We start from the raw sequence: 72089 nt of genomic DNA, 5'->3' as shown, positions 1-72089 counted from the left end.
AACCTCAAGTTAAAAGGGATGAGACATCAAGTTCTTACAGTTTCGATATCTAGATGAAATTCCCTCAAAAGTTGTATAAACATCCACCGTGTTCTTTTAAAGATTGTTGAGAGTAATACAAAGAAAAGAATAAAATAACAAATTGCCTTTTCCCTTTGTAACTAAGAAGCAAAGCCATGTGGATGCCAAAAGTAATGCAACAATTTGAAAAGAGTAAACAGGGCGGTTGATTAGTTAACTTCCATAATTCCGCAACATTTGATTCAAAAGACTTTAGCTTTATCAATTACTTAACTACTACTCCGTATGTGGATAAATTCTTGTACCATCTGAAAAGGTATAGAAGATAGTTATCCTCATAAATAGGTTGCCTAATTAATTAGGTGATCTTCAATAATTCAACAAGATAGGGATTTTAAAATATTTTTACTTTATTAATTCCTTAACTACTCCTTAAACTTCCTTTTTTTCCCCTTTTTGTGAAAAGCTCTTTACCCTCAATACATATGATATATTCCGTTGCTAGGAACTTGGGTTTGAGTATGTATTAATTACTATTCTTAATCAAATTTATTATTGAAAAATTATTTTTAGTTGTGGTTTTTTTAATATACTTATTACACATTTATCATATGTACTTGTTTAATATACTTTAATTTTTTTATATGTACTTATTACACATTTACAAATTACAAACTAAATTGCCTTTAATTTTTTTATAGTTGAAGGCCTTCTTTTCCACCCCCAGTCTCCAATAAATTAGACTCTACAAAGCTTCTTCTATGCTACTCTCTGATTCTACTTCTAGTGCAAAGCCTTGGCACTCTACATTATCTTGCTATTGCTAAGAGACAATCCAAGAATATTGAAGATAATGAAGTTAGGTTGTTGTAGTATAATACCTGAGTGCTTCTCTACTTGCAACTATGGGACCGTACATGAAGAAGCATTTAATAAAGGGTTTTAAGAAGCATAACATATTTTTAAGGCCAAATTATTTACAAATAAAGTGCAACAACTACATAAAAAATGAATTTTGATGAATCATGATTGAGGGCGAATTTAATTTTCGTAAGGAATTATTATTATTATTTTTAAATCAATTTTATCACAATGAAAGGATCGATGCAAAAATTTAGTGCTTGTTTCTATATACTTAGTGTTAACTACTTTTAAAAATGGAAAATGATTATAACTTTTGTATGAAATGTAAATTTTTATTAGAAAAATATATACTTCTAAACAATTTTAAAAAACTATTATATTTTTATTGTAAGTAACAAAAAGCTCTTACATTTTATATAAGAGTTACTAGCTTTTTCCATTTTAAAAAAAGAAACACGAATTGTTCCAAACACTACATAGTTATTAAAAATATTTAATCTAAAAAAAAAATTATTTTTAGTATAAATTGATTCATTTAAAATTTTTACATCAATTGTTTTACGATAACAAAATAATTTAAGTATCACACACAAAGTTATGAAAAAAAATATGATAATTTTATTTTAAATGATTCAGAATATTTCAATGTTTTTTAAAATATATTAATTTTTTAAAATAAATTTATTTATAGAAAACGTGCAGTAAATATATAAAAGATGGATGTGATGAAACATTAATTAAAATGAACTTCTTTTTTCATAAAAGAAATTTTAAGAAAAATTAATTTCACCACAAAGAAATATTTTCAAAGATTTAGTAATCAAAACTATCATATTTAAACTCAATTATTTTTATAATTTATGTTTATCCCTACAACAATTTTTTTTTTATAAATATTTTACAATATAAGTGTACTAAGTATATTATTTACAAAAAAAAAATAAAAATTGACACATAGAATATCAATCTCTATTGCAATCTAAGAATGCTTAGGTTCCAAAACCTCAATTCATTCTTGTTAGCTTAAGGGTTCTCCTAATCAGGTTTTGATGATAACAAACCATGGTTAAGTTGCTAATTGGTTTGAATTATAAAGAATTTCATTTATTAATTCGAGAATTCATCAAAGGACCAAATGGATGCAAGATCAAGACCTTTGGAAGACCTTTAATCATAGGAAACATATATAAGATGAATGCATGGGTGCACTTAGGTTTTACATATCATTTCATGCATTTTTGAAAAACTCGGTTTATTCTTTAAAGTTATAGTTTCATCAAAATCCGAGTTTTATCAAATGAACCTTAGACAAATTACTTCAAAATTGGCATATTAATTTACCTAAAGACCTTGCCTAAGTGTTAGAAGAGAAAATAACATAAAAATATAGGTTTTCAGGCAAAAAATGGTGAACCGGTTGAGGCATTGGCCAATCGGCTAGGGGTACCAGTTGACCGATTCGCTCTTCGCGATTGACTGGTTCCCTCTTCCTGGTTGACTGGTTCTCTCTTCTCAATCGAGGTTTGGTCGAGGAGCGCAAAAAGTACTCTTTCTTCCAGTAGCCTTTCTTTCCCGATCGAGGTATTTGCCATCTTGGTCGACCTCTGGTCAAGGTCCGATCGAGGTCCGGTCAAGGGTAATGGTCACTTACCAAACATTAAATGCTCCAACGGCTAGTGAACCGGTCAACCCCAGCTCGACCGATTGAGGCTACTTTTTGGTTTTCTTGTCTCCCGAGCTTAGAAACCTATAAATAGAGAGTTTCACTTCATTTTTAAGCAAGAGAACACTTGCATTTATTTGTCTACCCACTTGTTCTTGCCTTAAAAGCTCTCATTCCTTTCTTGGCGCATTAAATTCCCATTTGCATATCCTTTAGTGCACTTTTGTGATTCATCCTACTCTTGAGTTGTATTTGAGCTATTGTTGAGTTAGGCTGAGAGATTCATTCTTGTTAATTGAGTGTTAAAGCCTTCAAGTGAGTTGAAACTTGAAGAGATTGTGTAAGAGCCCATTAGAGTCGAAATCCAAGTGTAAAGGTGATTAGAAGCTTGGTTGAAGCTTCAAGTTAGTGGAATCCTCACTCGATTAGGAGTTTGAGGAGAGTGGACGTAGGCAAGAAAGTGTCGAACCACTATAAAATTTGAGTTTGCTTTCTCTAACTCTATCTCTTTATATTTGCTTCTCTTGTGCTTAAATTTGTTTGTTTAAAAAGAATTTTTTAAAAACCCAATTCATCCCCCTCTTGGGTGTTTTTTCTCATTTAAGATTAACCTTTATTTTCTCAATTCTTTTCTACCAGCCATACCTACATTCATGAATTAGAAAGAATTATTTTACTATACCATAGGAATTATTATAGTAAATGGAAAAAATACCACTATTGAACCCCAAAGTATCTCATAATTTCTTGTTTGTTATATCTACACCTTAAACTTGTAGCTTTGGCTCCCTATGGTGTCACATATTCTTCCTTACTATTAGGATATAGCCCTTAAAAAATTTAGGGTTTATTATTCATTCAATAAAGTTCCAATTGCACTTTAATTAATCAATAGTCCATGCATTATACCTTATGAGCATTTAGACCTACATCTTTGCATTGTGAGTTGTATGGAAGATCCAAGTCATGGATTCCTTACAAGTAGATGGGTTGTTCACAACTAGTTCATGAACTTAGACAATATATTAGACTTCTTAATTGGAGGGATGGTTAGTCTTGGCCATTGGGACGGGTTTCCCATGATGAGTGCACTAAAGTGTATGGTTACATATTGGACAGGACCTATAGTGAACCGTACTGTAAGTTTATCAAGTTGCCATGACTTCACTAAGCTACTTTATTGTATTGTCTTTCAACCTTGAAAGAATATTGAACTTGAGCAAAAGTTAGTAGTGACTTTAACTTACGGGTAAGATCTTAAAGTGATCATATATTCCTTATGGATTGGATCATTGTTGATGAAAACTACTAACAACAGGTATTCTCAATATAAGCACCATGATATTTAATGGGATTGAGACAATGTGTTCCCTTGGGTGATCTTAAAGATGTGTGTTTAGGTCAACCATGGTCATCATAATTCCTTAAGTGGAACTTGACATTAGCTCTTGGTGAGCTTAGATAATATGTCAATTGATCACACTCTAAGAGGATTTGGAACTCAAAGATGGTAAAGGTAATCTTCAAAATTTGATAACTTTTACCTTGTTAGATTATGGACACCGGTTCATGGGGAGACGTAGTGCTTAGGTCATAGACCGACCCAAGTACTAAGCATCTCGTTATATTTACGTAGTGTATTGGAGTGTAGTAGTTGACTCTCTACTGTCAAATGTAAAGTAAATTTCAGAATTGGATTTTGAGGGAGTCAATACTATCATAGGAGTCCCAATTATCCTCACTTGAGCTCATATACCTTGACGACACAGTTTATGAAGGTTAGATTGACTCTTAGTTCACTTATGTGCATAAGGCATGTTGATAATTACATAAGGTTAAATAGGGGTTAGTGAACAGTATCTCTAGATTTGGCTAATTGATTCATTATTTAGTCCTATTGGGTTAATTAATCAATTATAACCTTTTTTAGGCTAGATTAAGTGACCTAAGCCCATGGTGAACTCAAGTTACTTAAGCTTAGTAGGAATCACTATAAATACCCATTTAGGGGTTAAGGTTTCAAGCTTCTTCCATTCATACCCTACATTTTAAAGAGAGATCTCAAGCCTCCACCCTCAAAACTTCCATTATTTAAGTGCCAAGCTTCAAGGTTGAGTCATGGGACGGAAGATCATGGGTTTATGAGATCTCTTGCAACTTTGAATTTGTTATTCATAGCAAGGAAATGATTTGGGAATTCTAAATCAATAGTAAGCACTCTAATCTCATTATCTAGATCCTAAAATTGATTTTAAATGCATATTTTCCACTATGCATAGTAATTAGATAAGCATAGGGAGGATTGCATGTATCTAACCTGATTTTAGGATAGAGAATGGATTAATCAAACATTGCCTACAACTGGTATCAAAAGCTTAGGTTAGGGAAACATATGATCCCTTTTAGGGTGTGCTAATCCTTGTGTTATAGGATTTGTTATTCATTTGATGGTCCTAGGGATGAAGGTATATGCATGAGATTTTTTGAACTTTTATTATGATAAATATATATAGTGATTGATTGTTAGATTGGTTTTTATTAATCTCTAGATGAGTTGTAAACCCCATAATAAGTCTTAAGATTTTTTTATTTGCTATAAAAATCTTTTTTTTTGTTTTATAGATTGGTTTGTGAAGTTCAAATGATTGGAGTATAGGGGTTTGATGTGAAAATCCAGTTTACATCTATCTATGTAACCCATAATGAGTATGGAAGCATTCAAATTCTTGTACATTCCCTTATTGGAAAAAAAAAAGTCCTTTTAAGGAAAATAGTTACTAGAGGTACAAAAATTCATTCTCAGATTTGGTTTCATCAAGTGCTTAAGCACTCCTTCTAACACTCAAAAGCAACATTTAATGCTTGAAGCATTTCAAGCTCTCTAAAGTTCCTTCAAGTGCTCCTAAATGTTCTAGTATCTGTTTTAGGGTTTTTAGGGGTAATTTTGGTCTGTTGTAAAACCACTAACGTTATTTTTGTTATAGGATTTTTTGGTATGTTTGGATAATGAAAATTTAATATTTAGGCTACCAAATAAGCAACAGAACCCCTAAGTCCATGAGATTCCCTATTTATTTTATTTTATTTTCTTTTATGTTTCTATTCTATATTACATATGATAAGAAGTTGAATAAAAATTTTTTCAAAAATGGTAATTTTGGATTTTCTTATAGAAAATAAATTTTCATGAGGATTGTCACCAAGTATTATTTATTTTAGAATTGGATGTTTCTATTATTGGATTGGCATCCCTTTTGGAACTTTCCTATTGTTTCTGGTTAGGTGGTTCTCTAGGCTCTCCCCTCGTGAGAAAGATAACAACACCAAAGATAGTCCTCTAGGTCCTCATGAGAAAGAGAACAACAAAAACAGGATGTGATTTGTCCATATAAAATTGTTTTAACAATTTTTCTATATATGTTGACTGATGGACTAATGTGTCATTTGATCAATGCTTGATCTACAAGCCGAGACAATATCTTGTTTTCCCTAAATCTTTCATTTTAAATTCCTTCTTTAAATAATTGGTTATTTTTGTGAGCTCTTTAAGAGTCCCTGTAAGGTTCAAATCATCCACTTATACTGTAATTATTGTGAGCTTGGATTATGATTTCTTAATAAAAACACATGGGTAAAATGGCTTATTCACATATTACTCTTTTAATAAATACTCACTCAAACGATTATACTACATGTGTTCAAATTGATTTAATTTATAGAGATCTTTGTAGTTTGATTGAGTACATATTTCAAGGTTTTGAATTAGTCGTTTTCAAGTAATTTGAATCCTTCAAGGATTTTCATATATATGTCAGTATCTATAGACCCATATAAATAAGTTGTAATAACATCCATGAGACGCATATCTAGTCCTTTAGAAACTATTAAACTTATCAAGTATCGAAATTTGATTGTGTCCATTGCAGGAGAATAATTTTCCTCATAGTTTATAACAGGTCTTTGCAAAAAACCTTGAACAAGTCATGCTTTATATCTTGTGATGTCATTATTCTCATTTCGCTTTCTCATAAAGGCCCATTTATATCCAACATGCTTTATGTTTTCAAGTGTTTGAAATACAGGTCCAAAACCTCTCATTTTGCTAACTAGTTTAGCTCTATATGGATTACTTCTTTCCATCTTGGTTAATCATTCCTTTTTCGATGTTCATCCACAGTTTTTTGTTCTTGATCTTCATTATTTATCATGATGTCCATAATTAATTGGAACACAAATATGTTGTCTATGATAATGTCATTACGGTTCCTTGTTTGTCCTATGTGACTCATTGAGATCTCTTTAGTTCTAAATACCAGTATTTAATCAATTAGTGCCTCTTTAGGAGCTAACTATTTATCAAGTTGGGTTTTAGCATTTGATCCTTTCCTATTTGTAAGCTCTTCAAGAGTACCAAGTTTTTCATATGTCATTCTTTTTCTTTTTTAGAAATTGAATCCTTTGAGCCAATTGGTCTACCATGCTTTAGGCGTGTCTTACATTCACTTGCGATGGCATTCTCCTATTATCCTTTAGGGACATCAATATGTGTAAGGTATTCACAACTTGTACGTGTGACTTTGTTACTTTCATTATATTTGTCAAAGCATCAAGTAACTAATTTGCAAGTCCTTATAAATGAATAATGATTACTACTCAAAAAGTGCTATTTGATAGCCTATAATTAATCCTTTTAAACACTTTTGAGTAGTAGTTTAGGTCTTTTAACTCAATTGGCATGTTAAGGATCCTTTAAAGCAATTTTAATCACTTTGTGCAAGTTTTGGTGTTTTTGTTAGTATTTTGATCACCAAAGCAAGTCAAGACTGAGGAGAGCTATGAGGAATCTTGGGCAAAGCTTAGAAGTCATTTGCCAAGAGTGAATCCGGATTGCAAGGAGAAAAAGCAAAGAGAATCTGCCATAAAGCATATTCTTGATGACAGCAGTAGCAGCCACTTTTGGAGCACTTTCTGAAGTCCAAATGATGCATGCTATATACCATTTCAAAGCTCAGGAAGTCAACAATCCAATGCTTCAAACGGTGTGCAATTCATAGTTGAAACGAAGAAGTTGCAGCCGTTACAAGACAATCACTCCGAGCTGAAGGAAGCATTTTGCAAAGTGCTGCGAAATCACCCTTTTGTTGCGAAGTGATTTCGCAGCATTTTTGTACAGTAAGGTGTTTCTCCTTCTGACGATGCACGATTTATGCCGCGAGAAGGAAGCTAGGAACCTCAAGGTAGAAGCCAACTTCGCAGCCTTGTGAAGATAGCTTGGTGTTGCAAAAATATTTCGCAGCCCTCTTGAGTGTCTGCGAAATCTCGCAGACACCATTTTTCTCCTGCGAAATGGTTCCTGAAGCCTCCCGATATTTGCTACCGACATTGGGAGATATTTTCCATTAGATTTTTGTTGTCTAAATCCCAAAATACTCCTTGTAAACCACCAATTACATGATTCCTTAGTTTTAAGTTAGTAAAAAGACTAAATATCTATGTAATAATTAGTTTTATATTATGTTCATATATATACCTCTCGGGAGCCTGTTCTCGGGGAGGAGTTCCTTCTGTAAAAGTTTGGGTAAGCAAGTAAAGTCTCTTTTCTTTCTACTGCCTTACCTTCTCACTTTGTATTTTTTACTTATTACTAAGTTATGAACTCTCTGAGGAGTTTTCCCCAGAGAATGAGTAACTAAACCTCTAATTCCTTGGAGCTAAGGTTGCCGGGGGAGGTTCCAAGTGCAAGAATGCAAAGCTTTGTGGTTTTAGCTAGTAATGAAGAGGAAGTGAAATCCTTCAATGATTTCTATGTTTTTAGTTAACTTAAAACACCTTGGAGTCACCTAGGCCAACACTTGGTAAGGCAAGTGATTTCCAACCATGGAAATGCACTAGTTTACCCCTTGCGAGCCTCTGGGAGGTGACTTGAAGGTAGGATTTTCTAGAATTGCCAACACTTGGTAAGCTTTTGGACTCCTAGGAGACATCCATTAGTTATCTCTTGCGAGCTTTTGACGGGTAATCCAAGGTTAAAGATCACCTTGAATGGTTAAGGCTTAGTGAGAGGCTTAAACCATTGCAAGTTGCATCAGTGAGAGAATTAAAGTGAAATCTAATTGAAGGAGTCTCTGTACATCACCGGTTAGAGAATTGACTATATGTTGAATCTCTAATGCGAGGAAATGAACCATCTGACCAAAGCCGTGTCTTTTGCATGAGGAACCACCCCAGTGAACCTAAATCTCCAAGGAATGCTTTTCTTCCTAAATTATTCCAAACTTCTGTTATGTTAGTTAGTTTAAGTCTAAACCTTTACCAATCAAAGTTTGTGTTTTACTTCTTAAGCTAACCTTGAAATGAAACAAGGCCAATTCACTTGGAATTGGTATCATTGATTGCTTGTTAATCATTCCCAGTGAACGATCCTAGAGCCACTATACTATAGTAGCTTTGTCTTTGCTACCCTAGTATATGGTGTTATAGGTTATAAATTTTGTTGATTACTCCCTCAATCAAGGAGCACCAGCTGGACACAAATCAGCTGAGACACCAATTGGGCACGAATCAAATAATCCTATGAAATTCTAATTAACACTGCCTTGCACGAGGATCAAGATGAGACAAAGAGGATACATAACATGTAATGTCTCGCCATTGTTCTGGATTTGATTTGTCACCCGTAATGGTGGGAAAACATTTTCATCAAAATGAAAATCTACAAAGTGGGCAATAAAAACATCGCTTATTAAATGTTCAAGATAGCTAATAATGGAGGGAGAATTAAAACCAACATATATACCAAGTAGATGTCGAGGACATAACTTAAAACATTGAGGTAGAGCTATGGGAACATAGACAATACAACCAAAAATAAGTAAATATGAAACATTTAGTTGGGAGCCTAAAATAAGTTGTAAATGTGAGAATTCATGAAGTTGTAGAACAAAATGTGAATTAAAGTAACTACATGGAGAATAGCATGTCCCCAAGTAGATAAAGGCAATTTTGTTCTCAGGAATAACGGTTTTGCAATCAATTGCAAATGCTTAATAAGAGATTTAGCTAATCCATTTTGAGTGTTAGTATGAGCAATAGGATGTTCAACATCAATACTAACCGACATACAATAATCAAGAAATATTTGGGAAGAGAATTCACTAGAATTATCAAGACAAATTGTCTTAACAGGGTTGTGAAACCAAGGTTTGGTCAATCTTAGTTTTGATGATAACAAAATAAGGTTTGGAATTAATGATTATATTTCAATTGTGATTAGTCGAGATGACTTTCAAAGTGGCAATCATAAAGACAAAATCAAGCCAAAGGGAAATCAATAAGGTGAAGAAGACCTCAAAGAGAAATGTCTTTCAAGACCTAAGTTTCATAGGATCTCTTTGTAAGGTTGTTAGTGCATTTGTTTTTTTTTATGCATTACATTATTTACTTATGCACCAAAACCATCCAAGAGTTATTTTGTTTCAAATATTTTAAAATCGGATGATTTCATGTTTTCTAAACTTTTTAAAAAGGTTTTAAGTTAAAAAAAAATGGTTGTTAAGCCAAAAATGGCTCAACCGGCTAAACTGGCTAAAGAACTGATTGACCTATTTAGTTCAACCGATCGAATTATGCAAAAACCTTCTCTATATTCTAGAATGCTTTTTCGACCGGTCGAGGCTAAACCTCATCTAGTTGAGTACGAATCGAGGGGTGGTCAAGAGACGATTGAGGTCCATTGGTCACCTGCCATGCATTAAACGTCAACGGTTAATGAACTCATCGAATTAGAGCTCAACTGGACGAACCCCTAACAGCTAGTTTAACATTTTTCTTCTATAACTAGTCTTCATTGTTTTAAGAGCTTAACCTTCCAAAACCTTTCTTGAATATACTTAAGCCTTGGGAGAGTGTTTTTGAGTGCATCATTATTATGAAACTTGCATATCATTAACGCACTTTTCAATCCTAGTTTATCTCTTATCATTTGAGCCTAAAGTTTTGTACTAGGGTTTTGTGAGATTATTTTTCATCCTTATTTGTAAATCTTTGAGAAGAAAAGGCTAAGTGTGAGGTATCACTTAAGGATTCTCAAGTGTGAGGTATCACTTTAGGGGTTGTTCAAGAGTGAGGTATCTCTTGAGGATTGTAAAGGGTGCTTGGAGCCAAAAGTCCAAGAGGATTGATTGGAACCATAATCCAATTGGATTGCTTGAAGGCTTGGATTGGAAGCCTTGAATTAGTGAAACCTCAAGCTTGGGATTGAAGCTAGAGAAGAGTGAACGTAGGCCAAGTTCCGCCAAACCATTATAAAAATCTTATGTTTGCATTCGGGATCCCAAGTCATTCATATCATCCATAACCCTGAGTTGTTCATATGATCCAGAGCCCTGAGCTCACGACTTAGAGTAGCACATGTCATCCATAATCCTAATCTTTTTATAGAATCTAGAGCCATGGGTTCACAACCAAAATCATTCACATCAATCATAACCTTTTATCTCATGACCCAAAGACATTTATATCATACATGACATTGAGCCGTTCATAACATCAAGAGCCCTAAACTCCTGGCTCGGATTAGTTATTGTCATCCATAGCCCTGAGTTTTTCATAGCATCTAGAGCCTGGAGCTCACGACCTGGAGTAGTTCATGTCTTCCACAGCCCTGAGTTATTCATAACATCTAGAGCCCTAAGCTCATGACCTGTAGTTGTTCATGTTAACCACAACCCTAAGTTATTCATTGCATCTAGAGTCTTAAGCTCATAACCCCAAGTCGTTTATATCATCCACGAACTTGAGTTGTTCATAGAATTTAGAGACCTAAGCTCACGAGGTGAAGTGGTTCATATCCTACACTTCCTTATGTTTTTTGTAGCATTTAGAGACCTAAGCTCATAACATGCAGACATTCATGTCCTCCACCGCCCTAAGTTGTTCATAGCATTTAGAGCCTTGAGCTCATGACTCAGAGTCGTAGATGTCAACCAAAGTCCTGAGCTGTTCATTTCATTTAGAGCCCTAAGCTAATGACCTCAAGTCATTTATGTCATTCACAATCCTAAGCTATTCATGAAATTCAGAGACCTGAGCTCATGACATGGAATCATTCATGTGCTCTACCACTCAAATCTTTTCATAGATCTAGACCTATAAGATCACAACCAAAATCGTTCATGTCATCCAAAATCCCGAGTTGTTCATTTTAATAGCCTTGAGCTCACGACCTAAAGTCATTGATGTCAACCACAACCCTAAGTTGTTCATAAAATCTAGAGCCTTAAGGTCACGACCCAGAGTCGTTCATGTCATCCACAACCCTGAGCTATTCATAGTAACTAGAGCCTTTGGCTTACAACGAAGAAATGTTCATATCATCCACAACTTTGAGCTATTCATAGCTTCTAAAGCCCCAAGCTCATAGTACCCTGAGTTGTTCATGTCTTCCATAACCCTCTACTCTTCATACCCGTGATTTTCTACCAAAAATTGCCATGAAAAAGTCTTCACATGCATCTCATGCATCCTCTTGCAGTCGTCTGAAGACAAGTCAGTGTGCTTTGCTTCACTAAAATTCAACGTGCACCAAGTCTCTATGTAAAGATGAGTCGGTTGCAACCCTCCTAAAATTTCTCCATTAACGGATCCCAAGTATCTCCACCAAAATCATACAAAGATAAATACAAAAAATAAAAATTAGAAATTAGATAATATTTTAAAATAAATAAATAAATAAATAAAATCTCAAATGATGCAATGAGGGCAAAAAAAAAAAAAAAAGAATATCAATCACATACGTAGTTAAGTAGAAAAAAGAATATTATTCCATGTAACTTAAAAGATTAGATTCAAAATCTCAAGCAATTTCCTAAAAAATAAATAAATGAATGAATGAATAACCTAACAAAAGAATAAGTAAATAAATGAACAAATAAATATCACATGGGCAATTAGAATTTGAAAATAAAAATAAAGCAATAGAAAACAATGAAAAACGGATGCAATCAAGAATCAAAATCAAGTCCAAACAAATGTCCAAAATGACCTATTATGAAAAAAGTGCCTAAGTGACCTAGGGTGAATGTGTGCAAGCTGGAAGGTGCCTAGGTCAATCTAAGTGGGCCTAGGTGAACCTAGATGAGTCTAACCTAAAGTGCAAATTAAGGTTGCCGAGGGTCACAATGGGGTTAGATAAATCTCTCGATCAGAGTCTTCGAGGTGGCTCAAAAAAGGTAAGTATAGTATGAGTAACAATGGACCACCAAGGAACTACTATGGAGCACTAGAAGTGAACTTAAAGACATGTGCTAAAGGGACAAAATCAAGGGTCTACATATATGTTTAATTTACTTTAAACATTTGAATAACATTGTTTTTATTTATAAAAATAAAATAAATTTTAAAAATCAAATTTCATTTCTTTTACAACATACATTTATATTAAATTATTTATAATTATTAATTAATTTGCTATTAAAAATATAATAATAATATATCTTAACAAGGAAATTTTGAATTCTTGAAAAAATGTTTAAAATAATTGTTATAAATGAAGTGGTGAATGCCACCACATCGTTATAATAAATGTTAATTAAACATTATTTATGACTTCTATTAATTCAATATTAATGGAAGCCATTTAGAAAGTCTATAGAAAGGTTTCCCATCCCCTATGCAAGGAGCATCCTGAGAAAAGAAGCAGTCTCTCATTCTCTCTGTTTTTCATTCTCTCATCTCTCCTAATTTTCTTCTCTAATTTCTTTCTCCCCATTATATATTGTTAAAGTAATATATATTTGTCTCTACTTTTATTTGCATTTATTATGGTTTTGCAACAATAATTTTTATTTTTATTTTTCTATTTTAAATACACAAAACTTGGGTTCACATTTTGGTTGTTAAGTGGTCTTAACATTTCTATGTGTTTTAAATATGGTTCCTGCTTTTTATTTTTAAAATAGTAATAACAGTAATCATTAGTATAATGTACATAAAAATAATACTTGTAAAGAAAGAAAAAAGAAGAAGTAGTTTTTAAGATAATAGAATGGTATAATGTATGACTATTGAAATGTTAATCAAGCTAAATATTAACAAAGTTTTATTTTACCATTGCATATATTTTTAAATGATACATTTATATTATGTAATAGAATTAGAAACATGAATATTTTTACATTTCATTGTTTATCCTAATTATGATATAATATGCTAAATTTTAACTATAAAAAGATGAAATAATTTTAATTATTTGTATATTTTTAATTTTCATTATATGTAAATTACATATTTATCATGTATGTTCACATCATTATTCTACGTAATTCAATCATTGATCTAACCAGTGAACTATTGATCGATTTTTATTTAATAACTGGTTCGACTTTGAAAATATTGTGAGATACATCAAGATGCTTTTTTTAAATAAAAAAAATTATTTATTAGTTTTAAGAGAATATCTATTAATGTTTTCATTTATGAACATGAAATAATTTTTTTAAAATCAAATTTCCTTTGTTTTATAATATGTATTTTATTTTAAAATATTATTAATAATTATTGAGTAATCTGCTATTAAAAATATCACAATAATACCTTTATATCTTCATAAGGAAATGTTGGATTCAAAAAATGTTTTAAAACAATTATGATTGGACTTCTTGGTTTCGGTTAATATTCCATGCCTTAATTACAGTCTTAATTTGGGATTGAATTAGGGTTGTAACTAGATTGGAATGCTAACTTTGGCTATGCCTTTCTAGCTTCATCAACTGATCCTGAAGCCTCTGTTATATTGGCTTCAGTGGCATCCACTGCCTTTATTCTATAAATAAAATAAAATAAATTACAACCGGAAAGTTTAATTTGTAATGTGATTTTTAAAAATTTAAGTCCAATATATATTATTTACTCATAATAATAATAGTTTTATATCTTTAGAATAAATTATTAATTCCTGAAAAGTGTTTTAAAATATTTAATTTTTTTTAATAAACAAAATTCACAATTTTGGTTGTTGAGTGGTCCTAACATATTTCTTTTATTTTTCTTTTATTGTTTATAGTAAGTCTCCAAGACCTTCCTTGGTAACACGAACTCTTCACCAACCAACCTCACAGGCTCCGCTCCATAGAGGCAACTTCACATCTATGTGGGAACCAACCAAAATTGAAAAGAAAAAAAATCTACGAATTATTTAATTTAGGAAACTTCCACCAACCGACACTCGTTGAACTTGGACACCGTATGTCATTTGGATGAAATTTTATTTTATTTTATTTTTCTTTCTATTTAAAAAATAAATATTTTTAAATTTCAAAATAAATATATTTTATTAGTTTTGTTTTACGCTTCTCATAGTCTCAAAAAGACTATTGAGAAATTTAAAAACAGAAAAAAATATATGAATCCAACCATTTACAAATTAAATTCAATTTTCGTTATAAAATGAGAAATAAAAATAAAAGCACAAATATATATTTCTAGGAAGTAGGGTATTCAAGTTGAGGTTTGTTCGGAATGCTGCCAAATATTTTAACGCAAGAAAAATGCTTCAGCCAAAACAATGGTCAAATGAGGCAGCGCAAGAGATTTATCCCTTTTTAAAAAATCGCAACTGGAGGGTGGAGGCTGAAGGGCGGATGTCATACAAAATTGACTACTTTCTCAGTAATCCCCTCCACGTGACTCAAATCAGCACGGAAGTATTGAACAAGACCCCACCACCAGCTACAAGTGGGTTGGAAGTGGACACAGCATTTCTGATACTTATAAATACCCAACGCTCACACACTGCTTTGGCAACCCATCTTCAAGCACCAGTCCGCATACTCTTCTCTTTTCTTCTACCGCTTTGAAGCTCTGTGGGGGATTTTACTAGTCATCAATGGCATCTGTGGAGGACATTAGAAACGCTCAACGTGCCAAGGGGCCGGCCACCATTCTAGCCATTGGCACTGCTACTCCAGACAACTGTGTCTACCAGTCCGATTACGCTGATTACTATTTCCGGGTCACTAAAAGCGAGCACATGACCGACTTGAAGAAGAAGTTCAACCGCATATGTAAGTATATATATTCATGCATCAATTGGAACATCCATTACATACATATATGTATAATTATCATAATGCTTTAAGATTCCCCTGCAAGAATTGCCAAGTTTTCTTCAAGCTTCCTGTGTGTTGCTTTTCTGTAAACTAATTAAATCTGTGAAAAATGAGGCGCTATACATTGATTTAATATTTCGTAATAGCGCTGCTCTTTCCAATCCTATATAAATTAATTGCCCTGCCTAGGAACACATAGTTATTGTAATAATAAGTAATAATCTATTTTATATTTATGTTGATCATCTTGAGTGATAATGAAGCTGCCCATTATTACTGAATGAATTTTGCTTTGCTAGTCCATTAGCTAATATATTAAATTCCTTTAACTTATATATAGGTGAGAAATCAATGATCAAAAAGCGATACATTCATTTGACTGAAGAAATGCTTGAAGAGCACCCAAACATGGGTGCTTACATGGCTCCATCGCTCAACATACGCCAAGAAATTATCACTGCTGAGGTACCTAAGCTTGGTAAGGAGGCCGCATTGAAGGCTCTTAAAGAGTGGGGCCAGCCTAAGTCCAAGATCACTCACCTTGTATTTTGTACAACTTCGGGAGTAGAAATGCCGGGTGCAGACTATAAACTAGCCAATCTTCTAGGCCTCGAAACATAAGTTAGAAGAGTGATGTTGTATCATCAAGGCTGCTATGCAGGTGGGACCGTTCTCCGAACTGCTAAGGATCTCGCAGAGAATAATGCAGGAGCACGAGTTCTTGTGGTATGCTCTGAAATCACGGTTGTTACTTTTCGTGGGCCTTCTGAAACCCATTTAGACTCTTTAGTGGGTCAAGCCCTTTTTGGTGATGGGTCAGCAGCTGTAATTGTTGGATCAGATCCAGATACCTCCATTGAACGACCACTCTTCCAACTTGTTTCAGCGGCCCAAACATTCATTCCTAATACACAAGGTGCTATTGCTGGCAACTTACGAGAGGTGGGTCTAACCTTTCATTTGTGGCCTAATGTGCCTACTCTCATTTCTGAGAATATAGAGAAGTGCTTGACTCAAGCTTTTGGCCCACTTGGTATTAGTGATTGGAACTCCTTGTTTTGGATCGCTCATCCAGGTGGCCCGGCCATTCTGGATGCAGTCGAAGCAAAACTCAATTTGGAGAAGAAGAAACTTGAAGCAACAAGACACATCTTAAGTGAGTACGGTAATATGTCAAGTGCATGTGTGTTGTTTATTTTGGATGAGATGAGAAAGAAATCACTTAAGGAAGAAAGGACCACCACAGGTGAAGGATTGGACTGGGGTGTTTTATTTGGTTTTGGGCCAGATTTGACCATTGAAACTGTTGTGCTGCATAGCGTTGTTGGGGCTACAAATTGAGTGAAAGGAGACAATTTCAAATTAAATCAAATAGGAGTTAATAAAGACATATGTCTTTTATTTGTAACATCTTTTATTCTTTATTTAAATTGATGTTTGTGGTTTAAATTAGTGCTTGTCGGAGGGCTTCATTAGTAACCTCAAGTTAAAAGGGATGAGACATCAAGTTCTTACAGTTTTGTTATCCAGATGAAATTCCCTCAAAAGTTGTATAAACATCCACCGTGTTCTTTTAAAGATTGTTGAGAGTAATACAAAGAAAAGAATAAAATAATAAATTGCATTTTCCCTTTGTAACTAAGAAGTCTGCTGCATGATAGCTGCATTTGTGTGACAGAAGCAAAGCCATGTGGATGCCAAAAGTAATGCAACAATTTTAAAAGAGTAAACAGGGCGGTTGATTAGTTAACTTCCATAATTCCGCAACATTTGATTCAAAAGACTTTAGCTTTATCAATTACTTAACTACTACTCCGTATGTGGATAAATTCTTGTACCATCTGAAAAGGTATAGAAGATAGTTATCCTCATAAATAGGTTGCCTAATTAATTAGGTGATCTTCAATAATTCAACAAGATAGGGATTTTAAAATATTTTTACTTTATTAATTCCTTAACTACTCCTTAAACTTCTTTTTTTCCCCTTTTTGTGAAAAGCTCTTTACCCTCAATACATATGATATATTCCGTTGCTAGGAACTTGGGTTTGAGTATGTATTAATTACTATTCTTAATCAAATTTATTATTGAAAAATTATTTTTAGTTATGGTTTTTTTAATATACTTATTACACATTTATCATATGTACTTGTTTAATATACTTCTAATATATTTATCATTCAACAACAAATACGAGAAAAGGTATAAAAGACAATGAAATTACAAACTAAATTGCCTTCAGTTTTTTTATAGTTGAAGGCCTTCTTTTCCACCCCCAGTCTCCAATAAATTAGACTCTACAAAGCTTCTTCTATGCTACTCTCTGATTCTACTTCTAGTGCAAAGATTTTGCAGTACTCTACATTATCTTGCTATTGCTAAGAGACAATCCAAGAATATTGAAGATAATGAAGTTAGGTTGTTGTAGTATAATACCTGAGTTCTTCTCTACTTGCAACTATGGGACCGTACATGAAGAAGCATTTAATAAAGGGTTTTAAGAAGCATAACATATTTTTAAGGCCAAATTATTTACAAATAAAGTGCAACAACTACATAAAAAAATGAATTTTGATGAATCATGATTGAGGGCGAATTTATTTTTCGAAATTAATAATTTTAAAAAAAAAAATCCATTTCATCACAATGAAAGAATTAATGCAAAAATTTAGTGCTTGTTTCTATATACTTAGTGTTAGCTACTTTTAAAAATGGAAAATGATAATAACTTTTGTATAAAATGTATTTTTTTTTTTTTTTTGTAGAAAAATATATACTTCTAAACAATTTTTTAAAAATATTATATTTTTATTGTAAGACTTAGAAAGCTCTTATATTTTATATTAGAGTTACTAGCTTTTTCTATTTTAAAAACAAGAAACACGAATTGCTCCGAACACTAAATAGTTATTAAAAATATTTAATCTAATTTTTTTTATTTAGTATAAATTGATTAATTTAAAATTTTTACATCAACTGTTATATGATAACGAATAATTTAAGTATCACATACAAAGTTATGCAAAAAAAATTGATAATTTTATTTCAGATGATTCACAATATTTCAATGTTTTTTAAAATATATTAATTTTAAAAAATAAATTTATTTATAGAAAACATGCAGTAAATATATAAAAGATGGATCTGATGAAACATTAATTAAAGTGAACTTCTTTTTTCATAAAAACAATTTTAAGAAAATTAATTTCACCACAAAGAAATATTTTCAAAGATTTAGTAATCAAAACTATCATATTTAAACTCAATTATTTTTATACTTTATGTTCATCCCTACAACGATTTTTTTTAAAAATTATTTTAATATGAGTGTACTAAAAGTATTATTTACCAAAAAAAAATTATTATTGACACAGAATATAAATCTCTATTGCAATCTAAGAATGCTTAGGTTCCAAAACCTTGATTTATTCATTTTTGCTAACCATACCTACATTCACGGATTATAAAGAATCATTTAACTATACCATAGAAATTATTATAGTAAATAGAAAAAATACCATTATTAAACCCCACAATATCTCATAATTTCTTGTTTGTTATATCTACACCTTAAACTAGTAGCTTTGGCTCCCTATGGTGTCACATATTCTTCCTTACTATTAGGATATAGCCCTTAAAAAATTTAGGGTTTATTATTTATTCAATAAAGTTCAAATTTCACTTTAATTAATCAATAGTCCATGGATTATACCTTATGAGCATTTAGACCTACATCTTTGCATTATGACTTGTATGGAAGATCCAAGTCATGGATCCCTTACAAGTAGATGGGTTGTTCACAACTGGTTCATGAACTTAGACAATCTATTAGACTTCTTAATTGGAGGGATGGTTAGTCTTGGCCATCGGGATGGGTTTCCCATGATGAGTACACTAAAGTGTATGGTTACATATTGGATAGGACCTATAGTGAACCATAATGTAAGTTTATCAAGTTGTCATGACTTCACTAAGCTATGTTATTGTATTGTCTTTCAACCTTGAAAGAATATTGAACTTGAGCAGAAGTTAGTAGTGACTTTAACCTATGGGTAAGATCTTAAAGTGATCATATATTTCTTATGGATTGGACCACTGTTGATGAAAACTACTAACAATAGGTATTCTCAATATAAGCACCATGATATTTAATGGGATTGACACAGTGTGTTCCCTTGGGTGATCTTAAGGATGTGTGTTTAGGTCAACCATGGTCATCATAATTCCTTGAGTGGAATTTGATATTAGTTTTTGGTGAGCTTAGATAATATGTCAAATGATCACACTCTAAGAGGATTTGGAACTCAAAGATGGTAGAGGTAATCTTCAAAATTTGATAACTTTTACCTTATTAGATTATGGACACCGGTTCATGGGGAGATGTAGTGCTTAGATCACAGACCGACCCAAGTACTAAGCATCTCGTTATATTTACATAGTGTATTGGAGTGTAGTAGTTGACTCTCTATTGTTGAATGTAAAGTTAATTTCAGAATTGGATTTTGAGGTAATCAATACTATCCTATGGGCCTTAATTGTCCTCACTCAAGCTCATATACCTTGATGTCACAGATTATGAAGGTTGGATTGACTCTTAGTTCACTTATGTGCATAAGGGCATGTTGGTAATTACACAAGGTTGAATAAGGGTTATTGAATGGTATCTTTGGATTGGGCTAATTGATTCATTATTTAGTCCTATTAGGTTAATTAATCAATTAGGACCTTTTGTAAGCTAAATTAAGTGACCTAAGACCACGGTGGACTCAAGTTACTTAAGCTCAGTAGGAATCACCATAAATACCCCTTTAGGGGTTAGGGTTTCAAGCTTCTTCCATTCATACTCTACATTCCAAAGAGAGAGGTCTAGCCTCCACACTCAAAACTTCCACTATTTAAGTGCCAAGCTTCAAGGTTGAGTCATTGAATGGAAGATCATGGGTTTATGAGATCTCTTACAACTTCAAATTTGTTCTTCATAGCAAGGAAATGATTTGGGAATTCTAAATCAATAGTAAGCACTCTAATCTCATTATCTAGATCCTAAAATTGATTTTAAATGCATATTTTCCTATGCATAGTAATTAGATAAGCGTAGGGAGGATTGCATGTATCTAACCTAATTTTAGGATAGGAAACAGATTAATCAAACATTGCCTACAACTGGTATCAAAACCCTAGGTTAGGGAAAAGCATGATCCCTTTTAGGGTGTGCTAATCCTTGTTTTGTAGGGTTTGTTATTCATTTGATGGTCCTAAGGATGAAAATATATGCATGAGAATTTTAAACTTTTACTATGATGAATATATATAGTGATTAATTGTTAGATTGGTTTGTTTAAATCTATCGATGAGTTGTAAGCCCCATAATAAGTCTAAGATTTTTTTATTCAATGTAAAAATCTTTTGTTTTTTTATAGATCAGTTTGTAAAGTTCAAATGATTGGAGTGTAGGGTTTTGATGTGAAAATCCAGTTTTCATCAATCTATGTAACCCATAATGAGTATGGAAGCATTCAAATTCTTGTACATTCCCTTAGCAGAAAAAAGAGTCCTTTTAAAGCAAACAGTGACTAGAGGTACAAAAATTCATTCTCAGATTTGGTCTCATGAAGTGCTCAAGCACTCCTTCTAACACTCAAAAGCAACATTTAATGCTTGAAGCATTTCAGGCTCTCTAAAGTTCCTTCAAGTCCTCCAAAATATACTAGTAACAGGTTTTTAAGGGTAATGTTGGTCTTTTGTAAAGCCACTAACCTTATTTTTGTTATAGGATTTTTTGGTATGTTTGGATCATGAAAATCCAATATTTGGGCTACCAAATAAGAAACAGGACCCCTAAGTCCATGGGATTCCCTCTTTTTTATTTTATTTTCTTTTATGCTTCTATTTTATATTGCATATGATAAGAAGTTGAATAAAAAGTTTTTCAAAAATGGTAAATTTGGATTTTCTTATGGAAAAAAAAAATCACGAGGATTATCATCAAGTATTATTTATTTTAGAATTGGATGTTTCTATTATTGGATTGACATATCTTTTGGAACTTTCCCATTATTTCGGGTTAGGTGGTTCTCTAGGCTCTCCCCTCGTGAGAAAGAGAACAACACCAAAGATAGTCCTTTAGGTCCTTGTGAGAAAGAGAATAACATCAATTGGATGTGATTTGTCCATATAAAATTGTTTTAACATTTTTTCTATATATGTCGATTGATGGATTAATATGTCATTTGAACAATGCTCGATCTATAAGTCGAGACAATATCATGTTTTCCCCGAATCTTTCATTTTAAATTCCTTCTTTAAATAATTGGTTGTTTTTGTGAGCTCTTTAGGAGTCCTTATAAGGTTCAAATCATCCACATATACTGTAATTATTGTAAGCTCGTATTATGATTTCTTGATAAAAACACATGGGCAAATTGGCTTATTCAATGTCACTCTTTTAATAAATACTCACTCAAATGATTATACTACATGTGTTCGAATTGCTTTAATTCGTATAGAGATCTTTGTAGTTTGATTGAGTACATATTTCAAGGTTTTGAATTAGTTGTTTTCCAGAAAAATATTTAAGGGATTTTCATATATATGTTAGTATCTATAGACCCATATAAATAAGTTGGAATAACATCCATGAGACACCACTACTACAAAAATAGTTTATGGTGTCACTATTTACGGTGTCACTTTTAAAATAATGACACCATAGGGTTTATAATTAATAAAGGTGACACATCATATAAAAAATCTTCAATTGAGGTAGTTAAATGATATTAATTTTATATTTATAGTGTCATTTTTTGGGAAGTGACATCATATAAAATAAATTTTTTTAAGTATTATAACTTAATGAGCCCACTTTTAGAATTAATAATGATGGATCCTATATAAAAATCCCATTGTTTCCATATCTCACCCACAATCCAAAAAATCTCAATATATAAATCCTATATATAAAATCATGATCTTCTTCAACCTTTTCTCTCACCCATCCATAGTCAACACGCTCAAAACTGACATTTTTCACTTTGTGGACTCCTAGGTAACCCAAAATCTCTTGGATCTATCATTTTTTTTTCTTTTATTAATGTCATTATATTAATTGTTTCAACATCTTTGTATTATGGTTTTTGTGAATTGTGTTTTCTTGAGTTGTAGGGAAGAAAAATTTAGGTTTAATCTTCTAGCATGGAAGAAAAAACTATAGATTAGTTGATTTTTTTTAATCTAAACCAAACACATGATCAAGTCCTTAAAAAAAAGTGAAAAACAGGAAAAAATGAATGATTTTTAATATGTATTTGTGTGAGAATGACAGGTACAGAATTTTTTTAAGATATACTATCACATAATCTTCATGCTTTCTAAAAAACGAGAGAGGAAAAAAAAAAGAATGATTTTTCTGTTTGTATCTAAGTGGGAATGAGATATAGAATTTCGTTGAGAGTATCCAACCCCAAAAGGACCAATCCGAGAAGGCATGTGTGGTATTGACGGGAGATGATAAGATGGAAATCATAACCATAGCCATGTTCTCTCTGTGTCGTTCTATCCTCTTCAATTAATTCATGGTCATATATATTTTATTTAGTTTTTATATTTAGTTTATTTATAGTTTATTTAGTTTCTAAAATCCAATTAGTTAAATATTTTATTTGATTTTGTTTTTATATTTAAGTATTTGAGTTTTGGAAAGTTTATATTTTGTTAATAGAAATAGAAATTTTTATATTTTTTATTATTAGGAATTTCTATTTTGTTAAATTGTAAGTATTTATCTCAATAAGAGATTATTAATATTCAAATGAAAGTGATGAAAGAGAGTAAATATTTTTAATGCTCAATTATATTTTAATGTTATTTTTTTTTTACATAAGGGTTTATTTATGTTTTCAATTTTGAAGTTCCCTTTCCAAGTCCAGCAACAAAAGTAGTGTCCAACCTTAAAATGGGCATGTGTGGTATTGACGGGATATGATAAGATGGAAATCATAACCATAGCCATGTTCTCTCTGTGTCTTTCTATCATCTTCAATTAATTCATGGGCATAGATATTTTATTTAGTTTTTATATTTAGTTTATTTACAGTTTATTTAGTTGCTAAAATCCAATTAGCTAGATATTTTATTTGATTTTATTTTTATATTTAAGTAGTTGAGTTTTGGAAAGTTTTTATATTTTGTTAAATTGTAAGTATCTATCTCAATAAGAGATTATTAATATTCAAATGAAAGTGATGAAAGAGAGTAAATATTTTAATGCTCAATTATATTTTAATGTTTTTTTTTTTTTACATAAGGGTTTATTTATGTTTTCAATTTTGAAGTTCCCTTTCCAAGTCCAGCAACAAAAGTAGTGTCCAACCTTAAAATGGGCATGTGTGGTATTGATAGGAAATGATAAGATGGAAATCATAACCATAGTCATGTTCTCTCTGTGTCTTTCTATCTTCTTCAATTAATTCATGGGCATAGATATTTTATTTAGTTTTTATATTTAGTTTATTTAGTTTCTAAAATCCAATTAGCTAGATATTTTATTTGATTTTGTTTTTATATTTAAGTAGTTGAGTTTTGGAAAGTTTTTATATTTTGTTAATAGAAATAGATATGAGGACTTAAAGGGTTTATATTTAGGTAGTGCTTGAGCCAAGGAAAATGATAGTCAACTATCTTGACCCTATGCATCACAAACCATGTGAGGACTTAAAGGATATCATAAACATGTAAGTTCTTCCTATTATTTTTCATAGTATTATTTTTAAATAAAAAAAATACATTCACCTCAAACACATTTTTTTTATTATTTATATATATTAAAACATATAACATTTACCTATTTTAAAAATGTACCCATTGAACTTATTTACATAAGGCTCTTCGAATATCTACAAAGAAAACATCTAAGAGGGAGCCATCTTAGCAACTAGTGCAGGTGACATCCAAAAATTTTTCTTTACACATTAGGTTATGCATTTGCACCATTTATATATGTGAGTACTAATGTTATTTTATAATTGATCGATTAGTGTCCAAGACAAGAAGGAGGGTTCGAATGTGGCTACTTTGTTATGAGATTCATTAAAGAGATAATTTTTTATCCTACAATTATTGCTTCAAAGGTATTACTTATTTAATGAATTGTACATAGTTTTAGGCTTCCAAATGTTATGCATTTTAATGTTATTTTCTTATTTGATTTCAGTTTGGTAATAAAAAAAACATATTCTCAAGTAGAATTCGATGAAATTAGAGGAGAATGGGCTACTTTTGTGCTACAACTAATCATGAATCATGTTGATGCATCATGATCACCATGCATGGTGAGTCCCTTAGCTACTACATGAATTTTTCCATAGGTATTGTATAGTAATGCTTATTCTTTGAATAATGTTTCTATTTGAAAAAAAAAATTAATTCTTAGATTTGTTCATTTATGATAACATAGATCCATGTTTATTTTCTTCAATAAAAATCTCTAAAACTCATTAAATTTTGAAATGTAGGTATACACTCTTGGGAGGGTGAAATGGAGAATAAAAAGAAAGAAGAAGACAACAGGATTTTGGGTTTTTAAATGCAACTCTTATGTCATACGTTGTAGGACATAAACGTTACTTTAATTGCAACTGAGAAATTTAGATTTTTAGATGGGACTTCTATGTCATTTTATGGTTAACCGGTTTTATGCTTATGAAATGGAGGTATACATGAATCTTGGGATCTTTAACATTTCTAAATCATGTTTTGGTATGTATTCACTCTTCTTTTTTAGTTTTGATGGGTTTGATATGTTGGACATACTATCCTTTTGTGAACATTTGATATACAAATATTATTAGATGATCAATGTATTATGAGTTATTCCAGAAACATTACAAAAAAATGAGTTAAATATAATATGATTGTTATATTTATGGACAAAATATAAACAGGTTAATCTTATTAATTCATAAGCATTACAAAAATCAACAACTAAAACCAATCATATATTCCACAATAATTTACAATGATGTGATATCATAACTCAAAGGTGATGCATTTAATGTGACATCATAACTCAAAGATGATGTATTTAATGTGACACCCTATCATCACTAGAAATATATGGTGTCACTTCTGAATGGGTCACCATTTATCTACTTTGGTGTCACTTCCAAATACGTCACCAATTGGTACCCTCTATGGTGTCAGTGGAGAAGGTGACGCTATGTTGTAGTGACACCTTATGTTTATGGTGACTCGTTATAAATGTCACCATATACCTTTTTCCTTGTAGTGCACATATCTAGTCTTTTAGAAACTATTAAACTTATCAAGTATCGAAATGTGATTGTGTCCATTATAGGGAAATGTGATTGTGTCCTAAACCGTGAATCATCAGTCCAAGAACATGGCAAAGGAGCTTGACTCCACTGATACACTATGGAAAGGTTCGCTTACTGAACAGTTACTCGTTCTAGTAAGATAATAGTCAAAAACCTTAATTATTTATCAATTATGATTGGACTTCTTGCTTTCGGTTAATATTCCATGCCTTAATTACAGTCTTAATTTAGGATTGAATTAGGGTTGTAACTAGATTGGAACGCTAACTTTGGCTATGCCTTTCTAGCTTCATCAACTGATCCTGAAGCCTCTGTTATATTGGCTTCAGTGGCATCCACTGCCTTTGTTCTACAAATAAAATAAAATAAATTACAACCGAAAAGTTTAATTTGTAATGTGATTTTTAAAAATTTAAATCCAATATATATTATTTACTCATAATAATAATAGTTTTATATCTTTAGAATAAATTATTAATTCCTGAAAAGTGTTTTAAAATATTTAATTTTTTTTAATAAAAAAAATTCACAATTTTGGTTGTTGAGTGGTCCTAACATATTTCTTTTATTTTTCTTTTATTGTTTATAGTAAGTCTCCAAGACCTTCCTCGGTAACATGAACTCTTCACCAACCAACCTCATAGACTCCACTTCATAGAGGCAACTTCACATCTACGTGGGAACCAACCAAAATTGAAAAGAAAAAAAATCTACGAATTATTTAATCTAGGAAACTTTCACCAACCAACACTCGTTGAACTCGGACAGCGTATGTCATTTGGAAGTAATTTTATTTTATTTTATTTTTCTTTCTATTTAAAAAATAAATATTGTTAAATTTCAAAATAAATATATTTTATTAATTTTGTTTTACGCTTCTCATAGTCTAAAAAACAGAAAAAAAAAAATGAATCCAACCATTTACAAATTAAATTCAATTTTCGTTATAAAATTAGAAATAAAAATAAAAGCACAAATTTTACCTAAAGTTCATATATTAATATATATATATATATATATATATATTTCTAGGAAGTAGAGTATTCAAGTTGAGGTTTGTTCGGAATGCTGCCAAATATTTTAACGCAAGAAAAATGCTTTAGCCAAAACAATGGTCAAATGAGACAGCGCAAGAGATTTATCCCTTTTTAAAAAATCGCAACTAGAGGGTGGAGGAAGGAGGCTGAAGGGCCGATGTCATACAAAATTGACTACTTTCTCAGTAATCCCTAAGAATATTTGCCAAACCACCACCCATGAAAAGGTGGTGAGAGTTTACTATTTATAATCATTTACAGAATATAAGAAATTATTACAAATCAAATAATATCAAACTGATTACAAAAGAAATGGAAAGTAGGAAATAATATCAAACTGATTACAAAGGAATAACATGTAATCAAGGGTCAAATATGATACATATGGTAAATTGTAATGAAAAGGCTAAGTATCCTTAACACCTCCCCGCAAGCTGAGCGTCGGATTGGAACGAATGTGAAGCTTGAATCGGGAAAATTCAAAGAGAGGTCGAGAAACACTTTTGGTGAAGATGTCAGCAACCTGGAGGTGGGAGGGCACATACTGGGTGCGAAGTTTGCCAACGACAACGAGTTCCCGAAGGAAGTGGTAATCTAATTCAACATGCTTGGCCCGCTTGTGAGAAACGGGATTGGAACTCAAAAAGATAGCACTTTTGTTGTCACATAAGAGTAGGGGCTGCTGTGGAATGGGGACCTTGAGGTCATGCAAAAGATGTGTAAGCCAAAGAAGTTTAGCAGCAGTCATAGCAAGGGCACGATACTCAAATTCACAGCTAGAGCGTGAGACAGTAGGTTGCTTCTTTGCACTCCAAGATACTAGATTGTTACCAAGATAAATAGAGTAGCCGGATGTAGAACGACGAGTATCGGGACAGCCAGCCCAATCAGCATCCGAATAAGCTACTAGCGCACTAGGAATAGTGGATGGACGAAAGGTAAGGCCAAAGTGGAGTGTGCCCTTAACATAGCAAAGAATACGCTTGACAGCAAGAAAATGATCTATAGTAGGGGCGTGCAAAAATTGGCTGACAGAATTGACAGCATGGGCAATATCTGGAAGCGTAATGGTCAAGTACTGAAGGGCGCCAACAAGAGATCGATAGAGAGTAGGATTAGAGAAAGGAGAACCATCAACAGTCAGGTGTTGGGAAACAACCATGGGGGTGTGAACATGTTTGCTGTCGAGCAACTGAGCACGAGTAAGAATATCTCGAGCATATTTTAACTGACTGATAAAGAGACCATCAGGAGTGGGCAAAGCTTCAAGACCAAGAAAGTAACTGAGGGAGCCCAAATCCTTGGTAGCAAACTCAGAATGAAGCTTACGAGTAAAACTGTCAAGAAGTGATGGGTTGTTGCCAGTAACAATAATGTCATCAACATAAAGAAGCAAATAAATAAGGCTAGACTGCTGATGAAAGACAAAAAGAGAGGTGTCAGCTCAACTAGAAGAAAAACCAAGTGTAAGAAGAAATGAGCTGAAACGTTGAAACCAGACACGAGGAGCTTGCTTTGAACCATAAAGGGCGGCTTTCTTTAATAGGTAGACATGAGTGGGAAAACGAGAATCAATATACCTAGGAGGTTGTTCCATATAAACATGTTCAGTAAGGGTGCCATTGAGGAAAACATTCTTGACATCAAGTTGCCGAAGAGGCCATTTATTTGTGACAGCAAGAGAAAGCACAACACGGACAGTAATAGCTTTAACAACCGGACTGAAAGTGTTAATGTAGTCGAGACCAGGTACCTGGGTATAACCTTTAGCGACAAGGCGAGCCTTGAGACGCTCAACGGATCCATCCGGAAAATATTTAGTGCGAAACACCCATTTAAAGCCCACGATGTTGGTGTTGACAGGCCGAGGGACCAAAATCCAAGTACCATTTTGTTGTAAAGCTTGAATTTCTTCATCCATGGCAGCAAGCCAAGCAGGATTCTTAGCAGCAAATTTGAATCCTTTTGGCTCAGTGGATGCAAGAAGATCAGAAAGAAGTCCAGAGGAGCCCAAGACACCAAGATTCGTTGGATGACGAGTCTTGAAAATACCAGCTTTGGCTCGTGTGATCATAGGATGAGAGCCCAAAGAAGAACAGGAATCATCAGCAAGCTCAATAGAATGTGGACTGGAAGCCAAGAGTGGCAAAGAGGAACCTGAAAGAGAAGTATCAACCTGCACAGACTCATCCACAAGATCAGAACAAATATTACATGGAGAGGAGTTGGATCGAGGAATGTGCGGGGAAGGAGAGGTAGGGGAAGGGGGGAGATGGATCAATATGGTGAAGACGTGGTTCCAAGAAATTTGAAATATGAAGAGAGGAAAGAGGTTGGGCCTGGGAGCTTGGGACAGTAGGAAAGTGAGTTTCATCAAATTGAGCGTGGCGGGTGATGTATAGCCTAGAGGTGGTGGGATTAAGACAACGAAACCCTTTATGAGAAGGACTATAACCCAAGAAAATGCAAGGAATTTTGCGGGGAGAAAGTTTGTTAGGCATATAATCACGCAAGCAAGGATAAACACGACAACCAAAAGGATGAAAATTCTCATAATACGGAGAGTAGCCGTATAAAAGTTCAAAGGGTGACTTACCACCAAGAAGTGGAGTGAGCAACCGGTTGATGATATAAGTTGCAGTGCTGAAAGCGTCAACCTAGAAACGAGGAGAAAAGTGGGAGTGGAAGAGAAGGGCCAAGCCAGTCTCAGTCACATGACGATGTTTTCTCTTAGCACGACCATTTTGAGTAGGTGTATATGGACAAGAGAGTTGATGATGGATGCCAGAAGTACGTAAGTGAGCTTTGAAGCAAGTATTAGTAAATTCAGCACCTCCATCGCTTTGAAAAACCTTGATACGAGCGGAAAGTTGGTTTTCCACAAATTTTTGAAATTGAAGAAAAATATCAAAGAAATCAGATTTAAATTTCAAAGGATAAAGCCAAGTGAATCGGGAATAATCATCAATAAAAATAACATAGTAAAGAAATCCTGAATTTGATTTGATGGGGGAAGGACCCCAAAGGTCACAATGAATAAGATCTAACACATGAGACGACCTATGTTCATTTCAGGAATAAGGTAATCGATGATTTTTCGCAAGTTAACAAGTACTACATAGTGAGGGAGAAGACAATAAAGACGTAAGAGAAAGATGTCATTTTTTATTTAAAAAAGAAATTACAGAATAATTCACATGACCTAGGCGAGCATGCCATAAATCATATGAAGCACGTAAAGATTTATTTTTAAAGATAGAAATAAAGGCAGAGTTGCCGTGCTCCAACACATATAACCCTCCATCTCTTTTACCGGTCGCCACCACCCTTCCTGTTTGACGATTCTGGACAGTAAAAAGATTATTAGTAAACGTAACGGAGAAAGGAAAATCAGAAGTTAATTTGCTAATTGAAAGAAGATTTTTAGTGAGATGAGGGACAACCAATACATCTAGTAAGTGAATATTTGGAATAGGAGAAAGAGTACCAGTGTGGGTAATGGGTAGGGAGACACCATTTCCTACGATCACAGAGTTCTTACCCATGTAATTTTTGGACTGATCCAAAATAGATGGATCGGTGGTCATATGGGCCAAAGCTCCGGTGTCCAAAAACCAGTTAGCAGCCTTAGGTCCAGAAAGAGAACAAGATGTGTTGAAGGCTTCGGCAAGATGAGTAGAGGAATCAGTCCGAGCATACCGTTGGTTGCAGCGGTCAACATAATGGCCCTCTATGCGACAAATTTGGCAGCGAGGTGGTCGACGACCATGACCAGAGTAGGTTCGTCCTCGGTTGGAAGAGTTGTTGTTGTGGGAATGAGAACAACCTCACTGGTTGCTACGGAAAGCAAATGGAGTTCCATGGGAAGTGGTGCGACTGCGATTAGTGGCTGTGAATGCTGCAGTGGTGGGTTCAGAAGACTCAAGGGATCGCTAGAACAACTCAAAACTTTCAGCTTTAGAAACTAGATCTGCAAAATAGGGGAGAGGGGTGAGAGCCATCTGAGCTGTAGAAAAACTGGAAAAATCGGTGCCGAGTCCACAAAGGAACCAGTGCACTTTGTTAGTTTCCTCGACGGGTCTTCCAATGGCATGAAGCTGGTCACAAAGTGTTTTGAAGGTATGGGCATACTCAGCAACGGGTTTGGTGCCGCGTTTCATGATTACTACTCAAAAAGTGCTATTTGATAGCTTGTAATTAACTCTTTTAAACACTTTTGAGTAGTAGTTATCACCTTTTAACCCAATTAACATGTTAAGGACCCTTGCAATCAATTCTAATAAAATTGTGTTAAGTTTTGGTGTTTTGATAGCTTTTTAATCACCAAAGCAATCCGAGATTGAGGAGAGTTCTTTGGAATTCATGGCAAAGTAATGGAAAGCTCAGAAACATGAAGAACCAAAGCTTTGAAGTCCTTTGCCATAAGCAAATCCGGAATGCAAGGAGTGTGGGATCCTCCCCAACCCAGATTGAGTTCTGGTTCAGTCTTCCTTACAAAAGATGTCCGGACACACCATCGGAGGGCGGCAGAACGTGGGCTGTGGCAGGCTGTCGAAATGACGTAGCAAGGCTTGCTCACTTTAGTCAATGATCATGACAACATATCCGGATAGGATATGCTATCGTCCAGGTGTGATGATCGCGAGTGCCGTGTGTTTCTTCCTGAGGGAGTCTGGATAGGGGAGCGCGCCGTGTGTCCTCTTGGGGAATCCGGATGGAGTGATCCGGATAGCGATGCGCGCTCCGTGTCGTCAGGCGGAGGGGTCCCTACACCTTGCACACACAGACAGTCCCCCTTGCGACATTCCACCTTCTCCGGATATTTCACATCCAACGCTTGACGCCGGATGGGAGAGGAGGGCGTTTCAACTTCCCTAGACGGACATATCCGGATCCTCTGATAGCGCTTACCCGGAGAGTTTCGCAGCCATTTTGCACATTGCCGCGGTTTTCTCCTAAAGCTTCCCGATATGTGCGACCAACATTTTGAGATATTTTTCTTTAGATATTTTATGTCTAAATCCCCAAAGTCTCCTTGTAACCCACCTATCATATGATTCCTTAGTCTTTAAGTAAAAACAAAGGGTGAATAACCCCTTATATATAGTTTTGTAATTAGCATCATATATGATAATAATATAGATCTCGGGAGCTTGTTCTCAGAGACCACCTTTTGTATAAGTAAGAAATATATCTACAGAGCACTTGCTCTACTTTTCATATATTTTTGTTTTCTCGTTATTTTTCTTTCTAGCCAATCAAACTCTGAGGATTTTTCCTCAGAGGATGAGAGGCTAGACTCTTCGTCTCTTGGAGTGAAGAAAGCCGGGTAAGTTTCCTCATGCATAAATTGGAAGTTTTGTTGTTTTAGTTTTTAATGAAGGGAAAGTGTGACCCGTTAATGGTTTTTATCTTTTTAGTTAACTTAAAACGCCTTTAAATCACTTGGGCCAACACTTGGTAAGGCAAGTGATCTCCATCCATTGAGATGCACTAGTTTATCTCTTGCGAGCCTTTGGGAGGTGGTTTGAAGGTAGGATTTTCTAGAATAGCCAACACTTGGTAAGCTTTTGGACTCTAAGGAGACATCCATTAGTTATCTCTTGCGAGCTTTTAACGGGTAATCCAAGGTTAAGGATCATCTTGGATGGCAAATGCTAGGTGAGAGGCACAAGCCATTGCAAGATGCATCAGTGAGAGAGATTTAGTGTTTGAACCCATTAATGGGAAGCATTTGTACAACACCAGTTGGAGAAGGAACTATATGTTAATTCTCTAATGCGAGAAAAAGAAACAAATGACCAGAACTCCCTTTTTGTATGAGGAATCTGAGCCTGATGATCTGAAACTCCAAGAAACACTTTTCTTTGTAATTAAAATCAGTCACTACTATTTTTGGTTAGCTTAAAACCAATCCTTTTTCAAACATCTTTATGTTTTCTTTTAAAGCTAACCTTGAAATGAAAAGACACCAATTCAGCTTTGAATTAATATCAATTGTGAAGTGAAAACTCATCCCAGTGAACGATCCTAGAGCCACTATGCTATAGTAGCTTTGTCTTTGCTACCTAGTTCATGGTGTAATAGGTTATAAATTTTGTTGATTACTCCCTGAGGACCAAAATCAAGGGACACTAGCTGGACACGTATCAAATGGCACCACTGTCAGGGACCATTGAGAGGACATGAATCAGCTGAGACACCAATTGGGAACGAATCATTTCATCAGCTGCAAGTCATCCTTGAGTCGTAGTTCATGGGCTTTCAAATGATGGCTGAATGTATTCTCCAATGCGAGCCAAACTTCACGGGCAGTGGAGAGACCAACAATGACAGCAATGGCTTCCTCGGTGAGAGAGGAGAGCAAGAGACAGAGAAGCCGTTGATCAGCTGCTTTCCATGCTAGATATTTGGTGCTGAGTGTGGTAGAAGTTGCTGGTTCACAACGGGGTGGTGGAACAAGAGTTCCATCAACGTAGCCCAAGAGGTCTTGACTCTCAAGGAGAGGAAGAAGTTGGCTTTTCCAGAGAAGATAATTGGAGGAAGAAAGCTTGATGGTGATCATGTGGATTAGAGTGTTGAAAGGAAGAAGATGAGAGGATTCGGAAGCCATGGAGAAAAATGGACTGGGCTTGCTAAACCAGATTGGCTCTGATACCATAAGAATATTTGCCAAACCACCACCCATGAAAAGGTGGTGAGAGTTTACTATTTATAATCATTTACAGAATATAAGAAATTATTATAAATCAAATAATATCAAACTGATTACAAAGGAATAGCATGTAATCAAGGGTCAAATATGACACATATGGTAAATTGTAATGGAAAGGCTAAGTATCCTTAACAATCCTCTCCACGTGACTCAAATCAGCACGGAAGTATTGAACAAGACCCCACCACCAGCTACAAGTGGATTGGAAGTGGACACATCATTTCTGACACTTATAAATACCCAACGCTCACACACTACTTTGGCAACCCATCTTCAAGCACCAGTCCGCATACTCTTCTCTTTTCTTCTATCACTTTGAAACTCTGTGGGGGATTTTACTAGTCATCAATGGCATCTGTGGAGGACATTAGAAACGCTCAACATGCCAAGCGGCTGGCCACCATTCTAGTCATTGGCACTGCTACTCCAGACAACTATGCGTACCAATCCGATTACGCTGATTACTATTTTCGGGTCACTAAAAGCGAGCACATGACCGACTTGAAGAAGAAGTTCAACCGCATATGTAAGTATATATATTCATGCATCAATTGGAACATCCATTACATACATATATGTATAATTATCATAATGCTTTAAGATTCCCCTACAAGAATTGCCAAGTTTTCTTTAAGCTTCCTGTGTGTTGCTTTTCTGTAAACTAATTAAATCTGTGAAAAATGAGGGGCTATACGTTGGTTTAATATTTCGTAATAGCGCTGCTCTTTCCAATCCTACATAAATTAATTGCCCTGCCTAGGAACACATAGTTATTGTAATAATAAGTAATAATCTGTTTTATATTTATGTTGATCATCTTGAGTGATAATGAAGCTGCCCATTATTGCTGAATGAATTTTGCTTTGCTAGTCCATTAGCTAATATATTAAATTCCTTTAACTTATATATAGGTGAGAAATCAATGATCAAAAAGCGATACATTCATTTGACTGAAGAAATGCTAGAAGAGCACCCAAATATGGGTGCTTACATGGCTCCATCGCTCAACATACGCCAAGAAATTATCACTACTGAGGTACCTAAGCTTGGTAAGGAGGCCACATTGAAGGCTCTTAAAGAGTGGGGCCAGCCTAAGTCCAAGATCACTCACCTTGTATTTTGTACAACTTCAGGAGTAGAAATGCCCGGTGCAGACTATAAACTAGCCAATCTTCTAGGCCTCGAAACATCAGTTAGAAGAGTGATGTTGTATCATCAAGGCTGCTATGCAGGTGGGACTGTTCTCCGAACTGCGAAGGATCTCGCAGAGAATAATGCTGGAGCACGAGTTCTTGTGGTATGCTCTGAGATCACAGTTGTTACTTTTCGTGGACCTTCTGAAACCCATTTACACTCTTTAGTGGGTCAAGCCCTTTTTGGTGATGGGTCGACAACTATAATTGTTGGATCAGATCCAGATACCTCCATTGAACGACCACTCTTCCAACTTATTTCAGCAGCCCAAACATTCATTCCTAATACACAAGGTGCTATTGTTGGCAACTTACGTGAGGTGGGTCTAACCTTTCATTTGTGGCCTAATGTGCCTACTCTGATTTCCGAGAATATAGAGAAGTGCTTGACTCAAGCTTTTGCCCCACTTGGTATTAGTGATTGGAACTCCTTGTTTTGGATCGCTCATCCAGGTGGCCCGGCCATTCTAGATGCAGTCGAAGCAAAACTCAATTTGGAGAAAAAGAAACTCGAAGCAACAAGACACATCTTTAGTGAGTATGGTAATATGTCAAGTGCATGCGTGTTGTTTATTTTGGATGAGATGAGAAAGAAATCACTCAAAGAAGAAAGGACCACCACAGGTAAAGAATTAGATTGAGGCGTTTTATTTGGTTTTGGGTCAGGTCTGACCATTGAAACTGTTGTGCTGCATAGTGTTGCTGGGGCTACAAATTGAGTGAAAAGAAAAAAATCAGAAGGGGACAATTTCCAATTAAATCAAATAGGAGTTAATAAAGACATATATGTCTTCTATTTGTAACATCTTTTATTCTTTATTAAAATTGATGTTTGTGGTTCAAATTAGAGCTTGTTGGAGGGCTTCATTAGTAATCTCAAGTTAAAAGGGATGAGACATCAAGTTCTTACAGTTTCGATATCTAGATGAAATTCCCTCAAAAGTTGTATAAACATCCACCGTGTTCTTTTAAAGATTGTTGAGAGTAATACAAAGAAAAGAATAAAATAACAAATTGCTTTTTCCCTTTGTAACTAAGAAGTCTGCTGCATGATAGCTGCATTTGTGTGACAGAAGCAAAGCCATGTGGATGCCAAAAGTAATGCAACAATTTGAAAAGAGTAAACAGGGCGGTTGATTAGTTAACTTCCATAATTCCGCAACATTTGATTCAAAAGACTTTAGCTTTATCAATTACTTAACTACTACTCCGTATGTGGATAAATTCTTGTACCATCTGAAAAGGTATAGAAGATAGTTATCCTCATAAATAGGTTGCCTAATTAATTAGGTGATCTTCAATAATTCAACAAGATAGGGATTTTAAAATATTTTTACTTTATTAATTCCTTAACTACTCCTTAAACTTCTTTTTTTCCCCTTTTTGTGAAAAGCTTTTTACCCTCAATACATATGATATATTCCGTTGCTAGGAACTTGGGTTTGAGTATGTATTAATTACTATTCTTAATCAAATTTATTATTGAAAAATTATTTTTAGTTATGGTTTTTTTAATATACTTATTACACATTTATCATATGTACTTGTTTAATATACTTCTAATATATTTATCATTCAACAACAAATACGAGAAAAGGTATAAAAGACAATGAAATTACAAACTAAATTGCCTTTAGTTTTTTTATAGTTGAAGGCCTTCTTTTCCACCCCTAGTCTCCAATAAATTAGACTCTACAAAGCTTCTTCTATGTTACTCTCTGATTCTACTTCTAGTGCAAAGATTTTGCAGTACTCTACATTATCTTGCTATTGCTAAGAGACAATCCAAGAATATTGAAGATAATGAAGTTAGGTTGTTGTAGTATAATACCTGAGTTCTTCTCTACTTGCAACTATGGGATCGTACATGAAGAAGCATTTAATAAAGGGTTTTAAGAAGCATAACATATTTTTAAGGCCAAATTATTTACAAATAAAGTGCAATAACCAAATAAAAAATGAAGTTTGATGAATCATGATTAAGGGCGAATTTAATTTTCGTAAGGAATTATTATTATTTTTTTAAAATCAATTTTATCACAATGAAATGATCGATGCAAAAATTTAGTGCTTGTTTCTATATACTTAGTGTTAACTACTTTTAAAAATGGAAAATGATTATAACTTTTGTATGAAATGTAAATTTTTATTAGAAAAATATATACTTCTAAACAATTTTAAAAAACTATTATATTTTATTGTGACAAAAAGCTCTTACATTTTATATAAGAGTTACTAGCTTTTTCCATTTCAAAAAAAGAAACACGAATTGTTCCAAACACTACATAGTTATTAAAAATATTTAATCTAAAAAAAAAATTATTTTTAGTATAAATTGATTCATTTAAAATTTTTACATCAATTGTTTTACGATAACAAAATAATTTAAGTATCACACACAAAGTTATGAAAAAAAATATGATAATTTTATTTTAGATGATTCACAATATTTCAATGTTTTTTAAAATATATTAATTTTTAAAAATAAATTTATTTATAGAAAACTTGCAGTAAATATATAAAAGATGGATGTGATGAAACATTAATTAAAATGAACTTTTTTTTTTCATAAAAGAAATTTTAAGAAAAATTAATTTCACCACAAAGAAATATTTTCAAAGATTTAGTAATCAAAACTATCATATTTAAACTCAATTATTTTTATAATTTATGTTTATCCCTACAACAATTTTTTTATATATAAATATTTTACAATATAAGTGTACTAAGTATATTATTTACAAAAAAAAAAAAAATAATATTGACACATAGAATATCAATCTCTATTGCAATCTAAGAATGCTTAGGTTCCAAAACCTCAATTTATTCTTGTTAGCTCAAGGGTTCTCCTAATCAGGTTTTGATGATAACAAACCATGGTTAAGTTGCTGATTGGTTTGAATTATAAAGAATTTCATTTATTAATTCGAGAATTCATCAAATGACCAAATGGATGCAAGATCAAGACCTTTGGAAGACCTTTAATAATAGGAAACATATATAAGATGAATGCATGGGTGCACTTAGGTTTTACATATCATTTCATGCATCTTTGAAAAACTCGATTTATTCTTTAAAGTTATAGTTTCATCAAAATCCAAGTTTTATCAAATGAACCTTAGACAAATTACTTCAAAATTGGCATATTAATTTACCTAAAGACCTTGCCTAAGTGTTAGAAGAGAAAATAACATAAAAATATAGGTTTTCAGGCAAAAAATGTTGAACCGGTTGAGGCATTGGCCAACCGGCTAGGGGTACCAGTTGACCGATTCCCTCTTCGTGATTGACTGGTTCCCTCTTCCCAGTTGACCGGTTCCCTCTTCTCAATCGAGGTTTGGTCGAGGAGCGCAAAAAGTACTCTCTCTCTTCTAGTAGCCTTCCTTTCCGATCGAGGTATTTGCCATCTTGGTCGACCTCCGGTCGAGGTCCGATCGAGGTCCGGTCAAGGGTAATGGTCACCTACCAAACATTAAATGCTCTAACGGCTACTAAATCGGTCAATCCCAGCTCGACCGATTGAGGCTACTTTTTGGTTTTCTTGTCTCCCGAGGTTAGAAACCTATAAATAGAGAGTTCCACTTCATTTTTAAGCAAGAGAACACTTGCATTTATTTGTCTACCCACTTATTCTTGCCTTAAAATCTCTCATTCCTTTCTTGGCGCATTAAATTCCCATTTGCATATCCTTTAGTGCACCTTTGTGATTCATCCTACTCTTAAGTTGTATTTGAGCTATTGTTGAGCTAGGCTGATTGATTCATTCTTGTTAATTGAGTGTTAAAGCCTTCAAGTGAGTTGAAACTTGAAGAGATTGTGTAAGAGCCCATTAGAGTCGAAATCCAAGTGTAAAGGTGATTAGAAGCTTGGTTGAAGCTTCAAGTTAGTGGAATCCTCACTCGATTAGGAGTTTGAAGAGAGTGGACGTAGGCAAGAAAGTGTCGAACCACTATAAAATTTGAGTTTGCTTTGTCTAACTCTATCTCTTTATATTTGCTTCTCTTGTGCTTAAATTTGTTTGTTTAAAAAGAATTTTTTAAAAACCCAATTCACCCCCCTCTTGGGTGTTTTTCTCATTTAAGATTAACCTTTATTTTCTCAATTCTTTTCTACCAACCATACCTACATTCATGAATTAGAAAGAATAATTTAACTATACCATAGGAATTATTATAGTAAATGGAAAAAATACCACTATTGAACCCTAAAGTATCTCATAATTTCTTGTTTGTTATATCTACACCTTAAACTAGTAGCTTTGGTTCCCTATGGTGTCACATATTCTTCCTTACTATTAGGATATAGCCCTTAAAAAATTTAGGGTTTATTATTCATTCAATAAAGTTCCAATTGCACTTTAATTAATTAATAGTCCATGCATTATACCTTATGAGCATTTAGACCTACATCTTTGCATTATGAGTTGTATGGAAGATCCAAGTCATGGATTCCTTACAAGTAGATGGGTTGTTCACAACTGGTTCATGAACTTAGACAATATCTTAGACTTCTTAATTGGAGGGATGGTTAGTCTTGGCCATTGGGACGGGTTTCCCATGAAGAGTGCACTAAAGTGTATGGTTACATATTGGACAGGACCTATAGTGAACCGTACTGTAAGTTTATCAAGTTGCCATGACTTCACTAAGCTACTTTATTGTATTGTCTTTCAACCTTGAAATAATATTGAACTTGAGCAAAAGTTAGTAGTGACTTTAACTTACGGGTAAGATCTTAAAGTGATCATATATTCCTTATGGATTGGATCATTGTTGATGAAAACTACTAACAACAGGTATTCTCAATATAAGCACCATGATATTTAATGGGATTGAGACAATGTGTTCCCTTGGGTGATCTTAAGGATGTGTGTTTAGGTCAACCATGGTCATCATAATTCCTTAAGTGGAACTTGACATTAGCTCTTGGTGAGCTTAGATAATATGTCAATTGATCACACTCTAAGAGGATTTGGAACTCAAAGATGGTAGAGGTAATCTTCAAAATTTGATAACTTTTACCTTGTTAGATTATGGACATCGGTTCATGGGGAGACGTAGTGCTTAGGTCATAGACCGACCCAAGTACTAAGCATCTCGTTATATTTACGTAGTGTATTGGAGTGTAGTAGTTGACTCTCTACTGTCAAATGTAAAGAAAATTTCAGAATTGGATTTTGAGGGAGTCAATACTATCATAGGAGTCCCAATTATCCTCACTCGAGCTCATATACCTTGATGACACAGTTTATGAAGGTTAGATTGACTCTTAGTTCACTTATGTGCATAAGGGCATGTTGATAATTACACAAGGTTAAATAGGGGTTAGTGATCAATATCTCTAGATTTGGCTAATTGATTCATTATTTAGTCCTATTGAGTTAATTAATCAATTATAACCCTTTTTAGGCTAGATTAAGTGACCTAAGCCCATGGTGAACTCAAGTTACTTAAGCTTAGTAGGAATCACTATAAATACCCATTTAGGGGTTAAGGTTTCAAGCTTCTTCCATTCATACCCTACATTTTAAAGAGAGATCTCAAGCCTCCACCCTCAAAACTTCCATTATTTAAGTGCCAAGCTTCAAGGTTGAGTCATGGGACGGAAGATCATGGGTTTATGAGATCTCTTGCAACTTTGAATTTTTTATTCATAGCAAGGAAATGATTTGGGAATTCTAAATCAATAGTAAGCACTCTAATCTCATTATCTAGATCCTAAAATTGATTTTAAATGCATATTTTCCACTATGCATAGTAATTAGATAAGCATAGGGAGGATTGCATGTATCTAACCTGATTTTAGGATAGAGAATGGATTAATCAAACATTGCCTACAACTGGTATCAAAAGCTTAGGTTAAGGAAACATATGATCCCTTTTAAGGTGTGCTAATCCTTGTGTTATAGGATTTGTTATTCATTTGATGGTCCTAGGGATGAAGGTATATGCATGAGATTTTTTGAACTTTTATTATGATAAATATATATAGTGATTGATTGTTAGATTGGTTTTTATTAATCTCTAGATGAGTTGTAAACCCCATAATAAGTCTTAAGATTTTTTTATTTGCTATAAATTTTTTTTTTTTTTTATAGATTGGTTTGTGAAGTTCAAATGATTGGAGTATAGGGTTTTGATGTGAAAATCCAATTTACATCTATCTATGTAACCCATAATGAGAATGGAAGCATTCAAATTCTTGTACATTCCCTTCCTGGAAAAAAAAAGTCCTTTTAAGGAAAATAGTTACTAGAAATACAAAAATTCATTCTCAAATTCAGTTTCATCAAGTTCTTAAGCACTTCTTCTAACACTCAAAAGCAACATTTAATGCTTGAAGCATTTCAAGCTCTCTAAAGTTCCTTCAAGTGCTCCTAAATATACTAGTAATCATTTTAGGGTTTTTAGGGGTAATTTTGGTCTCTTGTAAAACCACTAACCTTATTTTTGTTATGGATTTTTTGGTATGTTTGGATAATGAAAATTTAATATTTAGGCTACCAAATAAGCAACAGGACCCCTAAGTCCATGCGATTCCCTATTTTATTTTATTTTATTTTTTCTTTTATGTTTCTATTCTATATTGCATATGATAAGAAGTTGAATAAAAAGTTTTTCAAAAATGGTAATTTTGGATTTTCTTATAGAAAATAAATTTTCACGAGGATTGTCACCAAGTATTATTTATTTTAGAATTGGATGTTTCTATTATTGGATTGGCATCCCTTTTGGAACTTTCCTATTGTTTTTGGTTAGGTGGTTCTCTAGGCTCTCCCCTCGTGAGAAAGATAACAACACCAAAGATAGTCCTCTAGGTCCTCATGAGAAAAAGAACAACAAAAACAGGATGTGATTTGTCCATATAAAATTGTTTTAACATTTTTTCTATATATGTTGACTGATGGACGAATGTGTCATTTGAACAATGCTTGATCTACAAGCCGAGACAATATCTTGTTTTCCCTAAATCTTTCATTTTAAATTCCTTCTTTAAATAATTGGTTATTTTTGTGAGCTCTTTAAGAGTCCCTGTAAGGTTCAAATCATCCACTTATACTGTAATTATTGTGAGCTTGGATTATGATTTCTTAATAAAAACACATGGGTAAAATGACTTATTCACATATTACTCTTTTAATAAATACTCACTCAAACGATTATACTACATGTGTTCAAATTGATTTAATTTATAGAGATCTTTGTAGTTTGATTGAGTACATATTTCAAGGTTTTGAATTAGTCATTTTCAAGCAATTTGAATCCTTCAAGGATTTTCATATATATGTCAGTATCTATAGACCCATATAAATAAGTTGTAATAACATCCATGAGACACATATCTAGTCCTTTAGAAACTATTAAACTTATCAAGTATCAAAATTTGATTGTGTCCATTACAGGAGAATAATTTTCCTCATAGTTTATAACAGGTTTTTGCAAAAAACCTTGAACAAGTCATGCTTTATATCTTGTGACGTCATTATTCTCATTTCGCTTTCTCATAAAGGCCCATTTATATCCAACAGGCTTTATGTTTTCAAGTGTTTGAAATACAGGTCCAAAACCTCTCATTTTGCTAACTAGTTTAGCTCTATGTGGATTACTTCTTTCCATCTTGGTTAATCATTCCTTTTTCGATGTTCATCCACAGTTTTTTGTTCTTGATCTTCATTATTTATCATGATGTCCATAATTAATTGGAACACAAATATGTTGTCTATGATAATGTCATTGTGGTTCCTTGTTTGTCCTGTGTGACTCATTGAGATCTCTCTAGTTCTAAATACCAGTATTTAATCAATTAGTGCCTCTTTAGGAGCTAACTATTTATCAAGTTGGGTTTCAGCATTTGATCCTTTCCTATTTGTAAGCTCTTCAAGAGTACCAAGTTTTTCATATGTCATTCTTTTTCTTTTTTTAGAAATTGAATCCTTTGAGCCAATTGGTCTACCACGCTTTAGGTGTGTCTTACATTCACTTGCGATGGCATTCTCCTATTATCCTTTACGGACATCAATATGTGCTAGGGTATTCACAGCCTGTATGTGTGACTTTGTTACTTTCATTATATTTGTCAAAGCATCAAGTAACTAATTTGCAAGTCCTTATAAATGAATAATCCTATGAAATTCTAGTTAACACTGCCTTGCACGAGGATCAAGATGAGACAAAGAGGATACATAACATGTAATGTCTCGCCATTGTTCTGGATTTGATTTGTCACCCGTAATGGTGGGAAAACATTTTCATCAAAATGAAAATCTACAAAGTGGGCAATAAAAACATCGCCTATTAAATGTTCAAGATAGCTAATAATGGAGGGAGAATTAAAACCAACATATATACCAAGTAGACGTCGAGGACATAACTTAAAACATTGAGGTAGAGCTATGGGAGCATAGACAATACAACCAAAAATAAGTAAATATGAAACATTTAGTTGGGAGCCTAAAATAAGTTGTAAATGTGAGAATTCATGAAGTTGTAGAACAAATCTGAATTAAAGTAACTACATGGAGAATAGCATGTCCCCAAGTAGATAAAGGCAATTTTGTTGTCAGGAATAACGGTTTTGCAATCAATTGCAAATGCTTAATAAGAGATTTAACTAATCCATTTTGAGTGTTAGTATGAGCAATAGGATGTTCAACATCAATACTAACCGACATACAATAATCAAGAAATATTTGGGAAGAGAATTCACTAGAATTATCAAGACAAATTGTCTTAACAGGGTTGTGAAACCAAGGTTTGGTCAATCTTAATTTTGATGATAACAAAATAAGGTTTGGAATTAATGATTATATTTCAATTGTGATTAGTCGAGATGATTTTCAAAGTGGCAATCATAAAGACAAAATCAAGCCAAAGGGAAATCAATAAGGTGAAGAAGACCTCAAAGAGAAGTGTCTTTCAAGACCTAAGTTTCATAGGATCTCTTTGTAAGGTTGTTAGTGCATTTGTTTTTTTTTTTATGCATTACATTATTTACTTATGCACCAAAATCATCCAAGAGTTATTTTTGTTTCAAATATTTTAAAATCGGATGATTTCATGTTTTCAACTAAAACTTTGTGTCAAATGTTTTCTAAACTTTTTAAAAAGGTTTTAAGTTAAAAAAAAATGGTTGTTAAGCCAAAAATGGCTTAACCGGCTAAACTGGCTAAAGAACCGATTGACCTATTTAGTTCAACCGATCGAATTATGCAAAAACCTTCTCTATATTCCAGAATGCTTTTCCGACCGGTCGAGGCTAAACCTCATCTGGTTGAGTACGAATCGAGGGGTGGTCAAGGGACGATTGAGGTCCATTGGTCACCTGCCATGCATTAAATGTCAACGGCTAATGAACCGATCGAATTAGAGCTCAACCGGACGAACCCCTAACAGCTAGTTTAACATTTTTCTTCTATAAAAAAGCTCTAGTCTTCATTGTTTTAAGAGCTTAACCTTCCAAAACCTTTCTTGAATATACTTAAGCCTTGGGAGAGTGTTTTTGAGTGCATCATTATTATGAAACTTGCATATCATTAACGCACTTTTCAATCCTAGTTTATCTCTTATCATTTGAGCCTAAAGTTTTGTACTAGGGTTTTGTGAGATTATTTTTCATCCTTATTTGTAAATCTTTGAGAAGAAAAGTCCAAGTGTGAGGTATCACTTAAGGATTCTCAAGTGTGAGGTATCACTTTAGGGGTTGTTCAAGAGTGAGGTATCTCTTGAGGATTGTAAAGGGTGCTTAGAGCCAAAAGTCCAAGAGGGTTGATTGGAACCATAATCCAATTGGATTGCTTGAAGGCTTGGGTTGGAAGCCTTGAATTAGTGAAACCTCAAGCTTGGGATTGAAGCTAGAGAAGACTAGACGTAGGCCAAGTTGCGCCAAACCATTATAAAAATCTTATGTTTGCATTCGGGATCCCAAGTCATTCATATCATCCATAACCCTGAGTTGTTCATATGATCCAGAGCCCTGAGCTCACGACTTAGAGTAGCACATGTCATCCATAATCCTAATCTCTTTATAGAATCTAGAGTCATGGGTTCACAACCAAATTCATTCACATCAATCATAGCCTTTTATCTCATGACCGAAAGACATTTATATCATACATGACATTGAGCCGTTCATAACATAAAGAGCCCTGAACTCCTGGCTCAGATTAGTTATTATCATCCATAGCCCTGAGTTTTTCATAGCATCTAGAGCCTGGAGCTCACGACCTGGAGTAGTTCATGTCTTCCACAGCCCTGAGTTATTCATAACATCTAAAGCCCTAAGCTCATGACCTGTAGTTGTTAATGTTAACCACAACCCTAACTTGTTCATTGCATCTAGAGTCTTAAGCTCATAACCCCAAGTTGTTTATATCATCCATGAACTTGAGTTGTTCATAGAATTTAGAGACCTAAGCTCACGAGGGGAAGTGGTTCATATCCTACACTTCCTTATGTTTTTTTTTAGCATTTAGAGACCTAAGCTCATAACATGCAGACATTCATGTCCTCCACCGTCCTAAGTTGTTCATAGCATTTAGAGCCTTGAGCTCATGACTCAGAGTCGTAGATGTCAACCAAAGTCCTGAGTTGTTCATTTCATCTAGAGCCCTAAGCTAATGACCTCAAGTCATTTATATCATTCACGATTCTAAGCTATTCATAAAATTCAGAGACCTAAGCTCATGACATGGAGTCATTCATGTGCTCTACTACTCAAATCTTTTCATAGATCTAGACCTATGAGATCACAACCAAAATCGTTCCTGTCATCCAGAATCCTAAGTTGTTCATTTTAATAGCCTTAAGCTCACAACCTAAAGTCGTTGATGTCAACCACAACCTTAAGTTGTTCATAGAATCTAAAGCCCTAAGGTCACGACCCAGAGTCGTTCATGTCATCCACAGCCCTGAGTTGTTCATAGTAACTAGAGCCTTTGGCTTATGACAAAGAAATGTCCATATCATCCACAACTTTGAGCTATTCATAGCTTCTAAAGCCCCAAGCTCACGGGACCCTGAGTTGTTCATGTCTTCCATAACCCTCTACTCTTCATACCCGTGATTTTCTACCAAAAATTGCCATGAAAAAGTTTTCACATGCATCTCATGCTCCTCTTGCAGTCGTCTGAAGACAAGTCAATGTGCTTTGCTTCACTAAAATTCAGTGTGCACCAAGTCTCTATGTAAAGATGAGTTGCTTGCAACCCTCCCAAAATTTCTCCATTAACGGATCCCAAGTATCTCCACCAAAATCATACAAAGATAAATACAAAAAATAAATATTAGAAATTACATAATAATATAAAATAAATAAATAAATAAAATCTCAAATGATGCAATGAGGGTGAAACCAAAAAAAAAAAATATATCAATCACATACGTAGTTAAGTAGAAAAAAGAATATTATTCCATGTAACTTAAAAGATTAGATTCAAAATCTCAAGCAATTTCCTAAAAAATAAATAAATGAATAAATAAATATCACATGGGCAATTAGAATTTGAAAATAAAAATAATGCAATAGAAAACAATGAAAAACGGATGCAATCAAGAATCGAAATCAAGTCCAAACAAATGTCCAAAATGTATGAAAAAAGTGCCTAGGTGACTAGGGTGAATGTGTGCAAGCTGGAAGGTGCCTAGGTGAATCTAAGTGGGCCTAGGTGAACCTAGATGAGTCTAACCTAAAGTGCAAATTAAGGTTGTCGAGGGTCACAATGGGGTTAGATAAATCTCTCGATCAAAGTCTCTAAGGTGGCTCAAAAAAAGGTAAGTAGTATGAGTAACAATGGACCACCAAGGAACTACTATGGAGCACTAGAAGTGAACTTAAAGACATGTGCTAAAGGGACAAAATTGAGGGTCTACATACATGTTTAATTCACTTTAAACATTTGAATAACATTGTTTTTATTTATAAAAATAAAATAAATTTTAAAAATCAAATTTCATTTCTTTTACAACATACATTTATATTAAATAATTTATAATTATTAATTAATTTGCTATTAAAAATATAATAATAATATATCTTAACGAGGAAATTTTAAATTCCTGAAAAAATGTTTAAAATAATTGTTATAAATGAAGTAGTGAATGTCGCCACATCATTATAATAAATGTTAATTAAAAATTATTTATGACTTTCATTAATTCAATATTAATGGAAGCCATTTAGACAGTCTATAGAAAGGTTTCCCATCCCCTATGCAAGGAGCATCCTAAGAAAAGAAGCAGTCTCTCATTCTCTCTGTTTTTCATTCTCTCATCTCTCCTAATTTTCTTCTCTAATTTCTTTCTCCCCATTATATATTATTAAAGTTATATATATTTGTCTCTACTTTTGTTTGCATTTATTATGGTTTTGCAATAATAATTTTTATTTTTATTTTTCTATTTTAAACACACAAAACTTGGGTTCACATTTTAATTGGTTGTTAAGTGGTCTTAACGTTTCTATGTGTTTTAAATATGGTTCCTGCTTTTTATTTTTAAAATAGTAATAATAGTAATCATTAGTATAATGTACATAAAAATAATACTGGTAAAGAAAGAAAAAAGAAGAAGGGTTTTTAAGATAATAGAATGGTATAATGTATGACTATTGAAATGTTAATCAAGCTAAATATTAACAAAGTTTTATTTTACCATTGCATATATTTTTAAATGATACATTTATATTATGTAATAGAATTAGAAATATTCATATTTTTACATTTCATTGTTTATCCTAATTATGATATAATATGCTAAATTTTAACTATAAAAAGATGAAATAATTTTAATTATTTGTATATTTTTAATTTTAATTATATGTAAATTACATATTTATCATGTCATGTTCACATCATTATTCTATGTAATTCAATCATTGATCTAACCAGTGAACTATTGATCGATTTTTATTTAATAACTGATTCGATTTTGAAAATATTGTGAGATACATCAAGATGCTTTTTTTAAATAAAAAAAATTATTTATTAGTTTTAAGAGAATATCTATTAATGTTTTCATTTATGAACATGAAATAATTTTGGTTGTTGAGTGGTCCTAACATATTTCTTTTATTTTTCTTTTATTGTTTATAGTAAGTCTCCAAGACCTTCCTCGGTAACATGAACTCTTCACCAACCAACCTCATAGACTCCACTCCATAGAGGCAACTTCACATCTATGTGGGAACCAACCAAAATTGAAAAGAAAAAAAAAATCTACGAATCATTTAATTTAGGAAACTTTCACCAACCTACACTCGTTAAACTTGGACATGGATGAAATTTTATTTTATTTTAATTTTCTTTCTATTTAAAAAATAAATATTTTTAAATTTCAAAATCAATATATTTTATTAGTTTTGTTTTACGCTTCTCATAGTCTCAAAAAGACTATTGTGAAATTTAAAAACAGAAAAAATATATGAATCCAACCATTTACAAATTAAATTCAATTTTCGTTATAAAATGAGAAATAAAAATAAAAGCACAAATTTTACCTAATATATATATATATATATTTCTAGGAAGTAGGGTATTCAAGTTGAGGTTTGTTCGGAATGCTGCCAAATATTTTAACGCAAGAAAAATGCTTCAGCCAAAACAATGGTCAAATGAGACAGCGCAAGATATTTATCCCTTTTTAAAAAATCGCAACTGGAGGGTGGAGGAAGGAGGCTGAAGGGCCGATGTCATACAAAATTGACTACTTTCTCAGTAATCCCCTCCACGTGACTCAAATCAGCACGGAAGTATTGAACAAGACCCCACCACCAGCTACAAGTGGGTTGGAAGTGGACACAGCATTTCTGATACTTATAAATACCCGACGCTCACACACTGCTTTGGCAACCCATCTTCAAGCACTAGTCCGCATACTCTTCTCTTTTCTTCTACCGCTTTGAAGCTCTGTGGGGGATTTTACTAGTCATCAATGGCATCTGTGGAGGACATTAGAAACGCTCAACGTGCCAAGGGGCCGGCCACCATTCTAGCCATTGGCACTGCTACTCCAGACAACTGTGTCTACCAGTCCGATTACGCTGATTACTATTTCCGGGTCACTAAAAGCGAGCACATGACCGACTTGAAGAAGAAGTTCAACCGCATATGTAAGTATATATATTCATGCATCAATTGGAACATCCATTACATACATATATGTATAATTATCATAATGCTTTAAGATTCCCCTGCAAGAATTGCCAAGTTTTCTTCAAGCTTCCTGTGTGTTGCTTTTCTGTAAACTAATTAAATCTGTGAAAAATGAGGCGCTATACATTGATTTAATATTTCGTAATAGCGCTGCTCTTTCCAATCCTATATAAATTAATTGCCCTGCCTAGGAACACATAGTTATTGTAATAATAAGTAATAATCTGTTTTATATTTATGTCGATCATCTTGAGTGATAATGAAGCTGCCCATTATTACTGAATGAATTTTGCTTTGCTAGTCCATTAGCTAATATATTAAATTCCTTTAACTTATATATAGGTGAGAAATCGATGATCAAAAAGCGATACATTCATTTGACCGAAGAAATGCTTGAAGAGCACCCAAATATGGGTGCTTACATGGCTCCATCGCTCAACATACGCCAAGAAATTATCACTGCTGAGGTACCTAAGCTTGGTAAGGAGGCCGCATTGAAGGCTCTTAAAGAGTGGGGCCAGCCTAAGTCCAAGATCACTCACCTTGTATTTTGTACAACTTCGGGAGTAGAAATGCCCGGTGCAGACTATAAACTAGCCAATCTTCTAGGCCTCGAAACATCAGTTAGAAGAGTGATGTTGTATCATCAAGGCTGCTATGCAGGTGGGACTGTTCTCCGAACTGCTAAGGATCTCGCAGAGAATAATGCAGGAGCACGAGTTCTTGTGGTATGCTCTGAAATCACGGTTGTTACTTTTCGTGGGCCTTCTGAAACCCATTTAGACTCTTTAGTGGGTCAAGCCCTTTTTGGTGATGGGTCAGCAGCTGTAATTGTTGGATCAGATCCAGATACCTCCATTGAACGACCACTCTTCCAACTTGTTTCAGCGGCCCAAACATTCATTCCTAATACACAAGGTGCTATTGCTGGCAACTTACGTGAAGTGGGTCTAACCTTTCATTTGTGGCCTAATGTGCCTACTCTGATTTCCGAGAATATAGAGAAGTGCTTGACTCAAGCTTTTGGCCCACTTGGTATTAGTGATTGGAACTCCTTGTTTTGGATCGCTCATCCAGGTGGCCCGGCCATTCTAGATGCAATCGAAGCAAAACTCAATTTGGAGAAGAAGAAACTTGAAGCAACAAGACACATCTTAAGTGAGTACGGTAATATGTCAAGTGCATGCGTGTTGTTTATTTTGGATGAGATGAGAAAGAAATCACTCAAGGAAGAAAGGACCACCACAGGTGAAGGATTAGATTGGGGCGTTTTATTTGGTTTTGGGCCAGGTTTGACCATTGAAACTGTTGTGCTGCATAGCGTTGCTGGGGCTACAAATTGAGTGAAAGGAAAAAAATCAGAAGGGGACAATTTCTAATTAAATCAAATAGGAGTTAATAAAGACATATATGTCTTCTATTTGTAACATCTTTTATTCTTTATTAAAATTGATGTTTGTGGTTCAAATTAGAGCTTGTTGGAGGGCTTCATTAGTAACCTCAAGTTAAAAGGGATGAGACATCAAGTTCTTACAGTTTCGATATCTAGATGAAATTCCCTCAAAATTTGTATAAACATCCACCGTGTTCTTTTAAAGATTGTTGAGAGTAATACAAAGAAAAGAATAAAATAACAAATTGCCTTTTCCCTTTGTAACTAAGAAGCAAAGCCATGTGGATGCCAAAAGTAATGCAACAATTTGAAAAGAGTAAACAGGGCGGTTGATTAGTTAACTTCCATAATTCCGCAACATTTGATTCAAAAGACTTTAGCTTTATCAATTACTTAACTACTACTCCGTATGTGGATAAATTCTTGTACCATCTGAAAAGGTATAGAAGATAGTTATCCTCATAAATAGGTTGCCTAATTAATTAGGTGGATCTTCAATAATTCAACAAGATAGGGATTTTAAAATATTTTTACTTTATTAATTCCTTAACTACTCCTTAAACATCCTTTTTTCCCCTTTTTGTGAAAAGCTCTTTACCCTCAATACATATGATATATTCCGTTGCTAGGAACTTGGGTTTGAGTATGTATTAATTACTATTCTTAATCAAATTTATTATTGAAAAATTATTTTTAGTTATGGTTTTTTTAATATACTTATTACACATTTATCATATGTACTTGTTTAATATACTTCTAATATATTTATCATTCAACAACAAATACGAGAAAAGGTATAAAAGACAATTAAATTACAAACTAAATTGCCTTTAATTTTTTTATAGTTGAAGGCCTTCTTTTCCACCCCCAGTCTCCAATAAATTAGACTCTACAAAGCTTCTTCTATGCTACTCTTTGATTCTACTTCTAGTTCAAAGCCTTGGCACTCCACATTATCTTGCTATTGCTAAGAGACAATCCAAGAATATTGAAGATAATGAAGTTAGGTTGTTGTAGTATAATACCTGAGTCCTTCTCTAGTTGCAACTATGGGACCGTACATGAAGAAGCATAACATATTTTTAAGGCCAAATTATTTACAAATAAAGTGCAATAACCAAATAAAAAATGAATTTTGATGAATTATGATTAAGGGCGAATTTAATTTTCGTAAGGAATTTTTTTTTTTTAAATCCATTTTATCACAATGAAAGGACCGATGCAAAAATTTAGTGCTTGTTTCTATATACTTAGTGTTAACTACTTTTAAAAATGGAAAATGATTATAACTTTTGTATGAAATGTAAATTTTTATTAGAAAAATATATACTTCTAAACAATTTTTTAAAAATAATATATTTTTATTGTAAGTATCAAAAAGCTCTTACATTTTATATAAGAGTTGCTAGCTTTTTCCATTTTAAAAAAAGAAACACGAATTGTTCCAAGCACTACATAGTTATAAAAAATATTTAATCTAAAAAAAATTATTTTTAGTATAAATTGATTCATTTAAATTTTTTACATCAATTGTTTTACGATAACAAAATAATTTAAGTATCACACACAAAGTTATGAAAAAAAAATATGATAATTTTATTTCAGATGATTCACAATATTTCAATGTTTTTTAAAATATATTAATTTTAAAAAATATATTTATTTATAGAAAACGTGCAATAAATATATAAAAGATGGATGTGATGAAACATTAATTAAAATGAACTTCCTTTTTCATAAAAGAAATTTGAAGAAAAATTAATTTCACCACAAAGAAATATTTTCAAAGATTTAGTAATCAAAACTATCATATTTAAACTCAATTATTTTTATAATTTATGTTTATCCCTACAACAATTTTTTTTTTTTTTGTAAATATTTTACAATATAAGTGTACTATGTATATTATTTACAAAAAAAAAAAAAAAGAAAGAAAAAATATTGACACAAAATATCAATCTCTATTGCAATCTAAGAATGCTTAGGTTCCAAAACCTCAATTTATTCTTGTTAGCCCAAGGGTTCTCCTAATCAGGTTTTGATGATAACAAACCATTGTTAAGTTGCTAATTGGTTTGAATTATAAAAAATTTCATTTATTAATTCGAGAATTCATCAAATGATCAAATGGATGCAAGATCAAAACCTTTGGAATACCTTTAATCATAGGAAACATATATAAGATGAATGAATGAGTGCACTTAGGTTTTACATATCATTTCATGCATCTTTGAAAAACTCAGTTTATTCTTTAAAGTTACAGTTTCATCAAAACTCGAGTTTTATCAAATGAACGTTAGACAAATTACTTCAAAATTGACATATTAATTTACCTAAAGACCTTGCCTAAGTGTTAGAAGAGAAAATAACATAAAAAGATAGGTTTTCAGGCAAAAAATGGTGAACCGGTTGAGGCATTGGCCAACAGGCTAGGGGTACCGGTTGACCGGTTCCCTCTTCCCGGTTGACTGGTTCCCTCTTCCCGGTTGATCGGTTCTTTCTTCCCGGTTGACCGGTTCCCTCTTCCCGGTCGAGGAGCGCAAAAAGCACACTCTCTCTTCCAACAGCCTTTCCTTCTCGGTCGAGGTATTTGCCTTCCTGGTCGACCTCCGGTCGAGGGTAACAGTCACCTACCAAACATTAAATGCTCCAACGACTAATGAACCAGTCAACCCCAGCTTGACCGATTGAGGCTACTTTTTGGTTTTCTTGTCTCCCAATGTTAGAAACCTATAAATAGAGAGTTCCACTTCATTTTTAAGCAAGCGAGCACCTGCATTTATTTGTCTACCCACTTGTTCTTGCCTTAAAAGCTCTCATTCCTTTCTTAGTGCATTAAATTCCCATTTGCATATCCTTTAGTGCACCTTTGTGATTCACCCTACCCTTAAGTTGTATTTGAGCTATTGTTGAGATAGGTTAAGAGATTCATTCTTGTTAATTGAGTGTTAAAGCCTTCAAGTGAGTTGAAACTTGAAGAGATTGTGTAAGAGCCCATTGGAGTCAAAATCCAAGTGTAAAGGTGATTAGAAGCTTGACTCCACCGATACACTATGGGAAGGTTGGCTTACTGAACAGTTACTCGTTCTAGTAAGATAATAGATTGGAATGCTAACTTTGGCTATGCCTTTCTAGCTTCATCAGCTGATCCTGAAGCCTATGTTATATTGGCTTCAGTGGCATCCACTGCCTTTGTTCTATAAATAAAATAAAATAAATTACAACTGGAAAGTTTAATTTGTAATGTGATTTTTAAAAATTTAAGTCCAATATATATTATTTACTCATAATAATAATAGTTTTATATCTTTAGAATAAATCATTAATTCCTGAAAAGTGTTTTAAAATATTAAATTTTTTTTTTCATAAACAAAATTCACAATTTTGGTTGTTGAGTGGTCCTAACATATTTCTTTTATTGTTTATAGTAAGTCTCCAAGACCTTCCTCGGTGACATGAACTCTTCACCAACCAACCTCATCTATGTGGGAGCCAACCAAAATTGAAAAGAAAAAAATCTACGAATTACTTAATTTAGGAAACTTCCACCAACCAACACTCGTTGAACTCGGACAGCGTATGTCATTTGGATGTTATTTTATTTTATTTTATTTTTCTTTTTATTTAAAAATAAATATTTTTAAATTTCAAAATAAATATATTTTATTAGTTTTGTTTTACGCTTCTCATAGTCTCAAATAGACTATTGTGAAATTTAAAAACAGAAAAATATATGAATCCAACCATTTACAAATTAAATTCAATTTTCGTTATAAAATGAGAAATAAAAATAAAAGCACAAATATATATTTCTAGGAAGTAGGGTATTCAAGTTGAGGTTTGTTCGGAATGCTGCCAAATATTTTAACGCAAGAAAAATGCTTCAGCCAAAACAATGGTCAAATGAGGCAGCGCAAGAGATTTATCCCTTTTTAAAAAATCGCAACTGGAGGGTGGAGGCTGAAGGGCGGATGTCATACAAAATTGACTACTTTCTCAGTAATCCCCTCCACGTGACTCAAATCAGCACGGAAGTATTGAACAAGACCCCACCACCAGCTACAAGTGGGTTGGAAGTGGACACAGCATTTCTGATACTTATAAATACCCAACGCTCACACACTGCTTTGGCAACCCATCTTCAGGCACCAGTCCGCATACTCTTCTCTTTTCTTCTACCGCTTTGAAGCTCTGTGGGGGATTTTACTAGTCATCAATGGCATCTGTGGAGGACATTAGAAACGCTCAACGTGCCAAGGGGCCGGCCACCATTCTAGCCATTGGCACTGCTACTCCAGACAACTGTGTCTACCAGTCCGATTACGCTGATTACTATTTCCGGGTCACTAAAAGCGAGCACATGACCGACTTGAAGAAGAAGTTCAACCGCATATGTAAGTATATATATTCATGCATCAATTGGAACATCCATTACATACATATATGTATAATTATCATAATGCTTTAAGATTCCCCTGCAAGAATTGCCAAGTTTTCTTCAAGCTTCCTGTGTGTTGCTTTTCTGTAAACTAATTAAATCTGTGAAAAATGAGGCGCTATACATTGATTTAATATTTCGTAATAGCGCTGCTCTTTCCAATCCTATATAAATTAATTGCCCTGCCTAGGAACACATAGTTATTGTAATAATAAGTAATAATCTGTTTTATATTTATGTTGATCATCTTGAGTGATAATGAAGCTGCCCATTATTACTGAATGAATTTTGCTTTGCTAGTCCATTAGCTAATATATTAAATTCCTTTAACTTATATATAGGTGAGAAATCAATGATCAAAAAGCGATACATTCATTTGACTGAAGAAATGCTTGAAGAGCACCCAAACATGGGTGCTTACATGGCTCCATCGCTCAACATACGCCAAGAAATTATCACTGCTGAGGTACCTAAGCTTGGTAAGGAGGCCGCATTGAAGGCTCTTAAAGAGTGGGGCCAGCCTAAGTCCAAGATCACTCACCTTGTATTTTGTACAACTTCGGGAGTAGAAATGCCCGGTGTAGACTATAAACTAGCCAATCTTCTAGGCCTCGAAACATCAGTTAGAAGAGTGATGTTGTATCATCAAGGCTGCTATGCAGGTGGGACTGTTCTCCGAACTGCTAAGGATCTCGCAGAGAATAATGCAGGAGCACGAGTTCTTGTGGTATGCTCTGAAATCACGGTTGTTACTTTTCGTGGGCCTTCTGAAACCCATTTAGACTCTTTAGTGGGTCAAGCCCTTTTTGGTGATGGGTCAGCAGCTGTAATTGTTGGATCAGATCCAGATACCTCCATTGAACGACCACTCTTCCAACTTGTTTCAGCGGCCCAAACATTCATTCCTAATACACAAGGTGCTATTGCTGGCAACTTACGTGAAGTGGGTCTAACCTTTCATTTGTGGCCTAATGTGCCTACTCTGATTTCCGAGAATATAGAGAAGTGCTTGACTCAAGCTTTTGACCCACTTGGTATTAGTGATTGGAACTCCTTGTTTTGGATCGCTCATCCAGGTGGCCCGGCCATTCTGGATGCAATCGAAGCAAAACTCAATTTGGAGAAGAAGAAACTTGAAGCAACAAGACACATCTTAAGTGAGTACGGTAATATGTCAAGTGCATGCGTGTTGTTTATTTTGGATGAGATGAGAAAGAAATCACTCAAGGAAGAAAGGACCACCACAGGTGAAGGATTAGATTGGGGCGTTTTATTTGGTTTTGGGCCAGGTCTGACCATTGAAACTGTTGTGCTGCACAGCGTTGTTGGGGCTACAAATTGAGTGAAAGGAAAAAAATCACAAGGGGACAATTTCCAATTAAATCAAATAGGAGTTAATAAAGACATATGTCTTCTATTTGTAACATCTTTTATTCTTTATTAAAATTGATGTTTGTGGTTCAAATTAGAGCTTGTTGGAGGGCTTCATTAGTAACCTCAAGTTAAAAGGGATGAGACATCAAGTTCTTACAGTTTCGTTATCTAGATGAAATTCCCTCAAAAGTTGTATAAACATCCATTGTGTTCTTTTAAAGATCGTTGGATGTTAAGAAAAGAATGGAATAAAAAAGAAAATTGCATTTTGCCTTTGTAACTCAACAGCGTGCATGATTGATTTGATAGTTGTAGTTTCTTGAACAATAACAATGCCATGTGGATACCAAAAGTTATACATCGATTTGAAAAGGTTCAGGGTACATTACATTTAAATTTACTTTGCTGGTTCCTATTGCTCCACTTTCATGTCTATCATTCTGCAGATTAGTAGTAAAACCAAGCAAACTCTTTCTTTCTCTTGTATTTTGCTCTCCTTTCTTACATAAAGTTGGCCAATGGACCAATTTTGTGAAAATCAGAAAGAAAAGGAAATATGAAAAGTTAACAAACTATAAATAAATGGTTTAAAACTTAGTCAAATAAAACTAATAGAAATAAATTGTTTAGTGCTACCGGTTAATAAATGGTTTAAAACATGTCTACGAAATTATTGTAGAACTTGATCAAAATATTGTTAACTCATTATATATTACTCTATTCTCTCTATAAAAAAAAATGTAATCTCCTTATAAATTGAAATACATTTTGATAATGTAAATGAACATCCCACAAACTTCTGCATTTAAAATAATATTTGATTGATGTAAGTTTTTCTTAAAAATCTCAAGTTCCTACTTTTCTACTATCTTCAAACATCTTTGAGTAATGAACTTTTCTTGGGTTTGAGTATGTCTTAATCACCATCCTTAATTAAATTTATTATCGAAAAATTATTTTTAGTTAAGTGTTTTTTAATATACTTATTACACATTCATCATATGTACTTGTTTAATATACTTCTAATATATTTATCATTTAACAAGAAACTCTTTTTGTACGCATGGATATATTCTCGTACTAGAAAGGTCTAAAGACAATTAAATTACAATTTTAAGTGTTTTTTTTTTAAATTACAATATAAAGCCTTCTTTTCCACCCCCAAATGGCAAAACCAAGCAGAATTTACCCTCATTCATCAATGTATGCAATAACTTTGTCTCAAATAAACTAAACTCTACAAAGTAATTAGTTTCTTCTATGCTACTATCTAATTCTATTTCTATTGCAAAGCCTTGCCATTCTACATTATCTCGCTATTGTTAAGAGACAATGCAAGAATATTGATGATAATGAAGTTAAGTTGTTGTATTACTATAATATCCAAGTACTACTAACATCTTGGATTTAGCTCTATGTGTAAATATGGTATTGTACACGAGGAAGAGGGTAAGAGGGTGTTTGTTTTTTTTTCACTTTTTGCTTAAAGCAATTTGCATTTAGACTTTATGTTGTTTGTCTTTTTATTTTTTCATGACTTATTACTTAATTTTTTTAAATTTTGACTAAATAGAAAAATCCAAAATATTTTACTTTTTTCTAGTTACTAAAAAGGAATACTTGAAACCCATAACATGATCTCACCTCACTCTCAACCCTCATCCTCATGATACGAATATTTGAAGAACTTCACCCTCACGTTGCAAGCCCCGTTGCTACATTTCCAACTCTTTCAAGTACATTTTTTCTTCATTTTCTCCCTTGATCTAGGTTTTCTCAAGGTATGTTGAGTTTTTCTTGGTTTTATTTTTCAATATCTGATTTGATTGTTGGGAAAGACAAGGAAAGGATGAGAAGATTAGGAATACTTGGAATATTTTCCTTCCATTTTCTCTTTTGGTGTTTTGGTTGCAAAAATAATTGGGGATACTTATTTGTTCATTTGTTCAATCAATTGCAACTCATAATTTTGCTTAATAGCTTCTAATTTAGGGTATATATATATCAAGGTTCTAATGGTTTGTATTTTTAGAGGGTATTTTGATTCTATTTGTATGATTTTGTTTTCTTTTATCTTCTCAAAAAGTAAGGAAGCATTATTTTTCTTTTTTTGAGTCCCTAATGGTGATGCATTGTGTGATGAAAATGGCTACAATTGTGAAACTTCATGAAACCTAAACAAGAAAACTCAATTATGGCTAATGTTTATGTCATAACCCCGTTCATGTTTTTCAGTAATATTACTCATTAATTGTTTGGTAAATGGTGGGATTTTTAGTTTTGGCTTTGTTTTTGCTTTTGGATTATGAGAATGGGTCAAAACTTGATGTTTATTTTGCTAAAGACTTGATGTTGAGTAAAGAATTGAAGGAAGAGTCTATTTCAATGAATTTTGTTAAGTTTTTGGAATGAATTTCATGTTCTCTGAGATGCCCAAGTGCTAATGGATGGTTTGAATAAGGTACAAGAATAAGTTTTGAGGGTTCTTTTAGTGTTGATTTATGGGATCTTGGTCTTGTTTTTGTTTTTGTTTTTGGTTCATTCAATTGAGTAAAAAATCCCATGTTTTTTTGTTTTTTGTATGATCTGGTTTGAGATGCCCAATTCATGTTTTTTTATCAATACTTATTAGTCATTATTTGAATTGTCAAGAATATGATAAAGAATGGGAATCAATTTTGTCTTTAGTTTTTTGAAGTATGTCTAAATTAAACCTAGTGGTCATTATGTTGAATGCTTGAAATTGAGTTCAAAAATTAGGGGAGGAGTCGATTGCAATGTGTTTTCTTTGGTTTGTATGCTCAATTTCATGTTTGTTGAGGTAGCCAGTTTATATTTTTATTGATACTATTCATTCCTTGTTGGGATTCACAAAATTTATTAAATACAAAATAAATTTTCCTAAAAATTGAACATGAGGTTCCCCTAAAAAAAAAAAAAAAACACTCTTGAACACTTTATTTTAAAAATATTTTGATAAATTCAAAATATAAATTTTTCCTTCTATTTGTTTTACTAAAAACAATATACCATATTTAGATATATTAGTATATTTATTTCTATTATTAGCAAATAGATTTGATTTGGCCAAATTTGAAAAGTAGGGATATGATAATAGTAAAATCACTCTATTTGGCTAAGGTAGAGTAGTGGGTCCAAAGTGTTGTGTCTTTGGATGAATGATTTTGTTTGAAATTGGGGGTTTTTTTTTTTTCTTTTTGTGTTGGAGCAAAAATTGAGTTTTTGTTATTTGGTTGATGTTGTTCACTTTACTTGATAGTAAAATGACCCAATGAATTTATAAAATTATCCTTTTCTTATTTCATTTTATGACATTTGTGTTAAAAGTTATTAATATATTTAGTTACTATAAGCGTACTTAGTGTATTAGCAATTCCGGGTCAAAATTCCCATAGCGTCTCTTAGCTCAAACTCTTCAAATCCTCCCTTGGGCACTTGCCTTTTCCAAATTGTCCATGTTTGAAAATGGTTAGAGGAGATGGTAAGTGCTTTTGAGGTTTTGAATGTTGGCAAATATTGATCAGCCGTGTCTTAAACTTTTACCCTTTTATTGGAAAATGAAATTGAAGCTTAAGAGTGTAAAACATTATGTTTAAAATATTTGGATCAATTTTTGTTCGATCAAACTAAAGGGTAATAATTTATGTTGAACCCATATTTTTTTCAGTCTTATTCGATAGATCAAACTTCAATCACATCTATGGATCTTCATGATTTTCGAAAGAAATCTCAACCATTAAATGGGGTTTAAAACCCTAATATTTAAGCCTTATTTCTAGATGAGGAAGAGATGACTGTGACAATGAGAAACCCTATTTTGAGATTAAAGTTTTCTTACTAAATTGGGGAAAGTGTTTTCCTTGAGAGAAAATCATGTAGGTTTGAGTTGAAAATCAATTTTTTAATAAGAAAAAATTATTCCAAATGGGTTGATTCATTGTGGTACTCACCTTTCTCTCATATTTAAAATATTTGGGGTAAAACCCAAGTTTCTTCTTGTTTGGACTCAAGATGAAGCCAAGATCAAAGCTTGGAGTTGATTCTAAGTAGTTTCCAGAAGAAGAAAGGTAGTAGCTGAAGCTTGAAGGTTCTAGGCAAGTGGTCTAGGAGAGGATAGACACTACAACAAACTGCACTTTTTGCCAGTATAATTTTAGGCACAAATAATTTTCTATGGAAAAAGGAAGATTTTTATTAAATAAAAAAAATTATTTTTATGATGATTACTACTCAAAAAGTGTTATTTCATAGCTTATAATTAACTCTTTTAAATACTTTTGAGTATTAGTTATTACTTTTTAACCCAATTAACATATTAAGGACCCTTGCAATCAATTCTAATCAAATTGTGTTAAGTTTTGGTGTTTTGATAGCTTTTTTATTACCAAAGCAAATCTGAGATTGAGGAGAGTTCTCTGGAATCCATGCAAGGAGTATACCCGGACAGGGCGTCCGGACACACCATTGGAGAGCGGCGGAACATGGGCTGTAGCAAGGCTTGCTCACTTTAGTCAATGTTTTCCATCCGGACACCATATCCGGATAGGATATGTTATCATCCAGCGAGAGCAGGATAGCTTAGCGCGCATGTCATCTTGGTGGAATCCGGATGAAGTTGATCCGGATAGCTTGGCGACGCGGGACATTTCATATCCGGAAAACTCCGTGCGCCGACATTTTACATCCGGATATTTCATACCCGGATGGGAGAGCAGCCATTCTGCACAGTGCTGTTGTGTGTTCCTAAAGCTTCATGCTATTTCCGACCGACATCTTAAGATATTTTCCACCGATATTTTGGGATATTTTAGGATATTTTGCTTTAGATATTTGTTGTCTAAATCCCGAAAATCTCCTTGTAATCCACCTATCATAGGATTCCTTAGTCTTTAAGTAAGTGCAAGGGGTGAATAACCTCATATGTATAGTTTGTAATTTTCTGTAAGATCAATCGATCATTGATGTAATAGACGGAAGAACGAAATATATTGTACAGAGCACTTGCTTTATTTTTGCTTAATATTTGTTTTCTTCTTTCTAGCCAAACAAGCTCTGAGGAAGTTTCCTCAGAGAATAAGTGGCTAGACTTTTAGTTCCTTGGAGTTAAGGTTGCTGGGAAAGGTTCCAAGTGCAAGAATTAATAGCTTTGTGGTTTCAACCATTAATGAAGAGAAAGTGTGATCCTGCAATGATTTCTATGTTTTTAATTAACTTAAAACGCCTTCAATCCACTTGAGCCAACACTTGGTAAGGCAAGTGATCTTCGTCCATGGAGATGCACTAGTTTTCCTCTTGCGAGCTTTTGGGAAGTGACTTGAAGGTAGGATTTTCTAGAATTGCCAACACTTGGTAAGCTTTTGGACTCTAAGGGAGACATCCATTAGTTATCTCTTGCGAGCTTGTGACGGGTAATCCAAAGTTAAAGATCACCTTGAATGGCAAATGCTAGGTGAGAGGCACGAGCCATTGCAAGTTGCATCAGTGAGAGGGAATTAGAGCTGAAATCCATTTAAGGGAAGCATCTGTACAACACCGGTTAGAGAATTGACTATATGTTAATTCTCTAATGCGAGAAAAAGAACCAAATGACTGGAGCTCTGTTTTTACATAAGGAACCTCCCCTGTGAACCTAAACCTCCAAGGAATGTTTTTTCTTCATAAGTAATTTCCATTACTTTCTTTTTGGTTAGTTTAAAACCAAACCTTTTTCACTCAAACATCTTTATGTTTTCTTTTAACGCTAACCTTGAAATGAAAAAGCACCAATTCACTTTGAATCGGTATCATTTATGAATTGAAAACCCTTCCCAGTGAACGATCCTAGAGCCACTATGTTATAGTGGCGTTGTCTTTGCTACCCTAGTTCATGGTGTAATAGGTTATAAATTTTGTTGATTACTCCCTCAATCAAGGAGCACTAGCTGGACATGAATCAGCTGATACACCAAGTGGGCACGAATCATATGACAAAAGAGATTTTTTTTAGGGATGAAATTTGTACTTATGACAAAATATTATATTTAACTGTATCATATATTTGAGGCAAATAATTTTCCATAAGATTTTGACATGCATTATTTTTATTTAATTGTAAAGATATTTATCAATTTGAGTAGATATCAAAAAATTTCATTTTTGCCACTAATATAAAGTCCTCATCCAAGGCCTTCCCTGCTCAACAGAACCAAAGGAAACCTATAGAAAACAAAATTTTCATTTTCATTTCTTTTACCATTTACTCTATCAATTTCTTGGTGATTTCACTGAAAATTGCCTGGCTGAAAAATTCAAGGTCGTTATTGGGGGAAATGGATTGTGCAAGCATGAAACAACCACGAAGAAGAAAACACAGTGTAGACTATGAAAAAATAGAATTTTCTTATTGAATAAATTTTATGTTGTCTCTACCTAGGAACCAATCCCTTTTTATACCTAAGACTCAATGAAAATAAAAGGAAAGCATAGATATTTGAAAGCATAAATCACGAAATCAAAAAAATCAAGCAATTGCCAAACTTGGTTTATTCCTGAATACCTAAAATAACCAAAATAAAATCACGGAATCCTAATTTAAAATGGATCATTGCATTCCTTACCCCTTCAGAAAAGCCTTGTCCTAAAGGTTGAAATAGAGGAAACTTTTGTTGTAACTTAAATGCATCCTCCCACGTTGCATCTTCCAAAAAGGAATTTGACCATTGAACCAACCATTGTGTCATCGGATGATTGTTTCACTTAACCATTCTCCTATCCAAGACAGAAGTGGGCTCAAGTTGTAGCTGTCCATCTTCTCGTACGTGTTGTTGGTAACTCCATGAAAGGAGTGATTGACTTCCCAATTTTTTTCTTTAGGCAAGAAACATGAAACACAATTGGATTTTTTACTCAACTGGTTACTCCAACTTGTAGGTGACTTGTCCAACCCGTTGAATAAACTTATATGGCCCAAAGAATCGAGAAGACAACTTCCTATTTCCTTTGAATGACACAGTAGTTTGTTTATAATGTGGTAGGTGAAGGAAAACATATCTCCTACTTCAAATGTCCTTTCACTTTTTTTTGGTCTACATACATCTTCATCCTAGCTTGGGCTTGAATAAGGTTAGCCTTGAGTAGTCGTATCATGGCATCATGATCCCTTAGACTTTGATCAAATGCAGCCACACTAGACTCGCCAGGTATATAAGTAGCGTATGTGGGTGGTGGTCGGCCATAAACAACTTCAAAAGGTGTTAGTTGATTCGTCCCTAGTAGTGGCAATGGCAATGGCACCATTTGATTCGAGGTTCGATCCCCGGCAACGACGCCATTTGATTCATGCCCACTTGGTGTCTCAGCTGATTCGTGTCCAGCTGGTGCTCCTTGATTGAGGGAGTAATCAACAAAATTTATAACCTATTACACCATGAACTAGGGTAGCAAAGACAAAGCTACTATAGCATAGTGGCTCTAGGATCGTTCACTGGGATGGGTTTTCACTTCACAAATGATATCAATTCAAAGCTGAATTGGTGCCTTTTCATTTCAAGGTTAGCTTTAAAAGAAAACATAAAGATGTTTGAATGAAAAAGGTTGGTTTTAAGCTAACCAAAAATAGTAACTGATTTTAACTACAAAGAAAAGTGTTTCTTGGAGTTTCAGATCACTAGGTTCATATTCCTCATACAAAAAGGGAGTTCCGGTCACTTGTTTCTTTTCCTCGCATTAGAGAATTAACATATAGTTAATTCTCTAACCGGTGTTGTACAGATGCTTCCCATTAATGGGTTCAAACACTAAATCCCTCTCACTGATGCATCTTGCAGTGGCTCATACCTCTCACCTAGCACTTGCCATTCAAGATGATCTTTAACCTTGGACTTCCCTTCAAAAGCTCGCAAGAGATAACTAATGGATGTCTCCTTAGAGTCCAAAAGCTTACCAAGTGTTGGCAATTCTAGAAAATCCTACCTTCAAGTCACCTCCCAGAGGCTCGCAAGGGGTAAACTAGTGCATTTCCATGGTTGGAAATCACTTGCCTTACCAAGTGTTGGCCCAGGTGACTCTAAGGTGTTTTAAGTTAACTAAAAACATAGAAATCACTAACGGGTTACACTTTCTCTTCATTAAAAACTAAAACAACAAAACTTCCAAATTATGCATGTGGAAACTTACCCGGCTTTCCTCACTCCAAGAGACAAAAAGCTTAGCCTCTCATCCTCTGAGGAAAAATCCTCAGAGTTTGGTTAGCTAGAAAATGAAAATGAAAGAGAAGACAAGAATATATATGAAAAACAGAGCAAGTGCTCTGTTCGTTGATTCTATATATTGGATTACATATATATATATATATATATATATTGATCGATTACATTCTTCTCTTATAGTGGATGCAAGGGAATATATATAGAGATGTTTTTCCAACCTTCCTAACTAAGAAATCTTATGGTTGGTGGATTACAAGGAGATTTTGGGAATTTAGACATCAAATATCTAAAGTAAAATATCCCAAAATATCTCAAAATGTCGGTCGAAAATATCAGGAAGCTTCAGGAGAACACCGCGACACTGTGCAACATTCTGCCTTCAGCTTGGAGTGATCCGGGTAAGCGCCATGGAGGATCCGGACATGGCTGATTGAGAAGTTGAAACGCCTCCTTTCCCATCCGGCTCCTGAATTCCGGATGTGATACATCCGGATGGAAATGGCGGCAGCCGGATGGAATTCCTACACGGATGGAATTCCTACCCGGATGGAATTCCTACCCGGATGGAAATCAGCTGGATGTAGTTGTCTTGCGAAGGCCATATCTTCCTCATTTCAGCTCCAATTCGTACACCGTTTGAAGCGTTGGATTCTTGACTTCCTGAGCTTTGAAATGGTATATATTATGTAGAAAATGGACTTCGGAAAGTGCTCCAAAAGTGAGAAATAAGACTGCAGCTGCTTGTCCTCTGTTTTCTTCACTCTGTTTTTCCTCTCTCCTTGCTTCTCTCCTTGCATACTTTGAACGACTTTGGCAAAGGGATATGGAGCTCCAAAGCTTGGTTTCTTCATGAATTTGAGCTCTTCATTGCTTTGCCATGGATTCCAAATAACTCTCCTCAATCTTGGATTGTTTTGGTGATCAAATTACTAACAAAAACACCAAAACTTGCACAATTTGATTAGAAATGTTTGCAAGGGTCCTTAACATGTTAATTGAGTTAAAAGACAATAAATACTACTCAAAAGTGTTTAAAAGGATTAATTACAAGCTACAAAATAGCACTTTTTGAGTAGTAATCATTAGTTAAGTAGATAAATGATAGAAAGTGTTATACCACCACTCGGCCAAAGGAAGCCATTTAGTCCACTCTTTTGGTCTATCACCTGTCATACACCTTCAGTACTACTCCAAGCACTTATTAACCACTTCTATTTGACCGTCAGCTTTAGGGTGATAAGTAATGCTCCTCATTAAACCAACATTCAGTTGAAAAAATAAGCCTTGCCATAACTTACTAGTAAAAATAGGATCCCGATCACTTACAATCGACTTTGGTAGGCCATGTAATTTGTGGATATTATCTGTGAATGATTGTGCAACATCCAAAGCAGTATAAGGATGGCTCATAGGCATGAAATGAGCATACTTAATCAATCTACCACCACAAATATGACTTGCTTACCATGTGACTTGGGTAATCTTTCTATAAAATCCATGGATATGTCTATCCAAACTTTCTTCGGAATGGGTAACGGTTGTAGTAGCCCAGGGTAAGAAACATAGGTCGCATTCTGCCATAAATGCACCTATTTCTTTACACATCTTCTTCCAATAAAAAGCCTGTAGGATTCTTGTCAAAGTCTTCTTTATACCAGAAGTCGGATTTCATCATCCCCCATTTCCTTCTAATAAATAAATTTGTCTCCTTTTACACTTATGCCCAGGTTCATATTTTTCGTCACAGTAGTAACATCGCTTTTTTTCCCTCTTGTCCTGTCCTACATCTCAACTTGAGATATTTTTTTTATTTGGGGAATTTGTCTAAGGGTTCCTCTTCCTATTTCCTGTGTGCGTGGTAACAGGCTAGTAGTGATCCTTGATGAGGACTTGGCTTCCTTAATCATTGTCTCCATGGTATTCGCTTGTGGTAAAGCCAAACCTATGGCTTGAATCAGTGTAGTAGGTTGAAACATCATGACTTGATTCTTGATTGTATCTCTCAAACCACTTATGAAACATTTCACAAAAAATTCCTCAGTTAAGCCTCTAGTCCTTGCCATTAAGACTTCAAATTGCTCTTGATGAATTCGTACTGGTCTGGTTTGCCTCAATTTAGTAATCTAGCCCATCGGATTGTCATACGTTCCCAGTCCAAATCGCACATTTACATCTACAGCGATAGAAGCTTCATAACCCTGAAACCATTCTAGAGTCTTACCCTCTAAATGAATAGAGGCAATCCCAACCTTCTCCTATTCCAAAACTTCATTGTATTTGAAAAACCTCTCACACTTATACACCCAACCCGTAGGATTTCCAAACCCCCCCTTTCCCCTTCCCCCGAAACCATTATAGAGCCTTACTCTTTAAATGAATAGAGGCAATCCCAATCTTCTCCTATTCCAATGCTTCATCGTATTTGAAAAAACTCTCACAATTATGCACCCAACCTATAGGATTTCCTCTTTCAAAAGTTGAAAAAGGCAATTTAGAAAATTTGGTTTGTGAATGATTTGTGCCAAAAGCAAAACCTGTTCTTGGCTTGGTTGGAACTAAACTACTAACCTCCATGGAAACCATTGGAACCAACGATTTTTCCGTTAGTTGATCAATTTTGAGGTTCATCGTTGTCATCATACGAGTTAACTCTTTCAGCTTTGTCGATTGCTTATCTGAGGTCTCCTTCAATCGCTTTACGGAATCCTCCAAACAACGAACTTCTTGTGTTCAAGTTCCATCCGCCATTCTTGGTGCCAGGTCATGACTCTGATACCAATGAAACAACTAGTAAGAAGAAGACATAGTGTAGACTACGAAAAAATAGAATTTTTTTATTGAATAAATTTTATGTTGTCTCTACCTAGGAACCGGTCCTTTTTTATACCTAAGACTCAATGAAAATAAAAGGAAAGCATAGATAATGGAAAACATAAACCATATAATAAAAAAAAATCAAGCAATTGACAAACTTAGCTTATTCCTAAATACCTAAAATAACCAAAATAAAATCACGGAACCTAATTTAAAATGGATCATTGCAGAGCATTGGTGGGGTCTGAATTGTAGTTGCATAGCCATCATGTATTTCGGAAACCCTAAACGATTCTGAAAACCCTAAGCAAAAGCGACTTTGCTTAGTAGAGTTTGGAAGCTATTCCATGCTTTGTCTCGAAAATCAGATACAAAAATCTATATAATAAGAGAGGATAAAGGTACCAGTTTTAGCTTGAAGTCTCTCAAATTTTGATAAGATATATTGATTTTTGGAGAAATTCAATTTCAGTTATTGTCATAGTTCCTTTCACTTGTTTAGTAGTAAAGACTTTTTAAGGCTTAGAAGAGTGTTATTCTTATGATACCTTTCCAATAACTAATCTGACCCTTGGTTTTGAATTAGGTTTTTCTCATACAAGTCTTTTCCTTCAAAAAGGAGTCACATTAGGGTTTTATTTTTTATTTTGTTTTCTTTTTAAAAAATAAACTAAAATAAGTGGTGATTCTAACTTTTCAAAATTCATTCCTTCCACAATAAAAATGAGTTTCACATTTGAGTGGGAACCCACATCAAAACTATGGTTAACGGATATTGCTTAAAGGATTTAGAAACTTTGTAATTTTAATGAAATAAATTATTATGAAGAATAGATTCCAAATTTAATAATATTTTTTAAATTAGAAAAATATAAAAATAAAGAAAAGGAATTTAAATTGTGAGGAATAAATTTTTATTTTAAATTATTCTTATAAATTCTAAGAGCTCGTTTGGCAATGTTTTTTAGAGAAACACTTGGGAGGTGTTTATTTAAAAAAAACACTTCAAAATTTTTCATATATTCCTAAAATACCCTTTCCCGCTATCTTCTGTTTCCTTTCTCTCAGCTTCCTTCTCACTTCATCTTCATCTTTCACTTCCATTTCATAAAAATAATTTTTTTTAGCTTTTTTAACAATATACTAAATGTTCATATTTTTTTTGTAATAAAAGTTTTTTATTTATTCTAATTTTTTTTTGCAATAAATGTCATTTTTAGTAATTTATTATTATTAAAAGCACTTTTTTACTTATGCGATATATCATCAAAAAAAACTATTAGAATCACTTTTCCAAATTCTCATAAAAGCGTTTTTCACAAAAGTGTCGTAGAAAAAAACACTTCCAATAAAAACACTTCCTCTCGAAGTAGTGTCAAACAGGCTTTAAATATATTTAAGATATTTTTTCTAGAATCTTTAATAATTAAATCTGGTAATTCATCCATAATAACATTATAAAAACGCTTTTAGGAAATTATATGTTACATCAAAAACAATAATTAATTAAAATTCATATTTTTAAATTTTGTAAAATCAAAATTAAACTAGAATGATTTCATTTAAAAAAAAAATATCAACATTTTTCAAAACTTAAATAGCTAATTTTTAGTTACTGGAACAATCAAGACAATCCACAAAAAAATGGAGGAAAAAAAAAAAGGCCTTGCAATTTAGAAACTCTCAATTCTTTGTTAACTCACTTGTGTTTAGTTGAAACTTTCATTAAAATTACATAAAAATTTATTTAAAGCTTCTCAATAAATTATTATTATTTTTTGAATAATTTTTATTTCACTTTTCTAAAAAAGAATTTATATATATAAAAGAATCCAACAGTTTTGAAACAAAGAAATCAACAACAATAATCAACCCAGGAAACTAAATCAAAGAGGCTTCATAATTCAATGAGCAAGCATTCCAATTAACTAAGAATGCATGAAATCATAAAACAGCTGAATGCACTAAACCTATATTCTTCTATTGTTTGCCATGCAAAAAACTATTTTAAATTAAATTATAACTAAAAAATAAAATAAACTACATCATGCATTTGATGAATTGATCTAGATGGGAACATATTATGATCTTTAAGTGTCACACCCCAAGACCCACTCCAAGGGTGTGACGGTCATTTCTCACCTCAAACCCGAAGGCTTAAAGTGTAACCTGACCCAAACAATCATATTATAACTGGAAGTAACCAATTACCAAATACCTATTTAGAGTAACGGAACAAAATTCTAAAATCTTCAAACTTAACTTTAAAACTAAGCATCCATCAACCAAAATCCATTATCCAAATAGATTGCAAACTCAAAAAAATCAAGTGCTAACAAATTTTCATAATCTCCAAATCTCAACTTCAAACTATCATAAAATAAAAAAAATTTGTAAGTTCAAATCTAAATAGCTTCCAAAAATCAAATAATCCAAATGAACATAAACTTATAAGCTAACAATGTCCAAAAATAACATCCTAAGCAAAATCCTAATGATGACCATTCCCCAACCTAGCCATCACTCCTCGTCTGAACTAAGGGTACTTGAAAAATTATCAACAAATAGGAAGGAGCCCAAAGCCCAATAAGGAACATTAATGCAATCCATGGATCAAATATTTCGAGTTCACTTGCAAAATAGGAGATATTATAACTAATTATTTTCATAAACCTTTGAGCCAGTTTTGCCAATACATTCAAAACTTTTAACTGTACACTTTCATTTCTGTTTCAAACATTTTCATATCAAATTCAATCAAAACATTCAAATTATTTATTTACTTTGGTCATCAAACATCAAATGGTGCCTATTTAGGTGGGACATTTCAAATAGGTGGCTAGCCTCAAATTGTTCCTTTAAGGTGGACGAAACCAAACACTACTAGTACTAGTAACCTCTAACCAAACCCCTAGAGGTTGGGGTCCAAATCAATTACATTCCCCACCAAGAAATGTAAAGGTCGACTATTATATTCCGTTGCAAAACATAATATCTTCACATTTCTCTGTTATAAACAAAATGTAAGGTTCTAACATACTTTTCATGCAAAACATATTTGATCCATGCATAAAATGAATAATAACTCAAAACGTTTTCAAATGATGCATATAAAAATTTGTTTCTAAAAAAAACTTGAAAGTGGGAAAATATAATTTATAAATAAAAGAAAGTAAATTTTTTGGTATTATAATTATATTAATGATGGGTGTAAGTTAATAAATAGCATAGAATTTAATTAGTGAATTAAATTACAATTTAATTAAATTATGTTGTGTCCTAAGAAATTTGTGACATCCCACATAGGATGGGGGGGAAAGTTCTTGGCACTATATAAGTACGGGCTTCTCTTAGCCCTGTAGACGCGTTTTAAAGCCGTGAGGGCCCCTTTGGGTCTAAAGCGTACAATATCTACACGGTTGGGAGCGGGTCTTACAAATGGTATCAGAGTCGATCCCCGACCTCGATGTGGGGTTTGTTTGGTCCCATAAGGGTGTTTGTTTGGCCCCACAATCCCATGGGACACAACGAGGATGTTGTGTTTGCATGGGGGGGGGGGGGTGTTTGTGATGTCCCACATCGGATAGGGGAGAAAGTTTCTGGCACTATATATGAGAGGCCCCTCTTAATCAAGTAGACATGTTTTAAAGCCATGAGGGGCCCTTTGGGTCCAAAACAAACAATATCTACATGGTTGGGAGTGAGACATTATAAATGGTATCAGAGCCGATCCCCGACCCCAATGTGGGGGTTTGTTTGGCCCCATAAGGGTGTTCATCTGTTTGGTCCCGCAATCCTATAGGACACAATGAGGACGTTGTGTCTTGATTCGTTCCCAATTGGTGTCTCAGCTGATTCATGTCCTCTCAATGGTACCTAACAGTTGTGCCATTTGATACGTGTCCAGCTGGTGTCCCTTGATTGTGGTCCCTAGGGAGTAATCAACAAAATTTATAACCTATTACACCATGTACTAGGATAGCCTTAGATAGCATAGCATAGTGGCTCTAGGGTCGTTCACTGGGATGGGTTTTCACTTCACAATTGATATTAATTCAAAGATGAATTGGTGCCTTTTCATTTCAAGGTTAGCTTTAAAAGAAACCATAAAGATGTTTGAGTGAAAAAGGTTTGGTTTTAAACTAACCAAAAATAATAACTGATTTTAATTATAAAGAAAAGTGTTTCTTGGAGTTTAGATCACTGGGCTCAGATTCCTTGTACAAAAAGGGAGTTCCAGTCACTTGTTTATTTTCCTCGCATTAGAGAATTAACATATAGTTAATTCTCTAACCGGTGTGGTACAGATGCTTCCTCTTAATGGGTTCAAACACTAAATCCCTCTCACTGATGCAACTTGCAATGGTTCGTGCCTCTCACCTAGCATTTGCCATTCAAGGTGATCTTTAACCTTGGATTTTCCTTCACAAGCTCGCAAGAGATAACTAATGGATGTCTCCTTAGAGTCCAAAAGCTTACCAAGTGTTGGCTATTCTAGAAAATCCTACCTTCAAACCACCTTCCAAAGGCTCGTAAGAGATAAACTAGTGCATCTCAATGGATGAAGATCACTTGCCTTACCAAGTGTTGGCCCAGGTGATTTAAAGGCGTTTTAAGTTAACTAAAAAGATAAAAACCATTAACGGGTCACACTTTCTCTTCATTAAAAACTAAAACAACAAAACTTCCAATTTATGCATGTGGAAACTTACCCGGCTTTCTTCACTCCAAGAGACAAAGAGCCTAGCCTCTCATCCTCTGAGGAAAAATCCTCAGAGTTTGATTGG

The 72089-nt window shown here is 33.7% G+C and overlaps 3 protein-coding genes, 1 long non-coding RNA gene and 2 pseudogenes across 6 annotated transcripts in view; all 6 read left to right on the top strand.

The window, feature by feature from the left end:
* LOC100254492 (stilbene synthase 2-like) overlaps window positions 1-158 on the top strand; it is an 8300-nt pseudogene extending 8142 nt beyond the window's left edge. The window contains exon 3 of the transcript XR_786802.3: window positions 1-158. This exon is cut by the window's left edge and continues 1153 nt beyond it. The product of XR_786802.3 is annotated as a stilbene synthase 2-like (transcript).
* Window positions 159-15336: 15178 nt separating this feature from the next.
* LOC100249387 (stilbene synthase 2-like) lies at window positions 15337-17232 on the top strand (annotated as a pseudogene). The gene is made up of 2 exons (XR_077707.5): window positions 15337-15609; window positions 15995-17232. The product of XR_077707.5 is annotated as a stilbene synthase 2-like (transcript).
* A 7401-nt stretch (window positions 17233-24633) lies between these two features.
* LOC132254511 (uncharacterized) lies at window positions 24634-25211 on the top strand. Its single transcript, XR_009466809.1, has 3 exons — window positions 24634-24779; window positions 24863-25016; window positions 25164-25211. It is a non-coding gene; the product is annotated as an uncharacterized LOC132254511 (long non-coding RNA).
* An 8859-nt stretch (window positions 25212-34070) lies between these two features.
* Window positions 34071-35960, top strand: LOC100244220 (stilbene synthase 2-like). The gene is made up of 2 exons (XM_010657617.3): window positions 34071-34263; window positions 34649-35960. The coding sequence occupies exons 1-2, from the start codon at window positions 34086-34088 to the stop codon at window positions 35569-35571; spliced, it is 1101 nt and encodes a 366-aa protein (XP_010655919.1). The 5' UTR covers window positions 34071-34085; the 3' UTR covers window positions 35572-35960.
* Window positions 35961-48766: 12806 nt separating this feature from the next.
* LOC100266562 (stilbene synthase 2) lies at window positions 48767-50733 on the top strand. Its single transcript, XM_002271335.5, has 2 exons — window positions 48767-49033; window positions 49419-50733. The coding sequence occupies exons 1-2, from the start codon at window positions 48856-48858 to the stop codon at window positions 50417-50419; spliced, it is 1179 nt and encodes a 392-aa protein (XP_002271371.1). The 5' UTR covers window positions 48767-48855; the 3' UTR covers window positions 50420-50733.
* Window positions 50734-54596: 3863 nt separating this feature from the next.
* On the top strand, window positions 54597-56567 carry LOC100240862 (stilbene synthase 2). The gene is made up of 2 exons (XM_002272093.5): window positions 54597-54863; window positions 55249-56567. Exons 1-2 carry the CDS (start codon window positions 54686-54688, stop codon window positions 56247-56249), a joined length of 1179 nt encoding a protein of 392 aa, XP_002272129.2. The 5' UTR covers window positions 54597-54685; the 3' UTR covers window positions 56250-56567.
* Window positions 56568-72089: the final 15522 nt, after the last annotated feature.

This window comes from Vitis vinifera, chromosome 10 (genome assembly GCF_030704535.1).
Source record: "Vitis vinifera cultivar Pinot Noir 40024 chromosome 10, ASM3070453v1".
Lineage (NCBI taxonomy): Eukaryota > Viridiplantae > Streptophyta > Magnoliopsida > Vitales > Vitaceae > Vitis > Vitis vinifera.
The sequence above is the reverse complement of the archived record's forward strand: the minus strand, read 5'-3'. Positions and strand labels throughout refer to the sequence as shown.

Bases quoted from the DNA above. Each gene is read 5' to 3' on its own strand.
- LOC100244220 (XM_010657617.3), top strand. From the start codon at position 34,086: ATGGCATCTGTGGAGGACATTAGAAACGCTCAACATGCCAAGCGGCTG. The intron at 34,264-34,648 runs GTAAGTATATAT...ACTTATATATAG, and splicing joins GAAGAAGTTCAACCGCATAT to GTGAGAAATCAATGATCAAA.
- LOC100240862 (XM_002272093.5), top strand. From the start codon at position 54,686: ATGGCATCTGTGGAGGACATTAGAAACGCTCAACGTGCCAAGGGGCCG. The intron at 54,864-55,248 runs GTAAGTATATAT...ACTTATATATAG, and splicing joins GAAGAAGTTCAACCGCATAT to GTGAGAAATCAATGATCAAA.
- LOC100266562 (XM_002271335.5), top strand. From the start codon at position 48,856: ATGGCATCTGTGGAGGACATTAGAAACGCTCAACGTGCCAAGGGGCCG. The intron at 49,034-49,418 runs GTAAGTATATAT...ACTTATATATAG, and splicing joins GAAGAAGTTCAACCGCATAT to GTGAGAAATCGATGATCAAA.